Genomic DNA, 72,089 nt, shown 5'->3' with positions numbered 1-72,089 from the left:
ATTCTCCATGTTAACTCTCCGTCTAAAACACTCCTATACTATAAGGTTTGCGTAATATTGTAAAATACGGTAATACAATTCATATTCATACTACAATTGTACATTAAAATATGGTAATACAATTCTTAATAAAATATATTCTTTCTTACTTTCCTATTCGTAATATAATTTTAGATTAAAATTACTAATCGTAATAATACAGTACATATATATATATATATACATATATATGTATTCCCCTGCAACGTAATCTATCTATATTATTAATAAAAACAAATTCCTCCATTTTAATTTTCCGCACAAAACACTTATATACTATTCAGGTTTGCGTAATAGTGTAAAGTACATGATAATACAATTCCTATTCATACTACAATTGTACACTAAAATACGGCAATGCAATTCATAATACAATATATTCTTTCCTATTTCCTATTCGTAATACAATTCTATATTAAAATTACTAATCGTAATAATACAGTACATATATTTCTAACCTAATCTATATCTATACTATTAATAAAAACAAAATCCATCATTTTAACTTTTCGCCAAAAACACTCATATACTATTAATGTTTGCGTAATATTATAAAATATAGTAAGACAATTCATATTCGTACAACAATTGTTTATTAAAATATGGTAATACAATTCTTAATACAATATATTATTCCTTATTTTCATATTCGTAATATAATTATAGATTAAAATTACTAATCTAATAATAATAATACACTACATATACTTCCCTGAAAAAAAAAAAAAGTAGAAATTGAAGTGCACCTATGTCCACCTTTCAATGTGGACCATTACACAATTTACATACTAAATAATCATAATTACTTTTTAAAAATTCACAATTTGTATATTACAAACACACAATGTTAACATATATGTAATTGATTACCTTGTTTATATTCACAAGTTCCTTTCAAATACTACATGCAATTTCGATACTAAAAATACACAATTTATTCTTTTTAAAATTTAAGGCCGTTGTTATGTGTTTTGACTTATAAACACAATTTACATTCTGAAAGTTTACAATTCTTTCAATATTAAAAATACACCATTCAACGTGCATACAATATATAAGTTTGATTCGCAAAGCAAGGTGGAGCATAATTTGCGGCCCGATAACCCCTTTTCATAAGCTTTCGTGTGTCTATATGTTCCACTCAACCCTAGAACACAAGTCCAAAATCAATTTTAAAAAATATAAAACAGAAAAACATCCAACAGAGTCTCTGTTTCTCATTCTGAAAGAAGAATAGGAGAGTAATATCAGTAGGTTGATGATGGGATTAAAATTCCAAGAAAGGAAGAACACGAAATTCAACCAAATTCTGTGGAGCAAGCTTCTTCTCAACTTTTGAACACAAAACTCAAGAAGATTTCTCCAGCTTACACTCTTCCCAGTCTATCAACTTTCAATGCAATCCACCTTACATATTCACGCTCGATACCCATGGATTCCACAAAAAACCCACATCCCATCTCATAAGCTATCCTTCCTCTCTAACTCCACAACCTCTCTTAAACCCTTCACTACCACGAATTCTCTCAAGACCCCTGTGAACTTCGGGTGCTGCTTTGGAGAAGAAGAGGACTTCAATCTAGACTTCCCGTTCGCTCCTTCGCGTCTTCCAGTAATAATTCGCCAGCCCAGTGGCATCTCCCAGTACTGTTGGGACGGGAATGAGCTCAAATTGGTATCTCTTGACGGAAACTCACTCACTTTATCGGACTTCTGTCTTAATTTCGAGCAAGGTTTTCAAAGATTGGTTCGCGTGTATGGCTCTGCTGTAAGGAATTTCTTCCTTCCAAAGGAGGTTAGTGAGAATTACTTGGAATATGTGAAATGGAAGTTCGTACATAGAGTTTTCAGTTCTGCTCTTCAAGTTCTCGCTACGCAGGTATCTCCTTTTTACTCCAGCTGTTTCAATTCTTGATTAGTACCGCGAAGTTATAGAGTTTAAATTCTTGGATTTTTAGCTTAGATGATGCAGTTGAGTTGGGAATTTGAGTGCATACCTACTTGTTAGCAGTGATTTTTGTGGTTTCAAAATAGACTATTTAGTTTTGCTATGCCCTTATCAGGCTAAGTATAATAAGAAAAGGAACGGAAATATGGTTGTGTATTTCATAACAGGGAATGTGATATGATGGTTAGGATTTTCTGTTTTAATGTTAAGTGCTTTCATAAATCATAAATCCCAAGTGTCCTGCAGCTTTGATGAGAATTGGTTCTTATGACTATTCTTGATTTGTGAATTCTATCTAGGCAATGTTTCGAGCAATTGGGGTTGGCTATTCTCATTCACTTCCATCTGCAGCTGCACTCAATTGGGTCTTGAAAGATGGGCTTGGACGACTTTGCAGGTGCATCTACACTGCTACTCTGGCATCTGCTTTTGATACCAATCTCAAGGTATAGCATTTGCTTCCATCATGTTTTCTTTTTGCTTATTTAGAACTATCAATTGCCTGGATTTTTTTAATTTTTATTTTTATTTTGTGCTTCAACAATTATTTTACTGTGTTGTATAAACCATTTTGAGATTTTATGGTAATTACAGAACTTAAACCTTTATAGTAGGAGCCATGAAAGCAAAGCACAATTATAAGAATGTATCATGGCTATGTGATACTAAATTCTGTTTTTCTCCACTGCAGAGAGTTAGATTCTCAACATCTGTTCTGTTCAGTTTGAGCATTGGAATTGAATTGCTAACTCCTGTATGCCCTCAATACTTTTTGGTGCTTGCATCTATCGCCAACATTGCAAAACAAATATGCTTGGCATGCTACTTAGCTACTGGTGTAAGTCTTCATTCAAGCACACATATATAGGCATACACGCACATATGTATTTATCATGTTTATAATTTATATATGTGTGTGTGTGTGTCTACATATAATAAAAATATTTTTTCATATATCGACATCAAATAATTGTTAGGTGTTTTTTTTATACCAACATGTTTATTCTTTGGATTAGGAGAAAAATTAATCTGCATTACATACAGCCTTCTAAAGATTGTGTTAGTCTATATAATATGTTTTCCTTGTTTTAATTCACATTGTTGGGTTTTGGACCGGGGGTGATAGGGATTAGCACATAAGAATTAGCTTACGTAATCAGGTAAGTTTGACAAGTAAAAGCCAGTGTAACAAATGGCAGCTAAGGGCTCTGTTTCATTTATAATATGGTGCAAAGGCCTAAAATTGTTCACAAGTGTACATGTCTAGAATTTTACAGAGTTTCACTACTACTGAGAAAGATGTCATACATTCCCATTGTAAAATTTCACTATTTATACACTTTGAATAATTTGGAGCCTAGCCTTATCCAATGATAGAAGATGAGGTTGTCTGTCAGTAGTTCAGTACTATCTGTGGCACTGCTGGCTCCATTTCCCACAATCTCCTTATAGCTGGCCATTTCTCTGCATGGTACATGTCCTAGGTAGTGGTATTTTGTCTGACTATCTTTGGGCTAGGCTACTATTAGTTTAGGCGTACACAGATATTATAACCCCAACACACACAACGTGTTTTTGAAATTGTTTGATCGTGTCAACTCATTACTAAGGTCTTGAATTTTGCTGATGTGTAATTTATCACAATTTTACCAGACTGCTGTGCATAAAAGCTTCGCAGTGTCCGATAACCTTGGTGAAGTTTCAGCAAAAGCGCAGGTTTTTGTTTTTTTTCCCTCTATAGCCTATATTCATAGTAATTCTTTCTGATGTTTGCTTTATGTTTCAGATACAACTAGTGTGCTTTGATAATCTTGGCCTTATGCTTGCTGCTGTCTTGAATATCTTGTGCCGTAATAATCCAAGGTTTTTCCCTTCCAGACATCAATTTCTTTTAACACATCAAATTTGTATTTCATTAAAAAGTATTTCCTTTCATTTGGCACTGTTAACCTAATGCTATTCTGCCTTTCATGCCAAAATGTTGCTCCTGCAGGATGGCAATTTATGCAATTTATATCATTTTGTAATATCGCAATTTTAAGTTTCTTTTTAGGTTTATTTGTGTATTGTTGATCCCTAACCGCTATATACTGTGTAAGATTGCAAGCAGGTCTACCATTTCTTGTATATCCAATCTTCTCAGCACTTGATCTTTATGGTATTTATCAAGGATTAAAGCATGTACATCTACAAACATTGACTAAGGTTGGTATTCAATTTTTATGCTGGAACATTGTGACAATATTTCACAATATTTGAAGCATATGAGCTTGTGCTTAGATGAAATGATATGTACGATGCTATCTTTTTTATTTCGCTGGGCTTCACTTAGATCTGAGATGTTATGGCCATCTATCAGGTTACTATTTGGATTGGATCGAGCTAGCCCAATTAAAATTAGAGTCAGGCCAAACAGTAAAAAATTTATATTTTTTACCTTTTGTTTTCATTTTTAATTCGGAATTATTACATTTATCAATTTAAAATAATTAATTTATAAGAAATGACTTTTTAATAGATTTATATTTATTTTTTTGGAAAACGAACCAAATAAAAGGCAGTTTTCTGACTTCCAGCCAATCACCAGAAAATGAAAATGTTTTCCATAAAATGAGTCATTTTCCAAAAATCCTTTTCTAGGTTTCCAAAGGGACCCTTAGTTTGCAATCTTTGAATAAACCGGATTTCCCTATGTACTTTTCCAGGACAGACTTGAGATTATAGTAAGCTTGTGGATTGAGCAGGGACGTGTTCCTTCACCCGCAGAAGTGAGCAAAGAGGAAGGTATTGAATTATTTTGGGCCAAAGGTATGTGTCTGTTGCTTTATTTTGGATAATGCTGTAATGGGGGTTTATTGCTCTCATTTTCTGCTTGAGAAATAATAAACAGTTTCTTATTAAGCTTTATATCAGGCAGAAAACCCTTTCCTGTCAGAATTGGTTGCTTAAATGCCAAGAATCAATTGCCAAAGCTTTCAATGATGACAATTCAAAATTTAAAAAGTTGGGATTTCTATTTCTTATGCCTGGAGAGATTTGCTAACAAAGGGGGATGCATGGAACAGGTAATTGCCAAAATAATTTCGATATTCCCCCTTTATAAAAAACCAAAAAAGAGTTCCTATGAGAACTGTTGCTATTAACCAATCACTGGCATGGCTGCAAAACGGGAAAAAGGAAAAGAAAAAGAATCAATTTTTGTAATGGCTTTCTCATAGTTGATTTTTGTTGACCACAGTATGGTATACTTCTTAGCCTGCGGGAAGGAGCAGGCACTGCAGAAATCATTATGGCTATATTGCATGTAAGAAGCTTAGAAGCATTTTTTAGGCAATCTTTTTATTCTTCAAAATGCACCATGACTATAACACAAACACTTTTTCATTGTTTAAAACATAGGCGTTTTATGTCCGCAAGGGTCTTCTATGTTGCTGGGGCAGGTGGGAGAGTAATTTGGACGTTTTGAACCGTTCAGATGCATTTCTTGAGGAATGGTTAGATTTGATAGAAAATGGGAAGGAATCAGCGGAAGTAAATTTGAAGTTGCTGATTGAACAGATGTCATCATCGGGATGGAATTCTAAAAACATTCTGTTGAGCACACAAGAACAGGCTCGCTATAGTTTGCTTGTTGACTAAAGATTTTTAATGGTTATACTGATGAGGATGGGTAAAACACAGATAGAATATAGGGAGCTAGCCCGCATAGGCAGCTCAAATGGTCTCGGAGATGAAATTTGTCACAAGAGACCAATGATCGAGTCTCACCAGCGGTAGTATCAGAGTAACTTCTCAAAATGAGGGGAGCTCTTTGTGCAAAGTAAGCAAAAAAGTTTAACTTTTGTTGGTTAGTTGAGCCACCATGATTTACTCCTCCGCAACCTGTCAGGCCAGAGTGTAGGGGCGATTGGAGTGGATTCCGCCTTTATGTCACAAGAATATAGGGAGCTCACAAATGTGAAGAGGAATAGAATAATAGTGTAGAATCAGAAGGGAAAACATTCATTTATTTGAAATCATGAAATGGACTTTCAGCCTAGCAAAAGGTGCCCTGAATCTGCTGACAAGTTTTAATTTTATCCTGATTGATTTGTGCTTGTGAGTTCTAATTTTGTCCTGATTGATTTGTACAGTAGTAGTTACCTTCTCTGTTTCATTTTATCTGTCTTGTTTATTATTACTAGTCAAACTCTTTTTTTTTTTTGTTTATTTTTTAGAATTTTTTAAATTTTTCTTTTGTTTTTAATAGTACTTTTAGTGTAGTTTCTAAATATATAAGTTGTATATACTAATACTAAATTTATTATTATGAAAATTTTAATTTAAAATAATTATAGTCAAGTTTCATTAACTAAATTAAAAATATAAAATGGGACAGAGGAGTATTTTAGTATCTGATTGTTATTGTGTATTTGACTTCATCAATCATTCCCTAAACCAGTTAAAATTAAGTACAACATTGCAAAGGTTAATCCTCAATGACTCAATGTAGATGGGAGATATTCGGGAATAGTTGATAGAGGCAGTTACAGTAAAGAATATTAAATGGCATATGTGACTTAACCAAGGATTATATAAATGACTAAAATGTTTGGTCTTGCACAACTCATTTATGTTTAATTGGATCTTTTCAAGTTTAGTTTACACTTATCACACTCAAGATAGATTTAATGAATTAATGAGTCAAAAATTTTGTGATGGAGCGGCATAACTATGAATCTTCTAAATGAGATGTCACAAGTTCAAACTTCAATAGTACTAAAAAAAAAGATAGGTTTTCAAAAAAAAAAAAAAAAAAGAGAAGAAGATAGATTTGATAAATTAATTAATTTGAATCTGAGTTTCATATTACTACCTAGCAAATTGTACCATTATATATTTGAGATTCATTAAAACAATACTGAAGGTACATAAAAATGATATCAATTGATCAATTATCGCTTAAATATATTTTCCTTTATTTCTAGAATCAATATTCTCCGTATAAAAATTATCATTAAAAATATTTCGTTGAATTTTTTTAAAATGACATGCATATTAATATACTTTTCATTGTTTTCAATATTACATACATATTAATATACTTCTCATTGTTTTCAATATTACCGTTCCAATAATTTTATGATGAATACATTGTAGTAACTTTATGAACCTTCAATAATGAGCTTATAAACCTTCAATAATGACTATGAATTTTCAATATTAACTTTATGAATTTATAGTATTGAATTTTTGACATGTAATAATGACTTTATAAATCAGTAATAGTAAAATAAACATGCAATAATGACTTATCAACTTGCATCAATAACTCTCTTGTGATTGTGGCCTCTTGATTTTTCATCAGTCTGTGCCTGAGGTTGTTTTGTCCCTTGAGGAGGATGTTCTTGGATTTCCTCGAGGGAGGTTGGTTCTTAGCATGAGCTAATCTGCGTATCCCCTCCGCTTGGAAAAAAAAACTTGCATCAATAATTTAATAAGCATATAATAGTAACTTTTCAGTTGTTATGCTGTGGACCCGGGTCCATGTTCACAATTTCATAATTCCATGTTCATAGTTTCATAACTCCATGTTCACAATTTCATAACTCCATGTTCACAGTTTCATAACTTTTTGTTCACAATTTCATAATTTCATATTCACAATTTCATAATTCTACGTTCACAATTTCATAACTCTATGTTCGCAATTTTATAACTCTATGTTCACAATTCATAACTTTATGTTCAACAGTATCAAAACTCTATGTTCAACAGTATAACACAATTTTTGAATCTATATAACAAAATTGTGAATATAGAGTTCAAAAATTGTGAATATTGAGTAATGTAATTTTGTATATTGAGATCTAAAATTGTGAATATAGAGTTATAAAATTATGAGCATAGAGTTCTAAATTTGTGAACAGACTTGGGTCCATAGCATAATTTGCCCGTAACCTTTTAAACCTACAAGTTTTTATGCTTTCACATTGTGCGGGGCCTAGGTCTCATCGAACTCTTCGTACATGGCTTTGTATTTCAGTAAACTCCTCATTTAATTAAAAAAAAAAAAACAATAGTGGCTTTTTTTTTTTTTAATACTACTAACTCTATTAGAATGCAGTATCTATTCGTAACTACTTTCTCAACCTATTGAAGCACCTATTGAAGCACAAGAGTTAGTATTGCCTCCACTGAGACTCGAACTCATCACCTCCCAGTGAAGAGTTTGATGCCACTGGACCACAAGGTCCTTGGCCAATAGTGGCTTTTATGAGTTTGTAGATTCATTAAAAAATTTTAAAGATAACTTAGGAATTATTTGATACCGATCCTAGTACATTTTTATTAAGACTTGAATTCAAGTTATTATATAAACCTTGATTCGTGATATTAGTATCCATTAGTAAGGTAAATTATATCGTGGACCAAGATTTGCATGATAATCTCATATAATATATATATATATATATATATATATATATAATAAAAATAATAGTGTTGTATATAAAATGACACCAATAATAGTGAATCTATTTACTTATAATAATGAATTTACTTAATTACAATAGTGAATTTATCTATGTACAATAGTAAATTTATATACTTACAATAGTAACCTTTATTAACCAAATTTAAGTTTAGGATTAGGTATGCAGGTTGCTTTCAGTGCGAAAATGCGGTTAACAATGTCAATAACTCTCTTAAAATAAATTCTATACGAAATGTGCACTTGAAAGCTCAAAATCATGCACTTGAAGGCAAAAAATTTATACTCGAAGGCAAATAGATGTGCAATTGATGTAATTTTTGGTACCAAAAAGGGAGGTTATTCAACTTAAGTGTTATTAAACCAATTACATATACAAATCGTTTGTAAATCTCACAAATTTCATTAGAAATTTAGTTATATGTTATTGAAAAGAATGCACAAGATATAACAAATACTGCTCAGAATTGTGCACTTGAAGGCAAAGAATCTGCACTGAAAAAAAAAAGGGTTCACTTGAATATAATGCTAAGTATTTTTTTTAACACAATAGTAAGACACACATACACTTGTAGACATTAAATTGAGCACTTGAAGACATAAAAAGGATCACTAGAAGGCAAGAGAGAAACAAAAACGACACTAAAAGGGAAAATTCGAAGGAAATTAATTGTGCACTCTTAGAAAGGAAAATATGCACTTGAAGGCTACAAAACGTGCACTTGAAAGCTAAAAACATGCACTAGAAGGAAAACAAGTGTTCAATAGAATGTTAATTGTTAAGTATTATTATTATTTTTTTAACACAATAGTAAGACACACATGCATTTGTAGGCATGAAATTGAGCACTTGAAAGCATAAAGATGATCACTGGAAGGCAAGAGGAAAAAAAATACTAAAAGGGAAAATTAAAAGAAAATTAATTGTACATTCTTAGAAAGGAAAACATGTACTTGAAGGCCAAATGTTTGCACTCAAAGACACAAAGATGTGCACTCAAAGGAGAAACTAAGTCTAAAACAAAACTGATGCACTCGAAGAAGAGAAATATGCACTTGAAGAAGAAAAATATGCACTCGAATACAAAAGACAATCTGACCTACTTACTCAAAATTACCAATATGCATGCCATCGCGCGTTTTTTAAATTAATATCCAATCTAGGTTGTAGATTTGGACTGCATCTACAGTTATAATTTTTTGCGCAGTTTTTTTTTTTTTTTTTTTTTTTTACCTGTAGAAGCTTTTTTATTTGATCCAAAATTCCAAATTTATATATCTACTAAAGTAATAACTTTATGCCCTAGTAAATTTATTTTTAAATAATTAAAAAAATCAATATGAGTGTCATTTAAAATATCTCAATTGAAATTTTTAATGATATATTTTTTGAACATTAATTTTATTTGTACAATAGAAAAAAAGGAAAAATGTAAGGTAGAACTGATACATGATACATGATATAACTATTGCCATAGTGCCATTACTACGCTATAAATACGGCAATTGTTATACCATAGACTAGGGTTCACATTGCATTGTGGAACCTAGTCCAGAATGACATTTATATTATTTATTACTTGCATCTAATAAATTATGTACCTAATACAATTAACATATTATGTACGTTCAATTAATATATTATGTACCTGCAATTAATAAATTATGTACCTACTACAACTACATCAATTAAAATACTATGTACATGCATTTAACATATTATGTACATTCAATTTATTTATAGATACATAATTTGTTAACTGAAAGTACATAATATGTTAATTGAAGGTACATAATCTAAATGTCATTTTTTTTATCAAGGTCCACTATTAGGATCACTTACCACTACGCCAAAAGTTATAGCTAGTAGTGAAGACGCAACTTTATTTCCTTATACCGTCACATTTTCGAGAGGCTCCTCGTCCTCCGCCCAGCAATTCCTCCACTTCCCCAAGCACTTATCACCTTTAACTGCACAGCTTATTCTTGTTGGGACTGACTTGCCTCTGATATCACTTGTTAGATAAATCACTTACCATTATACCAAAAATTATAGCTCATATCGAAGACGCAACTTTATTTCCTTATCCACATTTTCAAGAGTTAGGGTGCTGGACTTAACCTTTCACAGGCCTCTACCCAACATCCACAATGCAATATAGACCGTGATCCATGGTATAATTTGCATACATATGGCTATACATGACACTTGATATCAAGCCTGTTTGGATAGTTGCCTCCTGGCGGGGGGGGGGGGATCGTTATACCGTGGACTAGGGTGCACAATGCATTGTACATCTCGTAAGGAGATGAGTTCTGTGTATTATAAGCAATCATTCTGTGTAGTATACTAAATGTTTACTTTTAGTGTACTGGAATTTGACTTTTAATATATTACCTAAAATAAACTTTCATGGAGCATTTAGTAGGATGAAATTGCAATTCTATTCATACAAAATTTCATAAAACTTACAATTCCATTATTTGGTTAGAGGAAATTGCAATTCGCTTCAACAATGAAATTGCAATTCTTAGGGTTCCCTCGGATCGGAACTAGAATTCCACAGTTACAACTTTGTCTTATTATTATTAGGAAAAATGATACTTTTCTCCTAAAATTGTATATGCTTTTAACATTTTTTTCTCCCTAAATTATTCATGTATCTACATTCGCCCCCTCAATTATTCTAAAAATGACGGTTTTTTCCCTGATATATTAAATGGACATTTTTACCCTTAAATAAATATTTTATTTATTTTTCTTCTCCAACAAGTTATTGTTTTATATGTAGTTGATAGGGAATATACCCCAGTATAAGACCCTACGTACTTTGTACATATGTTCGGTATCGGGTACGGGTCAAGTGCCTATTTAAAGGGCACTATCGTTCGTTAGAGAGGATTGGGGTCTCTCTTGGCTCTCTCTCTAGAAAAACACCCTAGAAGATATGCCCTCCCTTCTCTCTAGACTAGGGAAGAACAATGAATAAAATAACTTCTTTGGGCTAAATTCTTGCATCTACTTTACACTACTACATAGATTGCTATACACTTGGAATACATGAAGGAAATAATCCTTATCAGTAGTGATGACCACAGTTCAACTCGAACCAAATTGGACACTATAGCAACTGCATCGAAAGGTTTCGATTATGATTCAGAATCAAAACCCAATATTTAAATTTCGGTTTATTATAACCGCAAATTGAAAAAATTGGATAAACTGACAGTTCGAAATCAGAACAACTACTAGCATTGGTTCAAATTAGAATTATAATATTTTAAATTATGTATGTTCTTTTTCATATTTATTCTGATTCCATGATATAAGTATATATAATCGTGATTCGATTCTTATTTTGAATCGCTAGTTCACGGTTCAAAGAAAAAAGTGTTATAAATATATAATTCAAAGGGAAAAGCTGTCATTTTCTATTATTATTATTATTAAACAAAGATATTTTAATTTGTATTCACCTTTTTTCCTTTTAATTCCTAATAATTTTGTCTACCAAATAATAGAATTTGAATTTCTACTTTATTCTATACCATTCTTTTCGTACAAAATTACAATCCATTTATTTTCATACAAAAGCCAAGAGACGTTTGGATACGCGGATAATTGGATAACCACCGTTCGGGGAATAGGAACTAGGAGGCGTCAGATAATAACATGCGCCGTTCTATATAAGGGTTTCCTCACACACATGCGCAAATTAGGGTTCTCAGTACTCTTCACCGGATCTGTCTCAGCTTCATCGTTGATTCAATTGCAGAAACATCGTTAATCGCAGAACTCTTACATCTATAAATGAGAGCGCTCGTTCCCCTCTGCGATTCTGTAAGTAATTTCCACAAATTCCTTTTCATTGTTCTGGTAATGATCATTGCTTGGTTCTGAAAATGTAAGAATTCCTTTGAAATTTCACTTCTTTTGGTGATTACAGGAACCTTATCAGTTCATTTTGTATGTTAGATTTGATAACTGTGGTTGCATTGTACTAATTGGAAATTGGGGAAAAGAATAAAACAATTGCATTTTCTTTGTGATATACTGTGGCATACAACAATTGAAGCTTGGGTGCTGCTAGTTGTAGCTAATGAGAGTTCATAACTGTAAAGTTTATTATGCTTAAAATGTAGTTTCAGCTGAAAAAAGGATAGTTTCTTTTGATAGATTGTTAGCTGAAACAAGTGCACTGTTTAGTTGGTTTGCATGGGAAAATGGTGCTAGTATTGAGGGTGGCATTGGAAGCTTGGCTCTATTACTTTCTCAGAGTAGTTGCATCTTGAAAAACAAAGTGCATTGTTCACAGAGGAAAACAAATGTGGCTTATATCATATACTAAATGCAAGAAATGGGGGACGAAGGATAAGAAGAAAACAAGCGTAGCTTCTTGGTTCTTTACTCTGCTTTGTCTATGCCTTTTAAGAAGAGAATACAATGAAATGGGAGGAAGAACAGTTATTTCACTAATGTGAAAATCAAGAATTCAGGAATGTCTTTAAAATATGTGCCAATTAATACTTAAGGTGCTTAGTCACAAATGCTTATTCGTGCATTATTTCTCTCAGAAGCAAGTGTGAATATTTTATTTTTATTGCTTAATGGAAAATTACTTATTACTTATCGGGAGTGCATGTATATGGATGCATTTATTTATAAAACAAAACTTCATGTTACTTGAGTGTTAGTCTTGATATAACAATGGTACAGTATCAAAAGGTTTAGTGGGATGATTTAGAAAATTGCCACTATTTTTGTCAAAAGGTTTTAATGCTGATATATTTCAGGGACGTCTAGAATTTGACCCCACATCTAATAGTGTAGCATTCCCCTTTTGTTATATAGATATATAAAAATTATGCTTTGTTATTACCAATTCATTCCTATAACTTGCACTCTCTTACACACACACAAACTGCGCACTCATGCAGACACATTTATTTTGACATGCTTGTTCTTCCTTTTATAAATAATTCTTGCTTAGTTTCAATTGAGTATCATTGTTCTTTATATGTTCAAGTTGGACAATGCCATTATAGGTAAAGTAATGTTTTGGTTGAAAAGTGGTTTTTTGTCATCCTTGTGACTTTTCTGACAAGTAGTGACTCAGAAGGATTAACGTCTTTTCAGGTTTCTATTCAACAAGGTGTTGAAAGGGATACAATGTCTGGAGAGGCTGGGAATATGATGTTGGTTTATGGTGACCCTTCAGACCAGAGGTCTTTCTCTTTGGATGATACAAGCAGCACAGAGGAATCACCAGAGCAAACAAGACTGTCACTAGAGACAACAAATGAATCTATCCCATACATGGGACAGAGATTCCCAACTCATGATGCTGCTTATGAATTCTACAGTGAATTTGCAAAACGCTGTGGCTTTTCAATCAGACGACATAGAACAGAAGGCAAAGAGGGTGTTGGCAAAGGACTCACAAGGCGCTACTTCGTTTGCCACCGTGCTGGAAAAACTCCTGTCAAACCTGCAAATGAGAACAAACCTCAAAGAAATAGGAAATCCTCCCGGTGTGGATGTCAAGCATATATGCGTATAAGTAAGAACTCTGACCTTGGACTTCCAGAATGGCGAGTGACTGGTTTTGTAAACCACCACAATCATGAACTCCTAGAGCCAAACCAAGTACGTTTCCTTCCTGCATACCGCACGATTTCTGATGCAGACAAGAGTCGAATCCTAATGTTTGCCAAAACAGGAATCTCAGTTCAACAAATGATGAGGCTTTTAGAGCTTGAGAAATGTGTAGAGCCTGGATATCTGCCATTCACAGAGAAGGATGTTAGGAATTTGCTTCAATCATTTAGGAAGGTGGATCCTGAGGATGAAAGCATTGACCTACTAAGAATGTGTAGAAACATTAAGGAGAGAGATCCAAATTTCAAGTATGATTTTACGCTTGATTGTAACAATAGATTGGAAAATATAGCCTGGTCATATGCCTCATCTATCCAGTCCTATGAGATTTTTGGTGATGCTGTGGTTTTCGATACAACCAATTGTTTGACTGCTTTTGACATGCCTATGGGGATATGGGTTGGAGTTAACAATTATGGTATGCCATGCTTCTTTGGTTGTGTGCTTCTACGAGAGGAAAATGTGAGATCATTCTCATGGGCCTTAAAGGTAAAAGGGAATTCTTATACAAGTAATATAACATTATAAGTCATTATATTTTCAATGTTGATTAACCTCCTTTTGTTTCTAAATGTGGAAGGCATTCTTGGGGTTCATGAACGGCAAAGCCCCACAAACAGTGTTAACGGACCAGAATATGTGTCTCAAGGAGGCAATTGCACTGGAGATGCCAGCAACTAAGCATGCTCTATGCATATGGCTTATTGTGGCAAAATTTCCTTCATGGTTTAATGCTGTTTTAGGTGAACGATACAATGAGTGGAAAGCTGAATTTTATCGACTCTACAACTTGGAATCAATTGATGACTTTGAGTTGGGTTGGAGAGATATGGTGAATTTGTTTGGTCTGCATAATAATAGACATATTGCTACTCTATTTTCCTTGAGGTCACTGTGGGCACTGCCATACCTAAGAAGCCATTTCTTTGCGGGAATGGTTACAGCTGGCCACTCAAAGTCAATCAATGCTTTTATTCAACGGTTCTTAAGTGCACAAACCCGTCTTGCACATTTTGTGGAGCAGGTATGTTTTAATCTTGCTGCTATCAATTGGTAAACATTCCATGTAACTTTGATATGCTATGGTTCATGATTAGTGAGACCATATAAGGGATAGAGACATGATATCTACTGTGTCGTAGGCAAAATAGAATAGCTTGGAATATGTTGAAGGAAATGGGATAATTCATTGTTGTGGTTTACTGATTGTAATGATTTTAGATTGTAAAATTTAGGGAAAATTGCACATTTCATCCCTAAGTTATCGGGTAATTGTAGGATTCGTCCCTACTTGTTGGTTGTGCTCACTTTTCGTACCTAAGCTATCACTAACTTTGCAAATTTCATCCTTTTTCTAACAAAACATTAGGGACAAAATTTGCAACGTCAGATATAGCTTAGGGACGAGAAGTGAGCACGATCTGTTGGAAAAAGGACAAAATTTGCAATGTCAATTATAAATTAGGGACGAGAAGTGAGCACAACCAACAAGTAGAGACGAATCCTACAATTACCCTATAACTTAGGGATGAAAAGTGCAATTTTCCCTAAAATTTAACTCCGTGAAACTCTCTTGCCTTTGCCTTGATCTTATTTTTCCCTTAATTTTCTTAAGCAATTTATTGCTGAAATTTGCTATTGATAAGATTGATGCTTTGAAAGTGAAACCCCAAGTGTCCTTTCTCCCAACTCTTTTTAATAGTCATGTCAATCTTGATTTTAACACCTTGAAACTAAGTTATGTTTTCACTGACCTATTTTACATAATAAGGTGGCTGTTGCTGTGGACTTCAAGGATCAAACTGGTGAACAACAAACTATGCAGCAGAATCTTCAAAACATTTGCCTTAAAACTGGGGCTCCCATGGAATCTCACGCTGCTACAGTTCTCACACCTTTTGCATTTTCCAAGCTCCAGGAGCAGCTTGTTTTGGCTGCACATTATGCATCGTTCCAGTTGGACGATGGTTTTCTTGTCCGCCACCACACTAAAGCCGAGGGAGGCCGAAAGGTTTATTGGGTCCCGAGGGAAGGCATTATAGGTTGCAGCTGTCAGCTGTTTGAGTTCTCAGGGATACTTTGTCGGCATGCCCTTCGAGTGCTGTCAACAGGAAACTGCTTCCAAATTCCTGAAAGATACTTACCATTTCGTTGGCGAAGAATCAGCTTACCATCAAGCAAAGCTCCCCAGACAAATCAGAATGATCATACAGAAAGGGTTCAATCGCTGCAAAGTTTGGTTTCAAATCTTGTTACAGAATCAGCCAAGTCAAAAGAACGCCTCGATTTTGCATCCGAGCAAATTTCCATCCTTTTGACTCAGATTCGAGAACAGCCGGTTTATTCCCAGGAAGTTAGAGAACTGTCATCCATTCAAAGGAACCTTTGACTCAGATAAATGTGCAGAAACTCTTCCAAATTAGAATTCTTGTAGAAATTAGGGAAACAGAATACAGTATAATATGGAGGCATTGAATGCAGGCTAGTGTATATATGGTCCTTGAGGGCTTGGTTTGCATTTTTGTATGAAATGCAGTTTGCATCGCACAAAAATCACATTCATATTACTTTTTGTCCTTTCCAAACAACAAAATATATACGGCCACCATGTGTAAAGTTGTGTTTTCAACGCAGAAGAAAAATATTCTTATATTGATTAGTTCCATTCCCATTGTTTTATGCTATATTTTCATTCTTTTTTTTTTTTTTTTTTTTTAGTGTCGAGGAAAATTTACAATCGCTATTTGATGGTGATAGCTTGCAAATTACACATGATAGGTTAATTGCAACGGGCTCTACTGAAAAAGTTTTGACAAGAATCGAAATTGTAATTTTTAAGTAAAGTTTATTACTAAAATGGTCTCTTGACTATTGCAAAATTACCAATTTGGTCCTCGATAATTTCTCTTGCCCAATTAAGTTCCCCGACTTTGAAAATTTTAACCAATTTGGTCCTCCGTTTATTTTGGTGTTAAATAATCGTTAAAACGGGACCAAATTGATAATTTTGCTATAGTCAAGGGACCATTTCGGTAATTAATTTTTGACTGAAATGGTCCCTTGACTATAGTGAAATTACCAATTTGACCCTGATTTAATGGATATCAAATGGTAAAATAAACTTAGGAGTTAGGACCAAAATGGTTAAATTTTTTAAAGTCGAGGGATTTAATTGAGCAAGAAAAAATGTCGATGACCAAATTGGTAATTTCACAATAGTCGAGAGACCATTTCGATAATAAACTCTTTTAAGTACGAGAATCATGTTTCACTCAATTTCTTTTGAGGCTACATTCTCATTTTTTTTTTTGATCGGAGGCTACATTCTCATTATTTATTAGTATTTTGGCTAACTTTATAATGCTCAAAATAGAGAAACAAAGAAATGTGGATAACCAGGTTTCGGTCTCTTTTAATACATGAGCCTGGTTTTCTAAGCAAGTTTTCTTTCCGCAAAGGGAGCTTCTAAGTTGTAAAAGGAAATAGAAAAAGGGTCAAATACATCCTTAAATTTTACGTGAAAATGCAATTAAATCTATATTAATTTAAGTGTTTAATTGATTTTTTTTCAAAATTCAAGGACTTAATTGCACTTTCGTGTAAAGTTCCGGGGTCTATTTGACCATTTTTTCAAAAAAATATGAATGCTCATAACAATATAATTACTATTTCAATGTTTTTTTAAAAAAGTAATTACAAGTTACTAACATGTTTGGTTTATAGAGTAAGTTAAAAATAAAATAATATTCTTAAAAATAAATTTATTTTATTATTTGTTTTTACTTATTATTTTGGGAAAAGGATCAAATAGGCCCCTAAACTTTACCCCAAAAGTCAATTAGGCACCTATATTTTTGAAATGGTCAATTAAACCCTTTAACATGTTAAATTGAGTTAATTAAGTCCAATAATGGGTAAATGACCTGTAATTACAAGTCATTTCAATTCTGACAACAGATTCTTGGTGGGCGGCAGCATATTCCGGCAACCGGCGACGGTCAAGCTGTCGCCGGTCGCCATCTCCGGTGGAAGGGCGACCAAAAGGTCGCCTTCTCGCCGGAGAAAGCGACCAGAAAATGTCGCCTTCTCCCAGAGAAGGTGACGTTTCTGGTCGCCTTCTCCCAAAAAAGGCGACGTTTCTGGTCGCCTTCTCCCGAAAAAGGCGACGTTTCTGGTCGCCTTCTCTCGAAAAAGGCGACGTTTCTGGTCACTTTCTCCCTTCTTCGGCCACCACCACTAAGCACCTGCGTCGCTGAACCATTCTAGACCGGTAGGAGAGAAAGAAGCCAGAGAAGAAGAAAATCGTTGCCGACGCACCACCTCTGTTGCAATTCCAACAACCACCGCTGATCATCTCTCACATCAAATCACATTGCCAGCCATCACCCCACACTGAACTAATCACCACTGTGACCTTGCACCGGCAACGCCACCACTCTAGTCTCCTCCGATCAGCCGTCCACCGCTTCATTCTTCTCCTTCGTAGCGCCATTCGGACTTCCTCGCTGACAACGATGCCATACACCCACCGTCCGTCGTTCTCCTCCTTACTGCGTCTCCTGCTCTCATGAAGGATATCATCGACGTTGTTGACAATGAAGATGTTGAAGAAATGAAAGCTCATCGGCGGCCCCATAGTTCAATGATGATGAAAATTGAAAAAGAAGATAAGTTCACGGGTTTTGGATTCATTATTATTATTATTATTATTATTATTATTATTATTATTATTATTTTCATCATCATTATATAGTGGGTTGTCCATGTTAATAAAAAAATTAAAGAAGCAGCTGAAAGCTACAAGTAGTGGACAACTTGTCTGCTACAAATAATTAATTAGACAATACTAATATATGTGTGTGTGTGTGTATTAGATGAGTGTACTACACACTTTAATAATATATGAAATATTTTTCATGTATATCTGCTAGGTTCCCGTACAAGAGATGGGGATCTAAGAAGATGAAGACTTCAACAAAAATCAAAGGAGGCGACGAAAATTATCCAGAAGGCAGATCACGGTTCCCCGGAGTCGGACTTACACGGTTCCCCAGAGCCGGCCTTGCGCGGTTCCCCAGAGCCGGCCTTGCGCGGTTCCCCAGAGTCGGCCTTGCACGATTCCCCGGAGTCGGCTTTCCACAATTCCCCCGAATCAGCCTTGCACGGTTCCCTTGAGTCGGCTTTCCACAATTCCCCCGAATCAGCCTTGCATGGTTCCTCGAGGTCGGCTTTCCACGATTCCCCAGAGTCAGCCTTGCATGGCTCCCCGGAGTTGGACTTGCGCGGTTCCCCAGAGCCGCCTTGCACAGTTCCCCGCAGCCAGCCTTGCGCGGTTCCCCGAAGTCGGCCTTGCGCGGTTCCCTGGAGTCGGCCTTGCACGGTTCCCCGGAGTCGGCCTTGCACGGTTCCTACAGTCGGCCTTACACGATTTCCCGAAAGACGGCCTTGCACGGTTTCTTGGAGTTGGCCTTGCATGGTTCCCTGGAGACTGTTTCCCAGAGTTGGATTCACGTAGTAACCTGGATTTCAGATTTGCTTGCCCAACTCAGCTGCCAAAACTGTATTGATCTGAACGATCGATGGCGAATAACGAATAATAGAAGGCTCCACTAACGGAGGTGCCAAACGTAGCACCGAATCATTAGGCAGCTCCCGAAATAGCAGATGTCATCACACATGTGATAATGGCATGTGGACGGGCAGGTGTCCTACCCTGGCCAGCTGGACAAAATGCCCCACAATCCATCCGTTCCAGCCATGCAAGACATATACGCAACCTCGCAGATCAATGGCGACACTAAGCACTCGGAGGGCCATGCACTCAGTCAGGATTGATCTGTCCAACAGATCCTCTCTCGTCGTGATCCTACAGCTCCCGCTTGGTCAGTCAGGGATTGCCCGGGCGGTCGGGACGAATGACGCTCACCAAAATTATCCAGAAGGAAAGCTTGCACAAATTCCTTGGAGTTAGACTTGCACGGTTCTCAAATTTACAACCGGTCAAATACAATAATGCCATGGTGGTGGCACACTGAGGGGCTCTTAACGATCCGTTCTTCCAAGACGTGCGGTCAGACTTTGATAATCTTGACAAGGAATTGCCCCACTCTGACTATGAAAATTTTGGGTAGTTGAACAAGATGTGCGGTCAGACTTTAGCAACAAATTATCTCAGCGGGATCGAGAGAGTGGCAATATGTCTATTCCACTTAATATACCGATGGTCAACACATATACCGCTCCTTAGTAGTTCACAATGCTTAACTCCAACCTTCATTACTGATTGGAGAGGGAATTTTTTATCGTTCGGTCAAAGTGGGCGCGTAGGCGTCCTTGACTATGATCGGACGACATGGCTTCTCAATAATCTATCACGAAGTCGACGTCAACCAAATCACCCCTTGGAGCAAGGTAGCTGACATATATCTACCTCGCTTTTCAACGATGAATTCATCCCGCTCCTCAGCGATGAATTTATCCCACTTCCTAGCCATGCTACTTTTCAACGATGAATTCATCCCGCTCCCTAGCGATGAATTTATCCCGCTTCTTAGCGATGCTGCTTTTCAGCGATGAATTCATCCCGCTCCTCAGCGATGAATTTATCACGTTTCTTAGCGATACCGTTTTTCAATGATGAATTCATCTCGCTCCTCAGCGATGAATTTATCTTGCTTCCTAGCGATGCCGCTTTTCAACGATGAATTCATCTCGCTCCTCAGCGATGAATTTATCCCGCTTCCTAGCGGTGCCGCTTTTCAACAATGAATTCATCCCGCTCCTCAACGATGAATTTATCCCACTTCCTAGCGATGCCGCTTATCAGCGATGAATTCATCCCACTCCTCAGTGATGAATTTATCCCAATTCTTAGCGATGCCGCTTTTCAGCAATGAATTTATCCCGCTTCGTAGCGATACCGCTTTTCAGCGATGAGTTTATCCCGCTTCATAGCGATGCCGCTTTTCAGCGATGAATTTATCCCGCTTCGCAGCGATACTGCTTTTCAGCGATGGGAAAGAAGATAAAAGGTGGAGAAAGGGGGAGTTGGGATGAGTGTGATTTGGGAGTCAATCACAACCACCCCTTAGACTAAGGGACTTACTTAGAGGGAATTAGGTATTAAGTTAAGATAGACATGCTACTTTTCAACGATGAATTCATCCCGCTCCCCAGCGATGAATTTATCCCGCTTCCTAGCGATGTTGCTTTTCAGCGATGAATTCATCCCACTCCTCAGCGATGAATTTATCACGTTTCCTAGCGATACCGCTTTTCAACGATGAATTCATCCCGCTCCTCAGCGATGAATTTATCCCGCTTCCTAGCGATGCCGCTTTTCAACGATGAATTCATCCCGCTCCTCTGCGATGAATTTATCTCACTTCCTAGCAATGCCGCTTTTCAACGATGAATTCATCCCGCTCCTCAACGATGAATTTATCCCACTTCCTAGCGATGCCGCTTTTCAGCGATGAATTCATCCCACTCCTCAGTGATGAATTTATCCCAATTCTTAGCGATGCCACTTTTTAGCAATGAATTTATCCCGCTTCGTAGCGATACCGCTTTTTAGCGATGAGTTTATCCCGCTTCATAGCGATGCCGCTTTTCAACGATGAATTTATCCCGCTTCGCATGGATACTGCTTTTTCAATGATGGGAAAGAAGATAAAAGGTGGAGAAAGGGGGAGTTGGGATGAGTGTGATTTGGGAGTCAATCACAACCACCCCTTAGACTAAGGGACTTACTTAGAGGGAATTAGGTATTAAGTTAAGATAGACATGCTACTTTTCAACGATGAATTCATCCCGCTCCCCAGCGATGAATTTATCCCGCTTCCTAGCGATGTTGCTTTTCAGCGATGAATTCATCCCACTCCTCAGCGATGAATTTATCACGTTTCCTAGCGATACCGCTTTTCAACGATGAATTCATCCCGCTCCTCAGCGATGAATTTATCCCGCTTCCTAGCGATGCCGCTTTTCAACGATGAATTCATCCCGCTCCTCTGCGATGAATTTATCTCACTTCCTAGCAATGCCGCTTTTCAACGATGAATTCATCCCGCTCCTCAACGATGAATTTATCCCACTTCCTAGCGATGCCGCTTTTCAGCGATGAATTCATCCCACTCCTCAGTGATGAATTTATCCCAATTCTTAGCGATGCCACTTTTTAGCAATGAATTTATCCCGCTTCGTAGCGATACCGCTTTTTAGCGATGAGTTTATCCCGCTTCATAGCGATGCCGCTTTTCAACGATGAATTTATCCCGCTTCGCATGGATACTGCTTTTTCAATGATGGGAAAGAAGATAAAAGGTGGAGAAAGGGGGAGTTGGGATGAGTGTGATTTGGGAGTCAATCACAACCACCCCTTAGACTGAGGGGCTTGCTTAGGAGTCAATCACAACCACCCCTTAGACTGAGGGGCTTGCTTAGAAGGAATTAGGTATTAAGTTAAGATAAGCATATTAAGATAGACATGCATTGCACACATTCTGCATACATTCATATACACATATTTGCATACATACATTATTAGCATATTAGGATAGGCATACATTCATACATACATTCATACATGCATATTTGCATTATTGAGGTTTTGCAAGAGAGTACAAGATTCTCGCTTGATACCCGACAATGAAGTTCATTTGAAGGTTCAGCCAAAAGAAGCAATATGACTGCATAAATAATCCAAGAAGATCCTTCGCAAGCCTTGGAGGTTACACTCATGGTTATACTCTTTTTCCCTTAGCTAAGTTTTTTCCCATTGGGTTTTTCTTAGTCTAAGGTTTTTAACGAGGCAACCAACGTAAACCAACATCCGCATTCAATTTAGACTTGAGGGGCTCATCACGGATTATTAAAGGTGTTCGAATCAGACCGGATTTTTTTCTACTTTCTTGTGCCGTCACTTCGTGAGCCACAAGAAAGTGAGGGGCTAGTGTTGGATATAGTACTACGACACATAAAGACCTTAAATTAACCTTAAACTCCACCTGTAAATACCTTACTCATTTCCCATTCTCATGATCCCAAAATCACTCACAAAATCTCATTTCTTATAGTAGTTCTACTTCTTTATATCAAGAGAGAAATCCTCTATTGTCTCTTCGTTGTTATATAGGAGATGTAATATTTTCTTTATAGAAGAGTACTTTCATTCTTGTTCGTGGTTCTACCCTATCGGGTTTTACTTATAGAGGCTGTGTTTCCTTGTTGTTACTAATTTCTCTCTTACTCAATATTCATTTCTTATACCGTTTGTAGGAATTGATCCTGGTAGAGTGATTTACATGTCTAGGAAAAACACTGGTTAAGACCAGGTATTTAAGTAGTCCGTTGGTGACTCACCTCTCTTATGCAGAAGTATTTTCCTGGTGTACTCTTCATAAAGCTAGTATTGTTCCGCATTTGGTATTATTTGATTATTTCATATATTATTCGTTGAAATTACGGTAGTGTTGGCCAAGCCGTTGACTAGCCCATTAGTCACAAAACCAACAATTATCTTATGTAGATACATTTAAAACTCATTATTAAAATTATCAATGTAGGGCAATATAACATTTTAACACACTTGATGCATTGACAAGATGCCAAGACTACAACAACGCTGCAATCAATTTGTCAAATCTAGAAAATGAAAAAAATTTCACAATAGCCACCGTTGATTCATTCATTTATCCTGTATGTAAAATACTTATTGTGCATTCATTAAATATATTAGAACTAATATAAATTTACAATTCATTTCATTTTCTAGACTCAACCTACTTAGATTATTGCATGCAAAATAAACATCAACCTTCACAACAAATACTTGGTATATAGGATTTAGTCACTATTTAAAAAAATTATGCACAAATTAGAAAACAATTTAACTCGAAGATTAATATCAATTCAATAAAAAAAAAAAACACACACACACACACAAATCAAGTACTCCAGTCATTCCTACTAATTCTAAAAATATGAAATTGAAAGTGAACAGGTGCAAAATAGATGTGAAAATTATTGATGAAACTGGGCACGTTTTAACATCAATATTCGAACTACCTGCAGAGTTATTGTTGTTACGTACTATCAAGTAAACAAGTTATGAAAATAGAATAAGGGATACTACTGATGAACCTATACAAATATAATAAATATTAATATTTAATTCAATACTTTCACATGAGACATGTAGGGGAACAAACTACCACTGCAAAATATCAACAGATGTTTGTTCATAGTACAACTAAAATCCAATCATATACACAACAAGGAAAATTCATAACTTCCTACATCATAATCTCATTGCATGACGTTATCATCTTGCTACCAACAATAACTCAATAGCAAATAATACACTAGTACCAACAAAAAAAGAAAAGGACAAATAGTAAAGATGAAAACAATAGGCATGTTTGGTAAATGGTGAATCCATCAAAATTTTGACGGATATGCCATTTCGACATTTTGATCAAGATCAAAACGTCAAAAATGTTGTTTGGTTAAATGAAGGTTTGGAGCAGCGGTTTGCTACAAACCGCCAAATTTACAAACGCTGCATTTTGCAGCATTTGCAAATCGCGTTTTGAGAAAAGACTTTCTTTCCCCAAAACGCCCTTAATATTTTAAAAAAAAAAAAAGAAATTAATTTAAGGGATCAAGCTCCTAAATTAAGGAGCCTGATCTGCATAGCTGTTATGAAAATTGGAGCCTTGAGGCTCAAATGAGCCTCAAGGCTCCATTCCCCCCTTCTTCCACCAATGTGGGATTAGTGGGGGAAACAAAAGGCCTTTTCTATTGTATTTTATTTTTTTTTTAAATTTTTTTAAAACATTATTATTATTATTAAATATATGTATACCATTTTGGTCATTTTACATGTTAACCGCTAATCTAAACAGTTAATTTTACAAAACATCTTTTTACAAATCGCTAACATAATCCGCAAGTCAAACCCGTTAACACAATCCGCTATTTACTATCGCTAACACAATCCGCTAACGCTAACCACTATTTACCAAACAAGGCCAATGACAATGTTACTCAAAAGAGAATTAAGAATACTTAGAAAAATTCAAACCAAAAGTAGTATTTATTTAGACTAGTGTTTTTAGACCAAGTATTTAGACTATCGAGTTTACAAAGTTGTAAACATTTATTTTAGTGACAATTATAATGAATTTCCAAATATTATCTTAGATTGATATACTTTGAGTTACATATTTAAATAAACAAATTTGACATTCAATTACCTATGTATAAAATTTTTCTATATAATCTTACATTGATATACTTTTAAATATTTTTTTAAATATGAACATTTGACATTAATTCATTCACGCAATACACGTTTAAAACTAATATTTCTATAAATATTATTTCATTCTTAATCTATATATATATATATATATATATATATATATATATATATATATATATATATATATATATATANTATATATATATATATATATATATATATATATATATATATATATATATATATATATATATATAAACAGAAGTGCTAGCTTTCCCACTCATTTTAGTCCAAAAATTTTGAAATCGGTCAACATAATATTATATAGTAATTCCTTATCAGAAATTATAACCTTCCTTATCATTCCTTATTTATGGCTAAAATTGACAAAATATTCAAAATATGATTCTATTCCTTATTATACACGGAAATTAATGTAATATTTTAATCAATTCCATTCCTGTATGAATATATTAATCTTGCATATTTTTAATATATATATATATATATATATATATACATTAGTATATGATCTATTTGGTACTATAAGAACAATAACCCATTAAAAATATTACTATATTATTAAATTACTCTTATGATAATATTAAAAGAAAAAATTCTAACAATTAAATTACTATATGATGTATATTATAGTATTCCAAAAAAATATTACTATATTTTGTTAATGTACCTAATTAAATTCCTCTGATGATAATATTTACAAAAAAAAATTCCAACAATCAAATTACTATATGATGTATATTATAGTATTCCAAAAAAATATTACTATATTCGGTATATATATATATATATATATATATATATATATATATATATANTATTACTATATTATGTTAATGTACCTAATTAAATTCCTCTGATGATAATATTTACAAAAAAAAATTCCAACAATCAAATTACTATATGATGTATATTATAGTATTCCAAAAAAATATTACTATATTCGGTATATATATATATATATATATATATATATATATATATATATAAAAAGTTTACCAAATAAAATTATTATTGATTGATGTATACATGTAATGACTTTATTTGGTAAGCTTTATATAATCTATACTATATATAAAAGTAAAATTCTTCTATTTCATTTTTCCGCACAAACTTTTGAGGTCAATTAATTAAATATTTTATTGGTCAAATAATTAATAAAACTTATTTGGTAAGAAAATATAAAATGGAAATTAACTAATATCTATTAATTGGTAATATTGTTTTTATATTCACGTATCAACACTATTTAATAAAACTTATAAAATCCCTCCTTCAACTTTCCAGCACAACTAATATTATTAATTAATTGATAAAAAAATTAATAAAGTTTAATTGGTAACAAAATTTTATTTACCAAATTTTGAGAATAATTAAACCATTATAATTGTGAGAATAATGGAAATTTTTTTTGTGTAATTTTATAATAACAAATAATTTATTATTATTTAAACTAATAATAATAATTCAAATACTTATTTGTACTTATATATATATACTACTATTAATGAAAATAAAATCATCCTTTGTGAAATTTTCGGCGCAAACAATAGTAAAGATAAAACGGAAAAGAAAGCTGATTTTTCTAATTGATTGAAAATATAAAAAGATCCTAATGGAAAAGGAGACGAAAACTAGGCAAATTGGAAAAAGGAAAAGGATATTACTAATTGATTGAAAATTATTTAAAAACTTTTTAAAAAATTAATTACACTTTCCTTTTAAAAATTTTAAATTATTTAAACTTTAAAAAAGTTAATTAAACATGGGTTGTTAGATTTTTTATAATAATTAAAATTAATTTATTCGAATATAGAGGAGGAAGAAAAAATTAAATGCGATATGGTGAAAATGAATATACATAAGGTTAAAAGTATAATTGCACATATATTAGTGTACTTGCCTAATAATTATTATGTTAATTAAGCTAAACATCAGTCGTTAAATTTATTTTTATAATAATTATAAATAGATTATTTCTCATTTTTCTCATATTTATTTCAGTAATAATATAATTACATAAGTCATATTACATATCGATCTTTTTAAGATAATTGTAGACAAACAAGTCATATATTATTCAATTAATTGAGTAATACTTTTGCACTAATCTTATAATCAAATAAATGTACATATTAAATATTATAATTTTTTTTATAATTTCATCTTTATTTTTATTATCTAAATGTATTATAAAAAAATTTATCCGTACATCGCACGGGTAATTGGACAATTATTTACTCTAATTCAAGCAAGGAAAACATCAGAAAACATAATCGATTCAACTAATTTCATCAATTGCGCTATATAATATTCGATGATATAATTTATATAATTGTATATCGATCCAAATATTCTTAAAATATTATAACAAATCCATTCCGTGCAACGCACGGACCTCGTGCGTTAATACTAGTTTATTTTGTAAACTAAACGTATTGTAAATGTGCTTAAAGGTACAGATTCAATCTCAATCAAGTGAAGGAAGACATTATATTAATAATAATTTCATTTAATCATTTTATAGAAACTTGTAAGAATTTCCAAATTAAATTAGGCCATGCATTGCTGGGGTGTTCATAAAAACGACACGTATTGCATTAAGAATTTGAGCAGCTGCCCAGCTCATTTTTGTTGAAATGGTATGAAAACGACCAACATAATAGGTTGTGAATTGACATATAAAGAATCTTATCATAATCTTGGAATTTAGATTACGTTGTTTAAGATTTTTTTTGTTTTCCGATTCCTTGAACTTGTTCAGTCACGCTGAAAAAGATTGAAAAAAGTTGTGGAGCTCAAATTTCCAAAATGTTTACCGCATAACGTAAGATATTCCAAAATTTTATAGGCCAAAGTCTCTGTCAGATCCCTGTACTCTAGTATTTTGTTCAATTTAATCTCTGTATCTCAATTTTGATCAATTTAATCCATGTACTTTAAGATTAAAGAACAATTAAGGATAATATTTAACATCATTTATTTTTTCCGTTAAGTTTGCCCACGTGGCGTTGGAATTGCCATGTCAGATTTTTGTGATGTGGCATAAAACACAAAAATCTGATATGACAATCTCAACGCCACGTGGACAGACTTAACAGAAAAAATAAACGGTATTAAGTATTGTCCTTAATTGTTCTAAATCTTAAAATACATGAATTAAATTGATCAAAATTGAGGTTTAGAGATTAAATTGAACAAAACACTATAATACAGGGACATGACAGGTACTTTGAACAAATTTTATACGCAAAGAATATCCTTCTTATTTCTTTAATTATATCGTCATAATTTTTTATTTTTTAAAAAAATCCATTCTTTGATGTATTTTATGATGTTTGCTTCCTTAAATAACAAAACATTCTTATATTTATTTGGTTTTTATAATTGACTAACTATATTCTAAGTTAAAAAGGAAAGCAATTTAATAATTAAATATGAAAAGAATTGACGAAACAAATCGGACAATGTTAGATCAGAAAAATAAATATTTAAAACAAATTAAGAGTTAATTCCATACCTTTAAAAAAAAAGAGTTAATTCCATTTTTTATTATAGATTTATAGGTGTCAGTTCACTTTTAGTCCCTTTTTTTTCAAAACATCTCATTTGGTCATAGTATTATTGTGACATGACTATTTTTTATCCTTTGTCAACAAAATTGTTTAAATGGTGATAAATACAACGGCATTTTAGTCTATTCAATTCTAATATCCACAAATCTTTTTCTCTTTTTTTTTTTTGGATCTTAGATTTATGTGTCATTTCACTTTTAGTTCTTTTTTTTTCAAAACATCACATTGGTCCTACCATTATTGTGCCATGACCATTTTTTGTTCTTCGTCAACAAATATGTTTAAATGACATTAAAAATGACCTTATTAACATCTCAAAATCCTTCTTTTTTTCTTCTTGATAATAAAACTATTATTAATGCATAAGTCTATTGCAAAATCTAAAATATATTTCTTGATGGAGAACAAAAAATGGCCATCGACAATAATGTTAGGACCAACATGGATGTTCTGAAAATAAAAAAAGGACTAAATTAAAGTGGAACAACATATATAAATCTAGGACCAAAAAAGGAAAAAGACTTAACACTTGGAATTGGATAGACCAAAAAAGGAAAAAGACTTAACACTTGGAATTGAATAGACCAAAATGCCTTTATATTTATTATAATTTAAACGATTTTGTTAACAGATGACAAAAAATGGTCATGCCACAATAATATTAGAACCAAACGGGGATGTTTTGCAAAAAAAAAAAAAAGAAAAGAAAATGACTAAAAATAGACATACAACTATAAATTTAGGAGCAAACTGAGATTAACTCAAAAATTAATGAGGTAATGTATTATTATTATTATTATTATTATTATTATTATTATTATTATTATTTGAAAGGTTGTATCACTCTGCTATTATTATTTTCATTTTTAGGCTATGTTTGGCAAACCTAGCTGAAAATGTAAGCTGAAAAGTAGCTAAAAATTGAAAAGCTATAAGCTCGAAGCTGAAATCTGAAGAGTTGTTATGCTTAAAAGTGTTTGGTAAAATTAGCTTTTTGATAAGCTGATAAATGTAAAAAGACTAAAAAGGACATCTTCATATAATTTAAATAGTTTTAAATTTAAATAGGTTTGTTTATATATTAAAATATAAAATAGTGAAATCAATATATTTTAATAAAATATAAAGTAAGAACATATATTTGAAAACATATAAAGTAAAACAAAATGTTTATAATTCATAAGATTAGTTCATACAAAAATCAATGTTAAAACACAAATGTCAAATTGAAATTACAACCAAACATATTGAAGAGAAAAAGTCAAAAAGGTTTTAATTGGGAAGGGTAAATGATGTCATTTCTTTAAAATAATAAGGTTAAAGATGGAAAAAAAGTTAGGAAACTACTAGCTTATTTTGAAACGCTACCTTAGGTAGCGTTCAAAAATAAGCTCTTATTTTAAGCTACTAGCTTATTTTAAGAACATTACCAAATAGAGCTTATAACTTATTAGTAGCTTAAAATAAATTATAAGCTTCTAAATAAGTTCTGTCAAACAGAGCCTTAATGGTTTGGCATACACACACTTAAGAGCAAATTACCATTTTTGTCAACTGATTATAGGAGTCATGTTAATTGCAATTCACGACTTTTAAAACTGTTAATTTCGTACCTTAACTATTCAATTTTTATCAATTTCGGTCACTCCGACCAAATTACCGGTCAAATCTTATCGGAAACTAGTAAATGGTAAAATAATGAAGGTATTTTAGTCATTTCACATCTCTTTCCCTCTTCTCCGGCGAATTCACTACCAACTGGTCACCACGTCGATGTTGGAGTAGCAAGGCAACAGCGGCAACAGATCGGCGAGCAAAGCTGGACGAAGGAGCTACACCATAGTTTACCCCCCCCCTCCCCCCATCGTCTCCCCACTCCATTTTTCACGGGCGAGCAAAGCTGGAAGAAGGACGACAACCTCCAGCGAGCTGGAACCGACCTCATCTCCTTCCCATCGGCGAGCAGTAGATCAAGCAAGGAAACTGGGTGTTTGTTGACGGTGGCAAAATTCTGGTCGGAACCCGACAAGTTCATGCTGGAGAGATTCTTGAACAGGGAAGCGGTAGAGGCAGATAATCCACTAAAATGGTTTCAGTATGTGCCTTTCAGGTATGGGTGACGAATCTATGTGGGAATGGCGTATGCGTTGCAGATTTCGCATCTCACCATTGCTCGATTGATTCAAGGTTTCAATTTTAGCACACCTGGGAATGTCGAACTGGACATGGAAGAGGAATTGGGAGTAACTCTGCCCTGAGCAATGCCGTTATAGCTAGTGGTTACGCCTCGCTTGCCCCCAAACTTCTATGGGTTTGCGTCACTTGTCCGGAGAAGACCTTGGTTTTTCGGTGATGTAATGGAGAAAAGTGGTAGCTCGACGGAGAAGAAGAAAGAGGTATGAAATGACTAAAATATCCTTATTATTTTAAGGTTTAGGATTTTCCGGTGATATTTGACTGGCAATTTGGCTGGAGTGAATAAAATTGATAAAAATTTTATAGTTAAGGTATGAAATTAACAGTTTTAAAATTCGTGGATTGCAATTAACAAGACTCCTATAGTCAGTGGACCAAAATGACAATTTTCTCTACACTTAATCCTCGTTCCTATATAGTATTCTATAGGATATAGTGATTATATAGTATTATATAGTATATATAGTATTAGTATTCAAAGGTTATATATTTTTTTTTTGAAAATAGTATTCAAAGGTTACATAATCACTATATACTACGTAGTATATACTTTGATTATATATATAGCTAGTATTGTACTATTGTATATAATGAAAATAATACTATTGTATATAATATTATATAATTACTGTTTTGATCCTTCAATTGTTTTGCAATTATCAATTTAATCTTTAATTTTAAATTTGGTTAAATTGATCCTCCAATTGTTTTAAATTTCGTTAATTAAGTCCATTAGCTACTATTCCATCAGTCAGCCGTTAGTTACCAAAATATAGTGGCTAGAGGATTTAATTGACGAAATTTAAAACAATTGGAGGGTATTCGATCAAATTGAAAATTAAGGACTAATAAATTGATAAGGGAAAATTGCATTTTTCGTCCTTAAGTTATATGGTAATTGTAGAAGTTGTTCCTAAGTGTTGGTCGTAATCACTTTTCATCCTAAACTATCATTGACATTGCACTTTTCATCATTTTATTAACTTTTTGTACTTACTTTTCATCCCTAAGCTATACTAAAGTTGTAAATTTCGTTCATAACATTTTGTTAGTAAATGGACAAAAAGTACCACGCTAATAATAACTTAGGGACAAAAAATGAACATGATTAATGATTAGGGACGAATTCTACAATTATTACATAATTTATGGATTGGACGAAAAGTGCAATTTTATCAAATGATAATTACAAAACAATTGACTTACAAAAACAATGATTTTTCCTAATTTAATATTTAAAAATTTCTATTTTTTTCTTTAAATTACTCCGTAAAAGATATAGTCATTTTCAGCATATCACATCAATTTAGAGCTAGTACTAGAATAGTAGAACAGAAGTTGTGATTGAAATTCATCGTTGTACTACGTGGTACATGGATTGTCACAAGGGCAGTTGGATTATAACAGATCAGAATTCAGAATGGTGACCACCAAGCCCATGGGACACACAAACATAAAGTCACGTGGACCGCACAGCTGCACGTGAATTCCACACCTTACCTCCTTCAACTTAAGGATTAGCCAAAGTGCCAAACAGCCCTTGTCCCCTTTGCTCTGGTCTGGGCTTGATTTGATGTGAATTATTATTATTATGGGTAGCACGAATTGGGGTCCACCGAGATAGCACCAAATCACATACTCGCTCCTGAGAGGTCCCACGTGGACAGCCGGTGGCCCTCACTTGAGCCAAATCCTTTCCTTTAATTTATTTTTATTTAGATGAGATTAGAATTTAGAGGATAAAAGCAAAAGGCATAATTGCAGAGATGTGTCAATTGGTTCAGTTGGCTTTGGAATGATTATGGAAAAATTGAATTTTTTGTCCTCCCGTGATGTTGATTTAGTCTCTGAATTATATATGTGATTATCTTGAATTCCTAAATTATGTACAAAGTGTCGAGTTTAGCCCTTGAATGACCAAATTCGTCACTTTATTAGGTAACATATTAGTGGTAGAAATAGTTATCGAGGAACTAAATTCTCCACTTCGGTCATAATTTAGGAATTGAAAACGGTCACATATATAATTCAGAGACTAAGTCTATATGACTGGAAAACAAAGAAAATGTAATTTTTCAGCCATATTTTACTACCAGCCTAATACAACTGGTACTTACTGAGTGGAACCAGCACTGTTTGGAATGGTAATGGGGCCTAGATGAGTTCAACTCACCACTATGTCCAAAATCTAATTTTCTTTTTAGCTTTTTTTGGGTCTATTTTAGCTCCTAATATGATTCTAAAGTAGACCACGACTCCCAAATGGAACTATTATTACTCTCTCTATCTCATTTTATGTGTCTAGTTCGGTTAACGAGACTTGATTAAAGTTATTTTTAATTATATTTTTCATAATATTCAGTTTAGTATTAGTATACAAAATTTATATATTTAGAAACTATACTAAAGGTACTACTAAACACAAAAAAAAAAAAATCAAATTTAAGAATAAGTAAAAAATACTATAAAAATAAACAAAGAAAAAATAGTTGGTTTGACTCATGAATAGTGACTAGGACAGATAAAATGGAACAAATGGGATATATTTTAACTTGGAATGCATGCTTGAAAGTTGAAAGCTTTTTTTTTTTTTTTGAAAACAAAGTTGAAAGCTAAATACATAGTTATATATACACCTTTTACTCTATAAACTATGACGGATCATATTAAAGACAATGCATATAGTTTTAGTAAGTTTCACCCTGACGGATCATATTAAAGACAATGCATATAGTTTTAGTAAGTTTCACCCTCTCAACTCTCAAGTACCTAGTAGTAGTGATTTTGTAATAAATATTTGTCCAAATAATATCATATATATTAATATGATTTTCATCTACTTATAAATTAATTGACTTTACCTTTCAAAAAAAAAAATTAATTGACTTTATCACAAATTAATAAAAAAAAATTTCACATCACATGGTAATAGATATAGTATAAAAATTGTTTGTTTCGACAGCTCAATTTGTCACATGGATGAAGTTTGGGAAGAGAGAGATAAATTTAGTATAAAAATTTTGTAATAGAGTACATTGCCCTTTTTCTATTACTACAATTTTGAAATCTAAATACTTTATTTATGAACTAAATATCCGTCTCATTTCTATGTATTATTACTTACCAAAATTATCAATTTGATTATGAGTAGGAATTTCGTCGGTCGTTATACTGTGGACCATGATCACAAAACGACGTCGTTTCAATAAGTGGAGAAACGGCGACCATTAGTCGTAACGGAGCTCCGTAACTGATACTACAGTTCATCTCAAATGATACTGCCTCACATTTGTTTTTATATTATCGAATAAAACTGCAGTTATATCGAAAAGGAACTGCAGTTGTGTTCAAAGGGAACTGCAGTTGTGTTGAACTAATACTGAATAACAGTTTCACATTTTTGAGTGTATATTGTTAAATGAAATTATAATTATATCGAAATGATATTGTAAGGAAACTACAGTGTATTATAAAAGAAACTGTAGTTGTGTTGAAAGGAAACTGAATAACAATTTCACATATTTGAGTGTATAATGTCGAATGAAACTGCAGTTATATCGAAAAAGAACTGCAATTGTGTTGAACTGATACTGCAGTTATGTTGAAAGGGAACTGTAGTTGCGCGGAACGGAGGCCGTTTAAGCCGTTTGTTGTCATTAATCAAAACGACGTCGTTTTGATGCCGACCAGTAAAATTTGCGGAATTTCATGACATTAGATTTATCATGCACCTGGGTACCCTAGCTAGGCTTTAATTTGTATTTGTATTGGGCACTATATGATATAACATGTGAAATGATAATTCAAGCTTTAATTTCAATAATGAAAATGATGTTCCTTTGGACTTGATAAATAGGGTAGCTATGAATGAAACATTAAAATAACATAAATGTTAAGTCACATGCATGTTAACATCAATATATGATACATTTATCATTATAAGCCTTATTATTATTATTATTATTATTATTATTATTATGCGTATATTGCTATAAGAGTATGTATTATTCTTAGTTAGAATTAAGATTATGTCTGGGTAATCATTATAGATTTAAAAGATAAAGCGAGCACGATTAAATCCATCTAGAAATTAAAAGCCTATTCTAAGTTGGCAATTTGAAGTTATTAATTAACCTACAAGCTTGTTATGTATTAAGACCCAATACAGATGTTGACGTTATGGTTCAACCCAAATAAGGAATTCAATCTCCTATAGCAAATAAAGTTCAATTCATATACCATATATATTAACTTTCTTTATCCTCATTGAGGAGATTCAATTCTTATGGTGGATATAGTTACTCATTTCTATTTGGCAGAAGCAAGTATTTGATTTGAGGACAAAACTTCTCAAAGAGTAAGGGAATGTTGAGAATTAAGACATGTGCATTTTAAATAAAAAGGGGAGCTAAAAATATCATCCTTTCAACATACATTTAACTAAAGAGAAAAGTATAATTTTCTAACTTTCAACTAAATACTAAAAAATAGAAGTATTCTTTGAAAAAAAAATATTTTTAATTTTTCTTTTCAAATTTATAAACAGACATGCGGTGCATTATTTTTTTTTTGAGTATTATTGACTCTGTTAGAGTGTAGTATCTACAGTATAGTATCTGTTCATAACTACTTTCTCAACTAAATGAAGCACAAAAGTCAATATTGCCTCCATGAGACTCGAACTCATCCCCTCCCATATGGGTACAACCAGGTGTCACTAGACCACAAGGTCTTTGACGCAATGCATTTTTTTAATAATTGAAAATTAAATTTGATTAATTTTGAAGTTAAAGACCAAAAGAAATATAATAGTTATGTGAGTGAAACTAGAATTAATGTCAAAGCGGTGATTGTTAGGGTGTGTTTGGTTGGTGGGTTTAGGCACAAAGAATGGGTATGAAAGTGATTGTTTGTGTTTGGTTGATAGGTTTTGTGAATGCTACTATGGGTTTGGAATACCCCATTAATGACAAAACCCATACCCTTATTAAATAAGGGTTTCATCCCCCTTCCTCCTTTCTTCCTCAACTATTAATAATCATTCTCATTCCACCCAATTACCAAACATGTTAAATACTTTCACCAAAACCCATTACCATTACCAAGTATTTGATACCCATTCCGATTCCGATTCCCATGTTCGAACCAAACGCACCCTTAGATTACTTAGATATGGCCTATAGGGTTAACCATAAATTATTATTGCGTGGAGCGAGGTTCACACATTTTTGTGAATAATAGTCCAAAAAATACATAAAGTATATTATTTTAAATCATAAAATGCATTATTATAACACATAAAATACATTATCTAACTCATAAAATACATTATTCTGACTCATAAAATACGTTATCTTACCCCAGAAATTTAATTATTCTAATACATAAAGTACATTATACATTATTCTAACTCACAAAATACATTATTCTAACTCATAAAATACATTATCTTACCCAAAAATTTCATTATTTTAACACATATAAAGTACATTATTCTAACTCATAAAATACAATATTATCTTATATTACCTCAGAAATTTAATTATTCTAATATATAAAATACATTATACATTATTCTAATTCATAAAATAAATTATTCTAACACATAGCATACATTATTCTAACACATAACATACATTATTTTAACTCATAAAATATATTGGCTCTGTTTGGTAAATAATTAGCCTATCAATCAATTTTGGTTAAAAAATCAATTTAAGTGTTTGGTTAATAAGGTCATCTACACCAATGCATATTAAAGGAGATAATGCCTTTGTTTGGCAGAGCTTATTTAGAAACTTATAGCTTATTTTAAGCTACTAATAAGCTATATGTTCTGTTTGGTAATGTTCCTAAAATAAGCTAGTAGCTTAAAATAAAAGCTTATTTTTGAACGTTACTTAAGATAGCGTTTCAAAATAAGCTAGTAGCTTCCTAACTTCTTCTTTTTTTTTTTTCTTTTTTTTTTTCATCTTTAACCTTTTTATTTTAAAGAAATGACATCATTTACCCTTCCCAATTAAAACCTTTTTAGCTAAACCTTTTTGACTTCTCCTCTTCAATATGCTTGGTTGTAATTTAATTTGACATTTGTGTTTGAACATTGATTTTTGTATGAAACTATGAACTAATCTTATGAATTATAAATATTTTGTTTTACTTTATATGTTTTCAAATATATGTTCTTACTTTATATTTTATTAAAATATATTGATTTCACTATTTTATATTTTAATATATAAACAAACCTATTTAAATCTAAAACTATTTAAATTGTATGAAGATGTCCTTTATAGTCGTTTTACATTTATCAGCTTATCAAAAAGTTAATTTTACCAAATACTTTTAAGCATAACAGCTAGCTTAACAGCTCTTCATATTTCAGCTTCGAGCTTATAGCTTTTCAGTTTTCAGCTTTCAGCTACCTTTTTAGCTAGGTTTGCCAAACATAACCAATGTCAGTAAAGTAGCCATGCTGGAAGAGAGGGAGAGGAGAGAGAGGGAGTGGGTGTCTTATGCAAATGAAGGTTAATGCTACACTAAAAGACATTCACTTTTTTTTTTTTTTTAATTAAAACTTTGCTGCTGTGCGCTAAAACACGCACAACAGCCGCCCAGCGGGGGCGCGCCTGACCCTTCAGTTTTTAATTTTTTAATTTAATTTGTTTTATTTTTTTCTCTACTTATTTTCTCTTTCCTAATCACACTTAACAAAATTCTTAAAAAACCGCGAAAAAACTCCATTGATAAGGATGCTCTGAGCTTTTTGTAACTCCAAAATACTAAAAATAAAAAAGGTTACTCAAAACAACCTTTTCAATTAGCTTTTTGAGAAAAGAAATATTACCAAACAGCTATCAGCTAACAGCTAATTTACCAAACACTTTTATACAATCAGCTAATGTTGTCAACTAATCATACCTTCTAACCCAATCAACTAACCGTCATTTACCAAAAAAGGTCATTATCTTACCCCAAAATATTAATTATTTTAACACAAGCACAGAACAAAGAACTTTTTTTAACATTAAAATAACGCCGTTTCAGACCGTGGTCCATACAATAATTTGCAGTTAACGATATGCATTAAAGAGTAGGCCCACTCCCACCTGTCCCGTTGGTTTCGAACATGATCTATCATCCTCAAGTCCGAAAATCAAAGTTGGAATTTGACAAAATAAACCATGGTGAAGGACTTTTACTAATTCTACTTCTCGTGACTATGGTTAATGGCTTAATGCCTAAAGATAAATTCCCAGGAAAAAAAAAGTTAAAAATGATAATAGTGTTTTTGGTTCCTTCCCTTCTCATTATAGAAATAATACTCTCTCTTTCCCTCTACAAGAAGAATACATCTTTTTTTTTTTTTTTTCTATTCTTCTTGGAGCTCTAAAACTTGCACTCCTCTTTTTTAGGAAAGCTATAAAAACATGTGGAATGCCAGTTGTTGGTGAATTTCAATTAATAATTAGTATAATAATAAAATAAAATAAAAAATTATTACTGATACAGTGCAGTGGAAATCTTGAAAAGATTGCATCTGCTGGCTGGAGGTGGTATTGGAGCTTGAGTTGCTTTTTGATGATGTTTAAGAGGTGGGTTTGCGTTTTGTTTACTTATTATATTTGTTTTCTTTTTGATTAATGGTTTCTGTTAATTAGTTGATAAAAATATTGTAAATTGGTGATTAATTTAGAAAATCTTGTGTGGGTGCTATGGGGGTTTATCTTCTAAAATTCAAATTGAATAGTAGTGATGCAAATTGATTTATGTGTTTTTTAAGCACAAGAGAAGCTGAAATTGATAGGCTCTTATGAGTATTTTAAGAACATATATAGGTCTTGACTAGGTTTAATTAAATGTTTCATCATATCACTGTTGTGGATTTTATATAATTTTTACTGATTAGGAGGACACCAGTATATGGAGGTTGTAGTATTTTAATTTGGGTTATGGAGTTTGTGCTTGCTTGACATGGGGTTTTGGAACTGTGCAGGTATTATTGAAAAGAAAGAAAAGATAGAATTGAGGAAGACAGCAAATAATGGGTGATTGCTCAAACTTGTACCTACTGTGAACTGTGAAGGGAATTGAAGTTTTCTGCAGTGATTATTCACCTTTTTTCACCATGCCTCTCTCTGAGTTTTTGAAGTTGCATAAGCTTGAGTTTGGGGAGCCAAAAACAGCTTCATCTTCGCCCGATTTATCTTCTTTGTGAGTAAAAACTGATCTATTATCTATCCATCTTGTTGCTGGTAATGGGAATTGGATCAATAACTAGTTGTCTTGCACATTACCTAGTTTTTCGTTTTCGTTTTCGTTTTCGTTTTTGTTTTTGTTTTTGTTTTTAATGTTGCTATGTTTTGAGACTTGTGCTTGGGTTTTATGTGCAGTTTTGAAAATGAAGTGGTTGAGCTTGTATGGGAAAATGGCCAGATTGTTATGCAAGGTCAGTCAAGCAGAGCTAAGAGGAGTCCTACTTCTAACAATCTATCCTCCTCACAAATGCCCGTGATTCGAGACAAGCCTAAAGAAAATCCCTCCACCCCGAGGATCGGAGGAAAGGCGTTTTTAATGGATGAAATGCCGTTATCTGTACCCACCAATGAAGTGGATTTGAGCCAGGATGATGAGATTGTGCCTTGGTTAAATTACTCACTAAATAATAATAGTCTGCAGTATGAATATAGTTCTGGAGTAGTACCTGAAGCATCTGGTCTGACTGCAAACGAACTTCCTGCACAAAATAATTTCGCTTCGATGGATAAGACAGGTGGTTCTAATCCGATGGCAGTGAATAATTCTTCACAGAGAACTGCTTCAAAACTCGAGTCTTCTAGATTTGGGATGTTCCCTTCGTGGTCTTATAAAGCTCACCACCCATCAGTTCCATCCCTGGGATCAGGTGCTTCAGATATCGGAATTAGTAATGCCAGCAACAGCCTAGATTCTATTTTGCGAGATTCAGTTCCTGGCCAAGCTTCAGTGGATACGAAGATGCAAAAGCAAGAAACAAGCATTCCGGGAAGAGGCCCCCCCGGTTTATTAAATTTCTCTCATTTCTGGAGACCAGTTGCACATACCAGAGCTAATACTGGGAACATTGCAGGTTCACCTGCAATAGAATCGAAGGAAAATAAAGAGAAAGAGCTAAGTGCAAATTGCCGTAATCCTGTAAATCCTGCACCTGCTGAAACATGTAGCACCTCAAAAAGGGAAATTGGCCGTCACAATCAGCCTGATTTACAATGTTTTAAGATTGACCACAGACCAGCTACTGCTAAGACTCATGATGCGTCGTTTCCCCTTGAAGAGCCCAATACATCTTTGAGTGAGGATATGAAGAAGAATAACAATAACTGGTATGGTCAACCCATTGATCCAGTTGTGAACAAAGGAGTCTTAGGTGGTGACAAAGCTGTTGAACCTGGGGCCGTTTGTTCTTCTGTATGCTCCGGCAGTAGTCCAGAGAGAACTTCAAACGATCAGTCCAATAGTTTAAAAAGAAAATATTGTGATCATGAGTCTGGATGCCAAAGTGAAGTATGTTATGGTGTTGAATATCTCTTTCCCTTAATGTCATTACATAGTCTATTTTTACGATGTCACCACAATACAATTTTGTGTTCAGGATATTGAAGAAGAATCTCTCGATGCGAGAAAAGCAGCTCCTGTTCGAGGAGGTACTGGGTCAAAAAGAAGCCGAGCGGCAGAAGTGCACAACCTATCTGAAAGAGTAAGGAAAACCATCTGAGAAATGATAATTTCCAAATGCTATCATACCTCATGCTAGATTCTTGTTTATACAACTGCTTTTTTTTACTTATATTTTCACCCTAAACCATATAAATGGATACTTATTAACAAAAATTGCAAACAGCGGCGGAGGGACAGGATCAATGAAAAGATGCGCGCATTACAGGAACTCATACCTAACTGCAATAAGGTAATAAAACTGTCTCATTATCAATATTGGCTCACCGACCTTTTCAGTGTGTGCCTTCAGTCTACAAATATTTACTAAAAATAGTAGATTGCTCCAAGCTTTAAGGTAGGACACTATTGGGCATTATTGGGGGGATCTCACGCTGGAATTAACTCATTCATAAAAATAGAAACTATTTCCTTCACTATTGGTCATGCTGATAAAAGTAGCTTACCCAAATCAATCATATTGGAGTCGTCCTCTTTGAAGTAACATGTTTATTATTTGCATCTTGTTTCCAGACGGATAAAGCTTCAATGCTTGATGAAGCTATTGAGTATTTGAAGACACTTCAATTTCAAGTGCAGGTAAAGTGAAGTTTCTCTGTTGATTTGTGGACAAAGTGAACTGAATTAGCTCTGGTATCATGTTATAATATAAGATTGGGCTATAATGCACATAGGCCAAACCAAGATCGAATCTAATGAATTAGTTAGTCTAACACATGACTTTATAAATCCATATGTTCTTTCTTATATTTTTAATGTGGGCTCTTAACAATCAACATATAAATCTGCCTTCATCTGCTAATCTTTATTAGCTTCACAGTTTGTTGACCTTTGCATTCAGCCTGGCATTTCAAATTTCTTTTCATATTGTGTAAGAATACATATAAACATAGGTCCATTGACAGTGAATCCAACTTAATGCAGATTCTGTCAATGGGAGCAGGTTTTTGTGTACCTCCAATTATATATCCAGCGGGTATGCATGCCACTCACATGCCACATTTTCCTCTTATGGGTCTTGGGATGGGAATGGGAGTGGGAATGGGAATGGGTTTTGGTATGGGTATACAAGAAATGAACGGTAGATCCCCTGGATGTCCTTTATTTCCAATATCCCCTATGCAACGAGTACAACTGTCTTCCCCCCCTTTTTCCGGGCCTAGTACCTTTCCAGGAATAGCTGCATCTAATTTTCCAGTTTTTGGACATCCCGGTCTAGGTATTCCCATATCAATCCCAAAACCACCTACCATTTCTAAATCAGGGCAACCTGCCCGTAGTTCAGCTGTGGGTATGGGTGCCTCAAGGGCGGGAATTCAAGTAGAAGTCCCATCTGCTACACTGAAACCTGAGGATCTCGTAAAGACCAAGAGCTCACAACTGATGAACAATACCGATCCCAATCGATCAATAAATCAAACATCATCTCAGGTGTGTGCCTATTCATCACTTATTGACCTTTTATAGGCTACCAAGGTGTGATTTCATATCTGTTGCATTACTACTAGTCATCAATTTATTATTATAATCTTTTTACCTCATAATTTCTAAAATATGCCTCTATTACTTCTCATTGTAGAGGAAAGTGTAGCGGTTATTTCGGAGCTTGATACATATGGTATGTCCTCTTATAACTCAGCCTGCTTGGGTGCAAAATGGTGATCAACTACTTCATGATTGTGACAGCCCAGTCGTTAAGTTCACGAGCTCAACTGGCAGTGAAGCTGGTGAGTTTTTTCTTTTACAAATGGCTTCCTCTATCTTAGTGGGAAATGACACGAAAATGAAGTTAGCATTGTTGATTTGTGAGATTGTTTAGTTCCTGGCATAGGGGTGTTATAATTGGGTCAAGGTCACTCAACTGGGGCTATAATGCACATTGGTCAAACCAGTGAAACCACACTAAAAGACTGAATTCAATCAATTAGCTAGTATAATCTATGGCCTTATAAACCTATATATTCTCTATTTTTACAATGTGGGACTCTTAATAGGGGTGTTAGTCCCCAATTGTTATACCATGGACCAGGGTTCATATTGCATTGTGAACCCTGATACAAAAATCCTGTATCTTCAGTTAACACATTCTGTACCTACAGTTAACCGTTTCTGTACATGTAAACAAATAACTTGATAATTGCGGACATATATATGATAGCTACAGGTACAGAAACTGTAGGTACAGAACGTGTTAATTACAGATACAGAATCTGAAGGTTATAATTTGCCGTTAGTCCCTGGTCCCACATAATGTACAAGACCCTGGTCCATGGTATAATTTGCCGTTAGTCCCACGCTGAATCCCAAACAGTGGGGATAAACTAGAGGTGGACATGGATGCGGGACATCAAATTATCTAAATCTTTGAGATAAACATTTATAATGACAGATGAGTAATCCTTTCACTATGCCATTTTGAACCGAACAAGCTTAGTTTGTGTTTGAATGTTTCATCACCCCAGAGGGGCTGTCTTTTGTAATTTATGCATGCATGTCTATGCTTATCTAGGGATTTAATAAGAGCAGCTGAACTGAAAGAACCAATTTTTTTTTATGCAGCTTCTGATTAGCAGTGGCCACTATATGATGTGATTAGTGAAAGGGACTGATTTTGGCACTATTAGTCCCTGCTGTCTCCACTCAAAGGAGTTTCAACGCCGCTAGAATGAAGCTTTGTATCTACTTTTAGGTCAGGACTGCATATAATTTGGTATCTTAAAAGAGGATTGTATTTGTTTTTTTTTTTTTTAATTATTACGGAGTATTATTTATGTACATTGATCATATATAACTTAGGCAGTTGGGGTGGATCCTTTTTCCTTCCTCCTTCAGTCTGATCTCTTCCCAGTTTCCCTCCTAGTGTTTTCATGTCCATCAGATGTATAGCCGAATTTCAAATTGATGGATTAAATTGACCCGGTGACCCGTATCAAATAACTCAATTAATTAAAGGAATGAATGAATATGGTAAATGAGAAGTGATAAAAGACAAGAAATGTATACCATAGAGACAAAGATTGTACTAATGTTTGTGTAATCCTATTACAAGAGAATAAATGATGTCTTGATTAGACAATTACATTGGTATTTATACTAATTGATCTCTAACCACCCCGCGAAGGACGGGTTGGTTATAACTGCTTTGACCACGCCCGGCCTTGAGGCTGAGGCCCAGGTCGAGCGCGCGGCTTGGCCTGGGTGGGCTTGGTGCCAGCAGTTGAGGCCCAGGTCAAGCGCGGGGCTTCCCCCGAGGACTTAGACTCCTCTTGTTCCGCTCCACTTGGTCGGTTTGTTCTAAGCCCACCTTCAATACATCCATCACTAATGAATAAGGGCAGTGCAAAAGTTTATACATTTTCAGCAGAATATGGTGTCTATACTCTATAGTGTATGTTTATCTTTGCTTCGTTTGTGTGTGTTTTACCTGCCTGTCTTTCAGAGACTGGAGACTGGAAATTCTCACATTGATGAAGACAATCAGCAGAAAAATATTCTTTGTCATGTCTATTATAATTCATACAAGTAAATGTGGTGTTTGTGAAACATGAAAGATTTTAATTGGCTTTATATTCTATAGGCCTATCTATCTTTTCCTCTGCATTTAATGCTATTAATTCATATGCAAATATGATTTGATGTGGAATTGGATGGGTCTCATTCTTGAATATTCTTCACATATCTCTAAAATCTAAAATTTAATAACAACCAATAATCTTAGTTATTAATCGAAATAAGAATTATTTTGGTAATTTAAATTGTATTAAGTGTTTGTTCTTTGTGTTTTTGATGTTGGTGTTGTTTTTTAATTTTTTTTGTACTTTTTTTTTATTATTTATTTTACCCTTACATTTTTTCTTTTGACTTTTATTTTAACATTAGTCTTTAATTAGAATTGAAAATCTGTTAGTGGTATTAAGTCTTTGTTATTTGTGTTAATTGTGTTGTTTCTTCACACTTTTTTCCCCAATTTTATTAATTACATTTATCTTTTACCTTTATTTTAACATTAATTATTAACTAGAATTAAAAACATGTTTTTTTAATGGTATAAGTGGCAATGTAGCATTAAATGTTTATCTCTGATGTTTTTTGTGTTGTAATTTATAATTTCTTACATAGTTTACTCATTATTTTTTCTTTTGCATTACGTAAAATGCAAATACACGAATACATATGTGTATATGAGTTAAATATGCTTTTGACTCTTTGTGCTTTATGATGAGGAGTAGTTATGAACATATATTACATTGTAATAGAGTTAGTAGTACTAAAAAAAATAGTAGAGTAAATATTATCATGCTCTAGTCATAACAATTATGACTATGTTCTAAATTATTATATTATAAATAGGAAAGATTGTAATTTATGCCCCTCCTATGTTAATTATCAATGTTACTCCTGAATTATTAGTGGTGTAAATGTTGTCCCTCAATTTTTAAAATGGTACATACATTGCCTAGGAACATAGTGTAAATGTTGCCCCTCAATTTTCAAAACGGTACATACTTAACCCTCCGTTTTGCTAAGAAGTTTTTGGTGCAGAATACTCATTGGTAGTACCCAAGACTGTTGCAAAATTCATCAAATTGGCTGTTGTCGAATTCTCGTCCGTGATCACTGCGAATTCTGGCAATAGACTCGTTTTGCTCCTTTTGAATTTTGAGACTTAATGTTCGAAACGCTCCGAGAGTTTCAGATTTTCCCTGAGAAAGATTACCCACAAAAATTGAGAGAAATCGTCAACACATACAAGAATATATCGTTTACCTGCAATATTTTCAGTTTGTGTTGGTCCAATCAGATCCATGTGGATTAGTTCCAGGCAATGTTTTGTGTTGATAGATTGTTGAGTTCAATGTGATGTTCTAGTTTGCTTTCCAAGCTGACATACACTGCATATTCCACCAATTTCAACTTTTAACTTTGGAACACCTAGAACACCTTCCTTTTTGATAAGTTTGTCCAATGCCCTGAAGTTAAGATGTCCTAATCTTTGGTGCCATAGGTCAAGTTTATTTATGCTCGACCTACAACAATTAACATCACTAGTTAATATATTGCAATTGTCAGAGGAACTCTTACCTTCCATGACACATCTCTCTTGGTTATCCATCACACTACAACTGTCTTTTTTGAAGCAGATGTTCCAGTTCTGGTCACAAATGTCTCCGCCGACTCCGCCCAGCCTCAAATGTCTCCCAAACGGAAGTTCCGATATGCGGCGGTAAGCTTTTTCCACCGAAACGAAAACAAAATTTTATCTCAAATTTTATTGTTTATTCGCAGGATTTATACGTTTCGTTAGGGTTTTTGTTCCATGTCCCTTGAACTGTTATGAACATCAAAAGTAAAATTCGGCATAATGAAATTGTTTTGCTAATTTGGGGTAGAAACCCGCTGGTCAAAGGTCTCAACGAAAAACAATATAAATTGTCCTTTTTGCCCTTCTATTTAACGCCATGTTCACGCCAAAGCTAACGGAGACCAAATTGGCTTATGTTAACGGAGACCAAATTGACCAAATTGAATAGTTCACGCCAAAGCTAATGGAGACCAAATTGACCAAATTGAATAGTTTAGGGACCACTTTGGGTGCAATTAAAAATCAAGGCACTAAATTAAGAAAACGTCATAGTCGAAGGACCATTTTGAGAATTGACTCTGATGTATATGTTAAAGAAAACATACTCAACTTTTCATGCTTCAAATATATTCCTGCAACAGCAATATCGTGAAAAGGGATTCACAAAGTATTCAGAATTGATTTTATGTCTCCTATTGGTTGGATAAAATAATAAATTATTAATGAAAAATCATAAAATTAGTCTAAATAGTTCTATTCTATTTCTTGACACTAGTACAAAAACAGGCATTTGCGTCTGGAGTTTTGGACTTTCTGCGTCTGGAGTACGCCAGACGCATATGCCGGAGACGCAGCTGCCATGGACTAACTGCGTCCGGAGTTCCCCAGACGCAGATAGTCACCAGCTGCGTCCGGAACTACCGGTCTTTTATATTATTTTATAGAATGACTATCTGCGTCTGGAATTTCCCAGTTCCAGACGCAGATAGTCATATATATATTAAAAAAATATAATCTTTTTTGATAATAATAATAATACAATTTCTGTACAATATATTTCATCCTCGAACTCCAACACCATGCTTTCAGCTCATCTAGTCAACCTACATGGAATGACCCACTTGCATCCAATATCTTTTAACTGCTCCACACTGTAAACAGAAACTGCAGGGATTATAACCACAAGAATAATCCTACACCCAAGTATATTAAATGAAGCAAACATGTTCCAAAGTTAGAATGCCATAACTAGGTAGGACACGATGGCATCCACGATTCAACATTCAAGTATACACACCCATACTCCGATGATTAAACAGGAACCACATTGGAGATAAACACTATTAACAGCCCAACAGGATTTCTCCAAACAAATAATGTTATAGTTCCAAGTGAAATAGACACAATTTCCTTTCACTGTTTCCAAATTAAATTCACAAGATATAAACAACTCTTTAATGGCATATTAGTTTTACTGAGAATAAACAACTTTGAGGATATATTAAACAACTCCAACCTAAATGCCTGCTATAGCATCATTACCTGCTACAATTGAGCTGTGAAAATCATGAAACAAAGCATCCAGACTGCTAAATGAGTGATATATTTCTGGAGAAACATACATCAATATTGCTTCAATTCTATATTACTATTATTATAATAAAATATATCTAATCTCACTTCATGTAGCATATTTAAGTTAATATATCTAATGTCAAAAAGATTACAAGTAGAACTGATCCTAAGCATGAACGAAATAACATGCTTATCACTGAATTTCAATATTGTAAAAACAAATTCATAAGTGATATAAAAGGTAGTGAGAAGACATTACCTTAGTTGCTATGCCAAGTTCTTTAGGCTGGACATCAATGATAACCAAGATAGGGGTTGGAACATAGCTGCAACCAAGACAAGACATTGAAGTATACATGAGAAGGGTATGTAAAAAGGTAGTGATGCTGAATAAAAGGGGGAAGTAGAATGCATTTAATCTATATATTCTTCTAAAGAAAGTAAAGTAAAGCTGATAAGAAAAGGTTGCAAGAGAGCATCAAAATATAATATCAGAGGCATTTTAATCAAATAAAGAGATTAGTAATTACCTAAGAATTCAACTGCATCATCAGACTGTAAATTATGCTCATCTTGGAGGCAGAAATATGTAAAAGAATTTTTATAGCAGGAACAATCTACAATATAGAAAGAAAAAAAAATAGTTAGTCTCACCAATATGGCAATATCATTAGGAGCTTGTAGACAGCAAAAGAGAGGTCATATAGTGTGTATGAAGTCCTAGTACTAAGCATTTCTCTGTATAATTTTGAATCAATTAAAGAAGATAAGTCCTAGTACCAAGTTCAGAAGCATAATTAAGCTCTCATGCCTATCTGTTATTTATCGATTTACTTATTTGTGATCATTATAGGTTCTTTATTGAAGGACCAAGAGAATACCATCGTCAACTGCTAGGAATGCAAAGAAATCTAGCACTCTTATGCAAAAAAAGGAGATCTTTGATCCTCAGTAACCAATCATAGGAAATGAGAAAGTCACAGGAAAAAAACAACAAAGCAAGCAGTATGAGATGCAAAACTAGTTTTCTTTTCCATGATGATAAGGATACTTTTCAATTTTTAGGTCAATTCTTCCTGGTCTGAGAAGAGCCTGATCCAGAATATCTATACAGTTTGTGGCCATCAACACCTAAGAGGAATACAAGCTCATATTCAAGAGTTTGACCACAACAGAAAATGGAGGAAAATAGAGCATATATATCATACACATATACTGATTTTTTTTGAAAAATCCTAATCAAATCAAACCAGCTAATCATAAGTAACTGAGAAATAAGTAACCATAAGCACTACCAGCTAATGAGAACACCACATTCCAATAATAATTTATATTGGGACACTAACTCCATACATATACCGCCAACCAGCAACAACTTCCACCATAAGGCTGCCAACTGTATAGCCTAACTGCATATTGCCATTCAGAAATATAAACAGATTAGGTTTCCAAGGTTTGAGCAGGAGTAAAATAGATTCCACTAGCTCACACAACTTACTAGCATTCCAAAGACTATGAGGAACTCTTTAAGAGAAATAAGCAGCCCTCTTATCTGGCTCGGTGATGTCTCAGCAATGTACATAGGATAGCAGCATGCATTGCCTGTCACAGATGAAAAAAAAAATCATAAATCAGAAGTCAAGGGACTCCGCTCTCTCTAAAAATTATTCGAAAAGAAAAGAGGCAACCATTAAAGAATCTCCAAGACATTGTATAATATACAGAAAAATATATACAAGGCCACTTAGTAAAACATAGTGAAAAACAATCAAACAATTCAGAAGTCTAGTAAACACAGCGATAAAAACAAGAATTAACCGGCAAAAAGCATTTAATTAAAAACAACTCTATTAACTCAAAATCAAGTAAATCCTCAAAACCAGCAATCCAAGACTTAACGAGTCAAACACTCGAAATGAAAAATAAACATGCAAAAGAAAAATGCAATTTCTCAAGTCAAAACTGCACATAATAATTTTATCAATCCCAAATACAGGGCAAACCGCAATCTCCCCAAATCCCAAATACACGTCATTCATCAAAGTATAGTAAATTTACGACTGTTGTCGAAAACCAAACAAGCATTTCAAGATCACAACTAGCTGATGAAACCTTTTTCCATTTACTGTGCGACCGCAGCGAACGACGAGGAGGCTGCTGTGCGAGGCTGTTCTGATGGCAGCAGAGGGGAAAGTCGATGGAGTGCGGCGGCGAGTGTTTTGTTGGCTGGGGAGGCTAGCGGACATTTGAACATCGTCGGCGGCGGCGAGCGGCGTTGGCTAGCTGGAGTTCGGCGGCGAGGAGCAGCGGCGACTGGACGTGAGGCGAGGGCGTAAGGCGGAGGACGGCGGCTGGGCGTGAGGCGGAGGACGGCAGCCGTGTCTGTGTGGGCGTGAGAGATGGAGCGGCGATGGTGTTTGGAGGTTGAAGACGATGGAGCGGCTGCGATGGTGAGAGATCCCTCATATCCAGATCTAAATTAAAACGCCGATTTTAAAAAAAAAAAATAAATAAAAGGAATCTTCGGACGCAGCTGACGTAATCCAACGGACCAGCTGCGTCTGAAGTACCCACTTCGGACGCAGCTGGTCCTTGTTTTAAAAAAATAAAAATAAAAATAATTAAATAGTTGATATTTTGATTACAAAAATGCCACCGCTTTAGTTTACGCGTTCGGGATTGAAACTCCGGACGCAAATTGTCCTATATTTTTGGTCAGTTTTGTACTAGTGTGAAGTGAACGCAATATCCTCTAACTATAATCTCACGTGGTCGTGGATGTGGACGATAAAGTGGAATAAGTTATAATAGCCAAAATAAAACAAATAAGGAAATTAAAAAGAAAAAATATGCATGGTACTAATAAAAGGCTAAAAGGATGTGTTTGTTACCCATGTGGTATGAAAGGTCATTTGTCGTGTATTTGTTATACACCAAAACATTTTGTTAATCTCTATCAAGAATCGTTGAAAGGTAAAAGGGAGAATGTTGAAATAGATTTTACCACAAATGAAAGAATCACAAATGAAGGAACAAGAATTGAAACAAATTTTGTGACAAATGATTTGGTGATTTTCCCAATGTCTTCATTGATACAACACATGCATTTGAATGTGGCTGATTTTCTTAATTCTTCTTCTCCAGAAGGTTGAATTACCAACTCCAAGGGTCCCCACGTCCCGACTCAATAAAGTATCTGGAAGGATGTAAATAATGATAACTTAACTGAACACAGAGGTTAGACCTTTGCTCACTGCGCACAAGAAACCCCTCTCACTTTGAAAGGTTGCTCCCCGTTAGTGTGACTCGATCCCTGGTCTCTTCTCCCAAACTTCACCCCTGATTTTCTTATTCATCATGAACTGAAGATGACAATGATGTTGGCTTCCTTGGTCACAATGAAAATGAAAATGGTCTCCATGAATAAACATATATCCTCATTATCTCTTGGAATAAATATTACTTTAATTACTGTTAACTTTGAAGAATAAAAGTAATGTTATTTCATTATAAATTAGAATAAGTAATTTTCGTTGGAAATTTGCTAGCAAAAATGACATTTAAGTGACTATTTTGTGGTATATGTGATGTGAGGTTCACTTCCAATTTGGATCGGGACAAAGTGGATTTGGGTTCTTCGTAGTGAGATGAAGAAATTGATATATTGTACACTCAAAACGGATAATTATGAATGAGAAATTGATTCTCAAATAAAACTATTTGAGTTGAAAAATGAAGATAGTGGAAGAAGCTTTTGTCCCACGTTGGTTTGGAAGATAACTCTGTTTTCATAACCTAGTTAAAGGTGGGATACATCAAAGGTGATAGAATGAAATATATTTTACAAATATTCTTCTACACTCGATCATGATCTTCAAGTGGTGATGAAATCAATGTCGAACAAATTAGGTCAAGTGATACTTTAACTTATTTATTTACTAAGGCATTACCTATTGCAACCTTTGAGAAATTGGGTTATAAGATTGACTTGCGTCGTTTGAAGAACCTTAAAAAAGGATGTTGTTCTTTGTGAGAGAGATAATATTTGATGTACTATTTTTCTCGTCACCAATGTTTTTTTCTATTGGATTTTTCTTGGTACGTAAGGCTTTTAACGAGGCATCAATAAATAAATATTTAAGGAGAAGTGTTATAAATTATTATACGTTATAAATATCTATTTGTTATAATTTATAGTTCTCTTTGTTTTCTAAACTCCTAAGAGTGTCTCCTGGAATGTCATTGTAAGTTACTCTCCTTTGTTGTTGCCTATATAAAGACACATATTTCATGGGAATAAGATAACCTTTTCCCACTATTTTTACTTTCTTTAGTTGTTCTCTATATTATTTCGGCTCTGTTTGGCGGAGCTTATAGCTTATTTTAAGCTACTAATAAGCTATAAGCTCTATTTAGTAATGTTTTCAAAATAAGCTAATAGCTTAAAATAAGAGCTTATTTTGAAACGCTACTTGGGGTAGCTTTTCAAAAATAAGCTAGTAGCTTTTTAACTTTTTTCCATCTTTATTCTTATTATTTTAAATAAATGACATCTTTTACCCCTCTCAATTAAAACCCTTTTGACATTTTCTTTTCATTATGTTTGGTTGTAATTTTAGTTTGACATTTGTGTTTGCACATTAATTTTTGTATGAACTAATCTTATGAATTATAAATATTTTTTTTTACTTTATATATTTTCAAATATATGTTCTTACTTTATATTTTATTTAAATATATTGATTTCATTATTTTATATTTTAATATATAAACAAACCTATTTAAATTTAAAATTATTTAAATTGTATGAAGATGTCCTTTTTAGTCTTTTTACATTTATCAGCTTATCAAAAAGCTAATTTTACCAAACACTTTTAAGCATAACACCTAGCTTAAGGTTGTGTTTGGCAAAGCTTATTTTGGAGCTTATAGCTTATTTTAAGCTACTAATAAGAGCTTATTTTGAAACGCTACTTCAGATAGCTATTCAAAAATAAGCTAGTAGCTTCTTAACTTTTTTCCATATTTATCCTTATTATTTTATATAAATGACATCATTTATCCCTCCCAATTAAAACTCTTTTGGCCTTTTTTTTTCAATATGTTTCGTTGTAATTTTAATTTGATATTTATGTTTGAACAATAATTTTTGTATGAACTAATTTTATGAATTATAAACATCTTGTTTTACTATATATATTTTCAAATATATGTTCTTACTTTATATTTTATGAAATTATATTGATTTCATTATTTTATATTTTAATATGTAAACAACCCTATTTAAATTTAAAACTATTTAATTTTTATGAAGATGTCCTTTTTAGTCTTTTTACCTTTATCAACTTATCAAAAAGCTAATTTTACCAAACACTTTTAAGCATAACAACTAGTTTAACAGCTCTTCAGATTTCAGCTTCGAGCTTATAACTTTTCAGCTTTCAGCTTTCGTTTCAGTTAGGTTTGCCAAACATAGCCTAACAGCTCTTCAGATTTCAGCTTCGATCTTATAGCTTTTCAGATTTCAGCTTCGAGCTTATAGCTTTTCAGTTTTCAGCTACTTTTCAGCTTTCAGCTACCTTTTCAGCTAGGTTTGCCAAACATAGCCTTCATATTTTATAACAGACTACTTTTTGTTTCAATAATTTTTATTTTTATATTAGAAATAAATGTCTAATGCATTCATAAAGGAAGCAATAATAACTTTTAAAGCATGTACAAGTTTACTTATTCTATATATTTACACGAGGTTTATTCAGAGTTATATAAAGAGAATGTTATGAAATGTGATAGAGTAATACATGTCCATCATTTTCATATCATTATCTTGCTTGGACTACCAACAACTACTGAATTTATTGCACATGTAAGTGATGTATTATAGGTATTGCAGCATTAAGTGATCAACCATGTGTGTAGAGAGAGCCCATGAACATTTGAGTGCTGGTAAATGTGTCATGAGTCTCTTTTGGATATTACCTCATCTTCTCTTCAATTCCCTTTTGTGCTGTTTGGCCTCTTTTGCATTTGCCACCAACTTTCATTATTAAGATTGTTGATTCAATATTTAATTGGTGTAGTACCAGTGGATTTTTGTATTCTTGACATTAATTAATAGTAGAGCTAATATTGCCTACAGTCCTACACTTATGATTTTATACCAAGAATTAGGTCAAGATGAAGTTTGAAATGACAAAAATACTAGTATGAAAGTGTAAAATAGACGGGTTAGTCCGAAGTCCAATCTAGGTCGGCTTGACCTGTTTGGATCTGGTCGGGTCAGTTCATTTACTGGCCATTTTTAAACAAAAGGGCATATATTTAGAGTGTATTTGTTTGAAGACTTTTGCACCCTATTATGAGTTTTGATGTCCTTTATTATGTTCGTTTGCCTACCTTTGTTATCCTATTATTGGATTCAAATCCTTTAGTAATTATAAAACTCATTAGCCTTTTACTCCTTTACTTTTGAACAATAGAATAAAAAATAAGGAAGAAAAAATGAAAAATTAAAAAATCGATGTCCATTCTAATTACCACTCTTCCATATTTTCTTGTACTTTCTTTTTTTTTTTTGAATACAACCCTATTACATTGTACTATCTGTTCAAACATACTTTCTCAACCTATTGAAGCACAAAGAGTCAATATCGCCTCCACTGGGGCTCGAACTCATGACCTCCATATTTCCTTGTACTAAATTAGCATTTTTTTTTTTTGGGGGTGCAAACTAAATTAGCATTCTGATTCAATCTACAGATACCCATTTCCACTTGCTGTTGTATATATCTAAGAAGTATATGGTGTAAAAAGAATTTAAACAATGAATCTTAGCTTTTCCATGCAACAGATGAATATTCATTATCATTGGAACTACTATATATAACAATATTCACAAATCACAAATTCAATCAAACTTTATGTACATCATATCCTCAACAAATTAATCCAATATATGTTCTTGCATCAACACACAAACCAAATGAATCGAGACGAAAGAAAGCAAAGAAAATCAACCCACCCTTCTAGTTTGCAAATGTATCGATAAAAAAAAAACATTCCTGTACTATACCTAGGACAACAAGCACTGATCATTCAACAAACCAACAGCACAAATTTGGCAATAAATCAATAAATAAAATGAGAATAAAAGAGCACACTTGACAAGTATGTTACTACTTGCGATTTCTGATCATTATATGTAGCCATTGTTACCTGTTTCATTCTGCTTCTTAGTTTATTTGGCTTTTACTTCAACTGTCTTTGTTTCGGTTTTTGGAGTCGGGGATTTCCCAATGATTGCTTTCTTTGCCTTGACAAGCGTTTGCTTAACCTTTGATATGATGTTTGATTGCTTTGCCTTCACAAGAACAACATTGTCCTCTTTCTTGTCGTTGCCATCTTTCGATTCGTCCTGTTTTGCAGCTTCAGGAGCCACCTCTTCTTTCACTTCTGTCTGTGGCTTTAGGGCGTCTTCGAGTGTAGTGGCTGCAGGGGCTTCATCTACCTTCTTCTCCACTTCTGTTGCCTCGGTTGCTTCATTTTCAGCGTCTCGAGAAACTGTCTTGACTTGAGCTGCTTCCTCTGCAGGAGTTTCAGATGGTTCGATAGTTTTTGCTTCCTCGTTGACAACATTTTCAGTGAGTTGGTGTTGTTTTGTCTCGGTTTGTGTCTCGTGCTCTAAGCATTGAGCAACCTGAGGTACTAGTTGAGCTTCTTCGACGATGGCTTCAATTTTTTCAGCCAAAACCTCTGCCTTCTCGGGGATAGTAGCCTGCTCCCGGGGTTCTTCGGTTACTGCAGTTTCCTGTTTCACAACAGCGGGTTCTGGAACTTCTGAATCGTGTTCTTTAGCTGGCAGTTTTTCTTCCTGCCCTTTCGTTTCTTCGACTGTTTTTGGTTCAGGAACCGGAACCTCGACTGGTTTTGGTTGCTCCACGGGTTTTACTTCATTTATTGGTTCATCTAGTGGCTTTTCGACATCTTCTTCAGGTGCCACGGGTTTTGCCTCGTGGTCGATTGCTATTACAGGAGTGGTTTGATCAGGCTCCTTTGCAGGCTCTTCTGTAGAAGGTGGAATCTGGGGTTCAATCTTTTCTTCTGGTTCAACTGAAGGGACTTGAAGAGTAATTTGCTGTTCTTCTTTTTCTTCTGGTTTAGGCTTCTCTTCCTCTTTCTCTTCAACTGTTTTTTCAATTACAGGCAATTCTTCATCACAAATAGGCTTCTCTATCTCTTCCACAATGCCCTTTTCCATTACCTCTTCAATGACACTTAAATTCTCAACTTTAGGCTTCTCTTCACCATCACCTGTTTTCACCTCTTCACTTATGGCTAACTCCTCACCTTTCGGTTTGGCTTCCTCATCGTCGGGCTTTTTCGCCTCTTCTCCAACAGCAGGCAACTCCTCACCCTCAGCCTTCTCTTCAACTTTGATTGCCTCTGAAATTACAGGCAATTCATCACAACTAGGCTTCTCTTTTCCCACATCTTCAATGACACCCAAATCCTCAACTTTAGGCTTCTCTTCTTTATTATCATCATCACCTGTTTTCACCTCTTCAACAATGGGTAATTCCTCGCCCTTAGGCGCCTTCTCTTCCCCGTCCTCTTCAAGTGCAGCTAAATCCTCGCCTTGAGGCTTCCCTTCTTCACCATCCTCGGCTTTTTCCACTTTTTCAACCACGACGACACAAGGCAATTCCTCACCTTTAGGCTTCTCTTCCTCAATGCCACTCTTCTCCACTTTAATTACCTCACCTTTAGGCTTCTCTACCTCACCCTCGGGTTTCACCTCTTCGGCTGCAGCCACTTCCTCCCCCACCTTCTCATCTTCCACCACCACCGCCTCACTAGTCGGAGGAGCTTCACCATTTTTCTCAACTTTCAGCACCTCCTCCCCGCTTTCCTTAAGTTGAGGCGCAGCGTTGTCTTGTTCCATCATTTTAACTTCCTTCTCTGCCTGCCACAACAAACACATATGGGGATATGATCATTCAGAAATTAAACTAGGAAGAGTAAAACCGAAGCAACCTCTTTGCTATCAAAAGTAAAAGTAGTCATCATACAAAAGATGAACAGCAAGTTGGAACAAAAGGCAAAATATTACACACTCAATAACAAAAGTCCATCTAGCTAGGCTGCTTCTTGGAGAAGAAAGTATACAAAATTTCATCTTTGGGGGTTTCAACTTTCTATCATCAGCCAGCTAAAAGCTATTATTAGGTGGAAATTAAAGCATGAAACTCATCAAATAAGTAAAAGCCTTTACCTTCAATTCCCAGCTTGCTTCTTTATCAAGATTTTAACCAAACAGCCAAAACTTAATAACCTTATCTGGTTTAATTAACTCACAAATTTATAATAAGTAGCCAATGAATACCAAGAGTTGCTAGCTACACTACTTGTCACAAACCACTAATTAATATTCATAAGAAAAGATTCAATACAAATAGTAACATTTTTTTATGCTGCTATCTGTTAACTATATATCAAGCAAGCTTTTTTTTTTCCCTTTAGATATCCTAAGTTTAGTGTCCACCTCTAACCAAATATTCAAGAAACCAAAACAAAAACACATAACTGTTGAAGCAGAAGAAAGGGTCTTTCTCAAAATTCTCATCAGTAGTTCAGATGATACATATACATGTAAAGTATATATGTATGCAAATATAAATATAGCAAAAGGAAGGGGAAAACATTGTAAAGAAGGTTACCTGAGAGGGATGAACAGAAGCAACTGTAGATTCATCAGTGGCCATGGATGATAGGTATGATTGAATCAAAGAAAAAACATAAAAAAGGATAGGAGAATGATGATCCTCTTGCTACAGAGATTGACTGAACAGGTTTTGAAAGAAAAGAAAGGTGTATTTGTATAGTATGGTAGAAGAGTGAGTACTAGAAAGGGAAAATGATGATCTGGTAGTTCTGGTTGGCAACAACCCAAAAAGGCTCTCAAAGCAAAGTACAAGCTAGGAGAAGCATTAGTGTATAACGTACCCCACCCCAACCTTTGATAAAATTCTAGTATAGTATGCAGAATAATTGATTGATATCTAGTAGCGACAATGTACAGTATGTACATGAATTTCTTGATTTTTTTCTCTTTTCGTCAAACACCAATAATGCTAAATGCACTGTATTTACTAGATTTCAATTCATTTTAATTTGTTAAAAGTAGAATCTGGTCAATCTTAGCTCTTGCCCAAAAGGTGGAATCCCCAATCCCTACGGGTTGGATAGAGCATTAGAAGGATGTAAACCACAGTAACTCTGTGGCTCAGCAAACATGGCCAAATGTTCGTGTGCACAAGTGATCCATCCAAATGTCAGTGTGCACAAGTGATGCATCCACTTTGGACATAATTCTCATACTGTCGCTGCCGAATTTCAAACTTTGGTCTCTTGCCTCAAATATTGGCTACTGAACCAGCGAGCTAGTCAATTAACAAAGGTGTTTGGTTGCAAGTGGGTTTAAGGTGGAAATGAATTGTAATTCCATGAGTGAGAAATATTGTGAGAATAAATTAAGAATTTAAATTATATTGTTTGGTTTGCAAAAATAGAATTATACGGAATTTCAATTCTAATGTTCATTATAAGAATTGAAAAGGAATAAGTAATATAAAGACCAAAATGTTCATACTTATTATAATAGACAAATGAAAAGAGTGTAATTTTGTCTCAAAGATATTTTTTCTTCCCAAAATCTGCAAAATTGAAATGCCAAGGGAGGCACGAGATTCTAATTGAAATACCAGAAAAAAGGAATTTGCTTGCTTTGAAATTAGAATGGAGAAAATTGTAATTTCCTCCAACTAATCGGACTATAAGTATTCGCATGTCCTATTTGGTAACATAGTTAGAATATCAGTCAATTTTGTCTTATTTGACCACCATTAGTTGTTTGACTTGATTAAAAAATTAATATAAGTATTTGATTAATTAGCTTTTTGTAATAGCTTATTGTTTCAAAATGTTAAACTTCAAAAAGTTGCTTCGATCAAATTTTTGCTAAATGACTGTTATTTTTGACATCCATTAATTATATTTTTACAATTAGTTGATGTTATCAACTAGTCAAACTCACTAATCCAATGAGCTAACAACTATTTACCAAACACTCCTTTTATATTAGAGTGCACTGTCATAATATTTGCATTCAATCATAAGTATTACATTATCTTATAATTATCGTTATTATTTCAATAAGATAAGATTACTTGAGTTGGTAAGTACAGTTTACTTAATGGACTAGATTCAATTTTCGCAAGCGACAATAATATATCTTGACTTTACTTTTAATTTGAATTGGAATAGCTTCTATTCATCCAAAATTTAATATACGAAAAAGAGTGTTGTTATCTACCCTTCAAAATTTTCTCTTCTTAATTTTCATTGAAATAACACTTTTTTATTGAATGATTTAATCATTGGTAATATATTAGTAGAGTCAATCAATTTATGACACCCATTAATTATATAAACCATATCAGAACGATTTTAGAAGGGAAAAATTATGGAAGAAAACAAAGCATTTTCCTATTAAAAATTAATTTTATTATTAATTTTGAATCCTAAATGATACTCATATGCTCCCTCCATCCCAAATTACGTGCTTCGTTGGATTGGAATAACACATTATTTACAATTTAAGTTTTTAAATATTTAATACGGAGTATAATAATATAATATTAGTGAAATTTTTTTTATATATTTAAAAATTATACTAAAAGTTCTATTGAAAACATAAAAGACACATTTGAAAATTACAAGGATTCAATTTGTTAATATACATACATATATATACATGTATAGATTGCGGCTATGTCTTAACGTGCGGGCGGTACAACCGTATCATTAGTTACGCAAAAAAAACACCAATAGTGTTAGAAAATGCACAATAAAGAAATGAACTAATGCACCAAAAAACGTACCATTAAGTACGCATCACCACAAAACACACTATTAGGTTCGCATAAATGCACCACACAGTGTTCGAAAACGCACCATTAGGTGTAGTGAAGTATGGTGCATTCTTTAGGTGTGTGATGAGTTTTGTGGTGCATTGATGCATTCCTTAGTTGTGCGCTTTTTAACACTATTGGGACTTTTTTGCATAACTAATGGTGTGGCCGCATGTTAATTGACATAGCCGTTCTGGAACTTGGCACTATATATATATATATATATATATATATATATATATATATATATATATATATATATAAAAGAAATGATTAATACAATGAATAGTAAATAAAACATGGTACATAGTGTATATGTGAAATTAAGAATGCATCAACCATATGACTTTAAGATTACTATTATCACTATGTGAATTTATTTGATACTAGAGCACCCTTATTAGTAGTTTATTAACAGTTTTTAGGAGAAAAAGACACTATGGAGGAGGGAGAGGGAAAACAAACTTCCTGCAAATGAATTGGTTCTTGCAGAAATGTGGGCACCTGTGAATTGGTTGTCTATCGCCAGCTTCCGTGTGGCGAAACAGCATTGCGCCAAGCGGGCGCGCAACAGCCTTGACCTTTTTTTTTTTTTTTTGGATAAAATCAGTTTTGTTTTTGTTTTTTCCTCTTTTTTCTCCCATATTCTCTTTCATAATCACACTTACAAAAACTCTTCAAAATCACAAAAAGAACCTAACTATTATGGATGCTCTTATATTTGAATCATATTAGGTTACTTTGCGCTTTCGGTTACTAAAAGAAGCATGAATGATCAAATTACCTCCTGATTATTATAGAAGTGAGTCAATTTCAATTCTTTGATTTAAAAAAAAAAAAAACACTTATCAACATTGCGTGAAGATACACTTTGGGTGAAGTCCGCCTTGTGAACTTAGTCGGTATAGGAGATTATAGATAGCTCCCACAAAATTCGACTTGAAACATTGTGACTACCAAGTCAACTATCAAGCCAATTGTTTGAGGCTGCCCCTAATCTATCAATTATGTACAAATTTAACAATAATGTGAAACAATTAAGATAATATTTACGTATACATGATAATTAGAGAAAAAAATCAATTTATCGTTAACGGGCATTCAAGATTGAAAACGCATTTTATATATAATCTCAAAGTTGAAATACAGGTGGGTATATAAAAGTGTAAAAAGATGGGAGTAATAAAATTAATGTTATATATTATGGTATAAACATAATAGCGACCTAACAATAGAAATTGGCCTCGGCCTTTAGAGGGAGGAAGAAACAGGGTGGACTGATGTGCACATGATGGATGATCTGTCAGCAGTGGGTGTGGGAATCATTTAACTAACCACGAAAAAACAAAGGCAAGAAAATCAAAATATTATTTAGAAAGTGGCACTCAAAAAGAAATTTAATTCTGAATTATTATTAAATCCTTTACATAAAAATATTATGAGATATTGTTGTCACTTTTGTCACTTGCTTTATTATGGGGACCATTTAAATGGTTAATTGCCTAATTTTATTTTTTAATATTTTATTTTCTTCTGTTTTGGGTGGCATGGGGGGTGGGGGATAACAGTTGTCTAAGTTGTCGGTTTTTGAATTGGAATTAAAGAACCTTTTAAACCATCTTTGATCCAATTTTCTTCTTTTACATGGGCTATGTGGAGTTGGTCTTACCAGAGAATCTCGTTTAGATGGTCCTACAATTACACTATTATTATTACATTGATATTGATTTCTAAGACTATGATGTCCCCCCACCCCCTTAGTTTAAATTGATAATAATAAGAGTATACATTTATTATTTTATATATATTTAATTTTGAAAGTGATTCCCATGATTTTTATGAAAATAACATAATTTAAATATATTCCGTATGTTTTATTTTAATTAAAAGTTTAAATTGCTAATACGAGTACGCACATTTATTATTTTATATATCTCTAATTATGAAAGACATAATTGTGCTTCCCGTGATGTTTATAAAAATAAATACAAAAAATGGTCAAATAAACCCTAGACTTTATATGAAAATAAATAGGAAAAAGCGTCAATATTTTTTTGCTTATTTGTGGCATAAACACCTAAGTCACATATTTAGAGAAAGGTTAGTAAGGTTGGAGAAAAACAAAATCCTTCCTACTTTGAATTTTAGTGACTGGGATGTGTGTGGATTGTATTAAGGGGAAACAAACTAAGCACACAACCAAGAAGCCTGCCACAAGGAGTAGTGGGCTGTTTGAAATATTTCACGCTGATATATGTGGGTATTTCAATGTTCTTTCTTAATTCTTAGAGTAGCATAAGATATTTCATCATCTTTTTAGATGACTATTTACGATATGCTTATATATATCTCAATGCTCATCTAGAAGTGTTCATTAATGAGGTGGAAAGACAGTTTAGATAGAAAAGTTAAAATTGTGAGGTGAGATAGGAATAGCAAATACTACGGTAGGTCTGATGAAAAGGGACAATGTCCAGGTCCTTTTGCAAAGTTCTTCAAAATTTGGAACATTTATGCACAATATGTTGTATGCAATGCGTAGAACACCACAACAAAATGGTGTGGTAGAAATGCAAAATCGTACTATTACAGATATGGTTAGATACATGATAAGTAATTGTACATTAACTTCTTCAGTGTGGATGTATGCGTTATGGACCATAGCATATTAGCTAAATCAAGTTCCTAGTAATGTAGTTCATAAGTGATAAGACGCCATATGAACTATGGAATAAAAAGAAACCAATTTTAAGGCATCTTCATGTCTTAGGTTGCTAAGCGGAAGTAAGGTTGTACAATCCACATAAGAATAAACTTGACCCCAAGGAAAACTTGTGACTTTTTCATTGGCTATCTAGAAAAGTCTAATGGCTAGATGCTTATTATCCTAATCACAATATGAGAATAGTAAAAATTGAAAATGTTCAATTCATTAAAAATGGTCACATTAATGGAAGTGGGGAACCACAGAAAGTGGACATTTGAGAAATTCATGAAGAAATTCCTTTAAATGAAATTCTCCACAAGATGCAGTTTTTGTTGTTGCATTACCATCTTCATCTTATAACATACCATAACAACATGATAATGCCCAAAAGTGATATGAAGATTTTGCGACAAATAAACTTGAGCCAATCATGGTTTAACAAGAAATTAGTGAACCATAAGAGGAAATGACATTATGAAAGTCTACAAAGGATTGAAGACTTGCTATTGTTAATGATTGTGTGGTGTATTATGCTGAACAAGGACGTGTTTTGAGTAGTTATAAAGATATAATCTTTTCAAACAAGCTATTGAGAGTCACAGTTCTGGAAAATGGTTAAATGCCATGAAATATGACTATATGAGTTAAAGTCAATGAATGATAACAAAGTCTGGAACCTTGTTAATCGTTGTATCTACATGAAAGTCGATAGGAGTAAGTTCGCTATTTTAATATTATATAGGGCCATGTTACATGATGTCAAAGCCTTTTTTTCTAAGAATTTTGAAAATAAGGATATGGATGAGGCATCCTATGTGATTGGAGTAGAAATATTCCGAAATAGGTCACAATGACTGTTAAGATTGTCTTAGAAAGGATACAGTAATAAAATCTTAAAAATATTTAGAATGGAGAAATGCTCTCAAGGAGTGGTTCCAATGCAAAAAAAACAAAAAAAAAAACAAAAAAAAACAAAAGTTCTCAAGGAGTGGTTGCATTCAACTAAGGGTGTGTTTGGAAATCAGGAAAATGATTTCTAGAGAACGAATCATTTTCTAGAAAATATTTTCATTTTCAGTGTTTGGTTGCATTTTAGAAAACTGTTTTAGTGTGTTTTGTTTATTTTTCAGAAAATGAGATTATAAATTTTAATTGTATAATAGCAAATCAAAATAACCCTAATCTCAAATCTCAATTTTCATAATCTCAATCTTCTTAAATCTCAATTTCTCAATTTCAAACCTCAATCTCAATCACAAATCTCGCCCTCACTGTGTTTGCACTATCCCGCCGCTACCTCCACCGCCGGCTCGTCGACAACTTCAGCTTCACAACTGGGGCGATAGCAAACAGCAGCCAAAGCTCCACCGCTCCTCGATCACCTCCAGTGACACAACTCCTCACCTCCACCACCGCTTCTCCTCCAGCGACACAACAACCAGGAACTGCCGCCACCACTCGGATTTGCTGTTTCGACAGTCGGGAAGGAGTGACCGGCAAGGTCGGGCTGCACTTTTTGCTGATTGGCTACTGGATGATAGTGGCTGGTGGTTGTGCCTTGCAGATGATTTGCTGTTGGATGACGAGTTGCACAACCGAGAAGGAACGAATGCAATTGGCAAAAAATGACTTCCCCTAAAAAAGAGGGAAAGTCATTTTTCAGGAAAACATGTATATTTTTCATTGTCCAAACCTTTATATTTTTCATTGACTTTAATTTTCTACCTCTGCCAAACACAGGATACTTGGAAAATGATTGGAAGGTTTCTAAACACACTCTAAGGTGATATCTCTATTTAGATTCATTGTTAACATATTTTTATTGTATAGAATTTTAGAATTTGATAACATATTTTTATTGTATAGAATTTTAGAATTTGATAACAATTTTGATCTCAAATTAAAGTGTTTATACGCTGAGGCTTGTAGTTTCCCTCACAATTAAATGAATGTTTAGAATTAAGTTGACTTATGATGTATGGAAGGGAAGATGCTGTATAATAATGTGCAATCACTATGATCTATGTCAATTCTAATTCAAATTCAAATTCTCGATGGATTTGTAGATATTTCACGAATTAAAATTGCCCTGTAAGTGCATTAGAGATAAGTAGATAACATATAGGCCAAAAAGAAATTTGGCAAATTTTTATGTGTACCATAAAAAAAGTACAATTTTAATATACTAAAAATACATTATTTGTGTATTAAATGTACATTATATAAAATAATATACTTTCAATATTCAAATAATTTTTTTAATATAATATACATTTTTAATATACTAAAATATTTGTACACTGAATGTACATTATTTAATAGTATACAAAATAATATATTTTCAGTACTCGAATAATATACTTTATGTACAAAAATAATATATTTTTTATTTATAATTTACATAGTTGTGGACCATAATGTTTCAAGAATTTTAGAATATTATCATTCTACCATTATTGTAGCCCATGTATTATATGGACTGATCGAATTAAAGTCTAATTTTGATATATAGCTGATGGCCCATTGGCCTGATGGGAATGAAATAGGCCCAGGCCTGCGATTTTTATTCCCTTATCTATTATGGTTTTTCTTTTTTTTTCTTCTTCTTTTGCAAACTCTATTATGACTTTTAAATAAGGCTTTAATGCCTAATTATGAATTTCAGCAAGACTAAAATGAAATCAAGGTAGTGATTTTACGTTTCCATTTCTATGATTATTGGTTAAATCACTAGGGAAAATATTTCTGTTAACGAAGATATATTCTTAATATACTAAAAGTACATTATTTGTATATTGAATATACATTATTTGATAGTATACAAAATAATGTATTTTTAATATTCAAATAATGTACTTTTCATAAATATAATACAAAGTATATTTTTAATATATTAAAAATATATTATTTGTGTACTGGATGTACATTATTTGATAAATCCAAAATAATATACTTTATGTACACAAATAATATATTTTTTTACTTGTAGTCCAAATAACTGTGAACTTTGTGGATCATGGTTCAACAAGAATGGAAAAAATCATCAAGTAGACAAGCAAGCAAAGAAATCAATTGAAATGAAGGGAATTGGATCACGTTTTCTTTGCTTATATGCATTTGGGAAGTCTAAAATGGGAATGGAAATGATGTGTTGATTGGTCCTTTGGATGGCATTTTTACGAGTGTTAAGTGAGCTACGGTCATTAGCCTATTAAGCAATTCGAGTTTTACTTTTGTAGTAATTTTAATTATCTAAGGTATTTTATCGAACATCTTAGTTTATATTTTTTTTAGCTCCACATTTTGATAAGAGGCAAAAATTGTAAGTTTAGAGGCAAAGTCCCACATTTCTTTCTTTCCTTTTTTTTTTTTTAATGGAATTTTTTTCATTCACTGGTTTCATTGTTGTGATAGTTTCCTATATTTAATGATTAGGTTTGAATTTAACAATGAAACTCAAAATAATAACCAAAAGATCAGATAACTAAATACTCTTCGGGAGTACGTCATACGTGGATTAATATAGTATTTAAATTAAGAAAAATGATACTTATTATCTTTAAATTATAAAAAAAAAAAAATTACTTTTGTCCTTGAATTATTTTTCTCCCTAAGATTTGAAGATGTTGCATTAAGAAAAAATACACCACAAATGATTGAGAGATGAAAAAAACTAATTCCTTAATCAACTATGGGACAAAAGCGTTAATGGTATAATTGATGAACTGTTGGGCGTTGGCCAAGTTGACCGAGTTCAATCACTGCTCGATTCGAGACGTGACGCAGTGAACTTACGATTGAGTAATGCGGTTAAATAATTAATGTCCGCCTACTTATCATCAATTGGTTTTATGTAGAACATGACAACCAGATAACCAAAGAACTCTGTGAATACACATGCTTGATTTACGACAGTCACATGATGGGGGTCATAATGCAGCGTTGAGATCCATCAGGAACACAATGTATTATTTCCTCATAAATCAGAGTGGAAAGAGTCATTTATATAAATTTTAAATTTAAGGTACTTTGATAACATTCTTTAATCTAAAATAATAAGGTGGCATTAGTTTTCTTTAATAAGGAAATGATAGGGAATTATTCTTGGGAACATTGAATAAAAAACACAGACCGGGGGAGAAGACTGCAATATAATTAATCAAATTTTGTCTGTATTAAAGTTTGAGAAGTACAATATTCTGAATTCATAAGATGAGGACAGCTACATTATTGTCATTGTCGGTTGTGTTTGTATATGGAAATATATATATGCTTGCTTGTTTGATTATTCTTATCTAGTTTCACACACAATTATTGGTAAAGAAGAATATAATTTGTTTATCGATAAAATTAATTAATTAAGATTGAATCACATGAATAATAAAAAGTCACTATTCATCACGTCGTTGATATCCTTAACGTTTTTAAATTTATAATTTGAAAGTCTTAGTGGATATTAATGATTTGGGAGTTGGTACGTGGAAATGTGGAATACAGAGGATTTGCAACAAAAATGGCAGATACTCTTCATGTTCCAAATATTTCAATATGCATTCTTCTTTCTTAATTATTCTCATACAAATAATTAAGAGTTGATGAGTGGACAAGTGTATCCAAACGACGTTATTAGTTATTAAAGGATAAGAGTCAAATAGGTCACTAAATTATACACCAAAATGTAATTAGGTTATCGAATTAAAAAACAATGCAATTGGGTCCCTGAACTACACAAATTGCAATTTAATCCAAAATGACATGTTTTATCGGATGTACTAGTTACCAATCTTAAAAATAATATTTTAAAATAATTTTAAATATAATAATTAATTAAAATTTAAATTTAAAAAAAAAAAAAGAAAAAAATAAAAAATTAACGGCCGGCCGGAGACGAGGCTTTGTCTCCATGGCCAGGGAGACGAAGGGCCTTCGTCTCTGGCCAAGGAGACAAAGAGACATTTGTCTCCATGGCTAGGGAGACGAAGGTTCCTTCGTCTCTTGGCCATGGAGACGAAGCCAGCCGGAGACGAATCGTCTCTGGGCGAAAATGTGTGTGTGTGTGTGTTTTTTTTTTTAATTTTAAATTTAATTAATTATTTTATTTAAAATTATTTTAAAATTGGTAACTGGCACATCAGGTAAAACATGTTATTTTGGATTAAATTGCATGAATTTGTGTAGTTCAGGGACTCAATTGCATTGTTTTTTTAGTTCGATGACCTAATTGTATTTTGATGTGTAGCTCAGTGGCCTATTTGACCCTTATTCATTAGTTAAATTATTCATGTGATAAGGATTTGTTAGGATCAAGCGCTTACAACTCATGCCAAAAGCTATAGCATGTGGCGAAGACACAACTTATTTCATTACTGATAGACTGCAATCACATTGCCCATGACTTGGCTCTGATACCACTTGTTAGGATCAAGCACTTACCACTCATGCCAAAAGTTATAGTTCGTAGCAAAGACGCAACTTATTTCCTTACTTATAGACCACCATCACATTGTTCGAGATAGGTTGGGTGCTGGACTTGGCCCTTAGGGACTTTACCAGAATCCACCCAACAATTCCCCTGGCTATCGAGTACTAGACTTGAACCTTTACCAGTCACTGCCTGTCTGCCTAACAGGATTCGAGTTTATACAATAGAAGTCATGTGTGTATACAAATTTATATTTTTGGATTGTGCATATCAATAACGGATAGTCGAGCTTATTTTTCATAGCATTTTAAATAACTTACTTTGAAACACTACTTCTCATAGCATTTCAAATAAGACTCTGACATTTCATTATTTATGTTACTTCTATCCTTATTACTTTACAAAAATAACACCATATATACATCCCCATTAATACCTAACTCTTATTCATTCTAAGTTCTAACTACGATATTAGATCTCCATTTTTATTGTTGTTGTTGTTGTTATTATTATTATTATTACTTAAAAAGAATTCACTAGTATACAAATATTATTATATTAATTATAAACATATTATTTTACCTATAATAATATACCCTTCTGTACTATTTTGTGTATGATTCGGTTAACGAGATTTGATATATTGAAAGTTATTTATATTTTAATTTTTTATAATTTTAAGTTAGTGTTAGCATATACATTTTTATATTTAGAAACTACATTTAAAATATTTTTAAAATTATATTTAAAAATTATAAGAAAATTTAAAAAGAAAAAATGTTACCTAGACAAATGAATAACAAACAAAATAGGTAAAATGGATAGATAGACTACCTTTTATAAAAATATTTCAAAAACATTTTTGTAAATATAATTTATTGAATTCATAAATGAGAACATGATTGTCTTGTAAAAAGTGACAACTGTTCTCAACTACCCATCAAGGTTCATCAATGGTTGAAAGTTTTAGCAAAAAGAAGACATGTGGTCAATTTTATAACTATTACAACATGCAAACAAAAGGGTCAAATAGGCCATCAAATACCACGCAAAATTGTAATTGAACCTAAAATGATATGTTTATCTGGTCTTTGTTGACGTGATGTCTACCTTTTTAAAAATTTAATTTTTTAAATTTATTTTAATAATTTGAAATAAGGGTCAAATAGGCCATTGAATTGCAATTATGCTATTCTGCTTAAAAATTGCAATTGGATTCCTAAACAACACAAAGTCATGCAATTGAATCTAAAATGCATTTTTACTCGGTATTTGTTGACATAGAGGTTACTTTATTAAAAAAAAAATTCTTCTATATTTATTTTAATAATTTTAAATAAAATACAAACCAAAAAACTACCCCTTACCGCTTTCGTCTCCAGGCCAGAGACAAAGAAGTTTCATCGTCTCAAGTCTGGAGACGAATAGATCTCTTTGTCTCTAATTGGAGACGAAGAAATGGTCTTCATCTCCAATCTGAAGAGGAATAACTTTCTTCGTCTTCGACGGGATACGAAGCCATGTTCTTAATCTCTGGCAGAGGCGAAGGTGGGGAGGGGAAGTTGAGTCTTTGAGCATAGTTTGATAACCTATTTGTCTCTTATTCTTTTTTAAAGGTTTGTAATTAATTTGCTTCTTGCATATATGTCTTTGGGTTAAATATATGAAGATATGTAGGAAATAACTTGTTTATCTTTCAATTTAACGCCAATTTAACTTCTTTTCTAACGGAAGAGTACATGTGGTCATTTTTTGATACTCAAAGAAAGTTTGCTAATCATTTTATAGTCGAAATAAGTTCAGTGGTAATACCCAAATACTCAAAGGACCCTGTATTAACACATTAGAATATTAAAATCAACTTATATATTACATCATATATCTATTTTATTATGCGAACTTCAAAAATATATTACAACAACTATAATATTATGTCATCTAATTAATTTTAAATTAAATATATAGAATGATTTAATTAATCTAATATTTTTTTAGAGTTAATTTCATTTTTTAGTCCTATCACTATCGGGGTGTTGTCAATTGCAGTCAACGACTTTCAAAACTAACAATTTAGTACCCTAACTATTCAACTTTTTATCAATTTTAGTCAATCCGACCAAATTGCCGGCCAATTGTCACCAATCTTTTAATTCAGTTTAATCTGTTTAATGAGGGGGCAATATTGTCATTCCATGTTACAACGACAAGGGGGAAAGTCCTTTTCATTTTAACATGGGATGACAATATTGCCCCCTCATTAAATAAATTAAACTGAATTAATTTTACCTTGCTAAGTTGTCCATCAAGTTATATATGGTTTTCCAAAAAAAAAAAAAAGTTATATACAAATTGTTTAAAAGATATGACCTTTTTAAAAGATATGAAATGGTATACAAATATTTTCTAACTGAATTGACACCCCTAGTCATGATTCAGAAATTGATCCTTGGGATGAAATATATGACCTTTTTAAAGCTCTCAACACACACACTCTCTCTCTATCAATGGTTTCCTAATTCCTAGCCCCTTTCATTTTCTCCACGCTCCCACCCCACCACCCTTAGCCAATTATTATCACATCATCATCTTCAATTTCTTGCCTCCCCAAACAGAGAATCGTCCTCTTCTCTTGCGCTGACAAGCACACAACTGCTACAAACTTAACCAAACACATAGAACAAAACAAAAAGAAAAAGGAGAAAATTTCCAGATAGCTAGCATTGCGTATTCAGGGCACATGGGGAGGCATTCTTGCTGCTACAAACAGAAGCTGAGGAAAGGGCTTTGGTCCCCTGAGGAAGATGAGAAGCTTATTAATCATATTGAGAAATTTGGCCATGGCTGTTGGAGCTCTGTCCCAAAATTGGCAGGTAAAAACTTCAATTCAATAATCCCATAATCCTATGTTTTTTTTTTCTTTGTAAAGAATGATGTTTTATTGATTTATTTAGGACTTGAGAGGTGTGGGAAGAGCTGTCGGTTGAGGTGGATAAATTACCTGAGGCCAGATTTGAAAAGAGGGACATTTTCACAGGAAGAAGAGAATTTGATAATTGAACTCCATGCACTTCTAGGCAACAAGTTATTAAATTAATCACTCTTTTTTTTTTCTTTTTTTTTTTTGATATGTTACTATTCTTTCTGTCTCATTTTACCTATTGTCGGTTATCTGTTCTCAAACGGTAGTATGTTTCTCGGGGCAGGTGGTCTCAGATTGCAGCCCGATTACCGGGACGAACCGACAACGAAATCAAGAACCTATGGAATTCTTCCATCAAGAAAAAGCTGAGGCAGAAAGGAATTGATCCCAACACTCACAAACCACTCTCCCAGGTTGAGAATGCAGAAAAAGCCCAAGTTTTCAACAATAACAGTGGCTTTCTGAGTTCAAACAGAAACAACCTCGTAGAATTCGACAACCCTAAGTCTTCTCAGATGATTTCTGGGTTCAATCCCAATCCCAATTCCAATACAATTCTTGATCACCATTGCAGTAGCAGTATTAAACTTCAGGGCAGCCCTGTTTTCTTTAACAGCAGTGGCTTTCCATGGTTAGTCTCAGGCTCTGAAAAATCAGAAAAATTAACTGATCCAGAAGACATAAAATGGTCTGAATATCTGCTAGGAAACTCCATTCCAAGCCAACCCGAACCGCAATTCACCGTCACAGAAGAAGGTTCTTTCAGTACCACTGCATCAACTTGGCTTCAGAATCAGCACCCTTCTTTGCAGGCTGCAAACTTGTGTACTGCTAGTAAGCATTTTCAGAGACCTTCTGCTGCTTCTACCCAATTCTCCTAGCATAAATTTCATCCTAAATTTTGCCAAAATCTAAACGGCTGTGTGTGCTATTCTTGAGGCGGAGGCCAGTAACAGGTCAAATCCAGCAATTGGTGGGTAAGGAATTGTTAGGTGAAGGACGGTGAACCAAGTCCAGCACTTGCCTTTCGAAAATGTGATGGCAGTATAAGAAATTAAAGTTGCGTGCCTTCGTTGCAAACTACAATTTTTTGGCGTATTGGTAAACGTTTAATCGAACAAGTGGTATCAGACTATCAGAGTCAGGTTACGGTTCGAGTCTGAGTCCCAGCAAGCAGAGCAAAAATTGTATAGTTAAGACTGACAGGTGTCCAGCTATAGGCTTCCTATATTCTTAATCTGTATATATGCATGCCTTGCACAAAATTTCATTACCAGATATTCTTCTTCTTTTTGTTATAATATTGGAAGTTGAAACCTTTCTTTTTCTGTTCTTTCTCTGTAATTTATTGTTTTCTCAGTCTATTTGACTAAATTCTTAAGGTGGCAATTTGACAAGTTAATTTTTGAACACTTAAGAATCAAAGTTTTACAGCTTTTATATATGGCTTCCTATTCAACTACACAAGAAATTAAAGAATGGTTTGAAGAAAGTGACCTTCTACAACAGCGACAAATCTCACT

At 33.4% G+C, this 72,089-nt stretch overlaps 6 protein-coding genes across 12 annotated transcripts; 4 read left to right on the top strand and 2 right to left on the bottom strand.

Moving 5' to 3' along the window:
• Positions 1-1,199: 1,199 nt before the first annotated feature.
• Positions 1,200-6,146, top strand: LOC116001292 (protein root UVB sensitive 4). Its single transcript, XM_031241179.1, has 10 exons — positions 1,200-1,918; positions 2,287-2,433; positions 2,679-2,825; positions 3,641-3,703; positions 3,774-3,850; positions 4,087-4,192; positions 4,693-4,795; positions 4,901-5,052; positions 5,226-5,291; positions 5,387-6,146. The coding sequence occupies exons 1-10, from the start codon at positions 1,436-1,438 to the stop codon at positions 5,624-5,626; spliced, it is 1,584 nt and encodes a 527-aa protein (XP_031097039.1). The 5' UTR covers positions 1,200-1,435; the 3' UTR covers positions 5,627-6,146.
• Positions 6,147-12,148: 6,002 nt separating this feature from the next.
• Positions 12,149-16,783, top strand: LOC115997063 (protein FAR1-RELATED SEQUENCE 11). The gene is made up of 4 exons (XM_031236527.1): positions 12,149-12,300; positions 13,597-14,607; positions 14,699-15,142; positions 15,890-16,783. Exons 1-4 carry the CDS (start codon positions 12,271-12,273, stop codon positions 16,505-16,507), a joined length of 2,103 nt encoding a protein of 700 aa, XP_031092387.1. The 5' UTR covers positions 12,149-12,270; the 3' UTR covers positions 16,508-16,783.
• A 21,751-nt stretch (positions 16,784-38,534) lies between these two features.
• On the top strand, positions 38,535-43,749 carry LOC116028090 (transcription factor PIF3-like). Its single transcript, XM_031269890.1, has 9 exons — positions 38,535-38,771; positions 39,173-39,390; positions 39,570-40,719; positions 40,808-40,912; positions 41,057-41,122; positions 41,404-41,469; positions 41,815-42,321; positions 42,470-42,617; positions 43,450-43,749. Exons 2-8 carry the CDS (start codon positions 39,305-39,307, stop codon positions 42,479-42,481), a joined length of 1,992 nt encoding a protein of 663 aa, XP_031125750.1. The 5' UTR covers positions 38,535-38,771; positions 39,173-39,304; the 3' UTR covers positions 42,482-42,617; positions 43,450-43,749.
• A 3,231-nt stretch (positions 43,750-46,980) lies between these two features.
• Positions 46,981-50,011, bottom strand: LOC116033285. 6 transcript variants are annotated; one of them, XR_004100827.1, is made up of 7 exons: positions 49,661-50,011; positions 49,047-49,150; positions 48,844-48,957; positions 48,079-48,165; positions 47,808-47,874; positions 47,516-47,581; positions 46,981-47,124 (listed from the first exon to the last, which is right to left on the bottom strand). XR_004100827.1 is itself a non-coding variant. In XM_031276040.1 (6 exons), exons 1-5 carry the CDS (start codon positions 49,668-49,670, stop codon positions 47,816-47,818), a joined length of 327 nt encoding a protein of 108 aa, XP_031131900.1. In that variant the 5' UTR covers positions 49,671-50,011; the 3' UTR covers positions 46,981-47,124; positions 47,808-47,815. The 6 variants fall into 6 exon arrangements, 1 of the variants encoding a protein (XP_031131900.1); XR_004100829.1 differs by lacking the exon at positions 47,516-47,581 and having other exon boundaries at positions 49,043-49,150; XR_004100826.1 differs by lacking the exon at positions 47,516-47,581.
• Positions 50,012-54,383: 4,372 nt separating this feature from the next.
• LOC116028520 (neurofilament medium polypeptide) lies at positions 54,384-57,559 on the bottom strand. The gene is made up of 2 exons (XM_031270255.1): positions 57,265-57,559; positions 54,384-56,510 (listed from the first exon to the last, which is right to left on the bottom strand). The coding sequence occupies exons 1-2, from the start codon at positions 57,307-57,309 to the stop codon at positions 54,786-54,788; spliced, it is 1,770 nt and encodes a 589-aa protein (XP_031126115.1). The 5' UTR covers positions 57,310-57,559; the 3' UTR covers positions 54,384-54,785.
• Positions 57,560-70,148: 12,589 nt separating this feature from the next.
• Positions 70,149-71,894, top strand: LOC116028527 (transcription factor MYB61-like). Of its 2 annotated transcripts, XM_031270270.1 has the most exons (4): positions 70,149-70,516; positions 70,598-70,727; positions 70,850-71,400; positions 71,506-71,894. In XM_031270270.1, the coding sequence occupies exons 1-4, from the start codon at positions 70,384-70,386 to the stop codon at positions 71,517-71,519; spliced, it is 828 nt and encodes a 275-aa protein (XP_031126130.1). In that variant the 5' UTR covers positions 70,149-70,383; the 3' UTR covers positions 71,520-71,894. The 2 variants fall into 2 exon arrangements, with proteins under 2 accessions (XP_031126130.1, XP_031126124.1); XM_031270264.1 differs by having other exon boundaries at positions 70,150-70,516; positions 70,850-71,894.
• Positions 71,895-72,089: the final 195 nt, after the last annotated feature.

Source organism: Ipomoea triloba, chromosome 1, assembly GCF_003576645.1.
Source record: "Ipomoea triloba cultivar NCNSP0323 chromosome 1, ASM357664v1".
Taxonomy (NCBI): Eukaryota; Viridiplantae; Streptophyta; class Magnoliopsida; order Solanales; family Convolvulaceae; genus Ipomoea; species Ipomoea triloba.
The sequence above is the reverse complement of the archived record's forward strand: the minus strand, read 5'-3'. Positions and strand labels throughout refer to the sequence as shown.

What these genes read in the sequence shown, in the direction of transcription:
- LOC116001292 (XM_031241179.1), top strand. Translation starts at nt 1,436, where the DNA reads ATGCAATCCACCTTACATATTCACGCTCGATACCCATGGATTCCACAA. An exon ending in CATGCTACTTAGCTACTGGT is followed by an intron (nt 2,826 to 3,640) that starts GTAAGTCTTCAT and finishes CAATTTTACCAG; the next exon opens with ACTGCTGTGCATAAAAGCTT. An exon ending in TTGTGCCGTAATAATCCAAG is followed by an intron (nt 3,851 to 4,086) that starts GTTTTTCCCTTC and finishes ATACTGTGTAAG; the next exon opens with ATTGCAAGCAGGTCTACCAT.
- LOC115997063 (XM_031236527.1), top strand. Translation starts at nt 12,271, where the DNA reads ATGAGAGCGCTCGTTCCCCTCTGCGATTCT. An exon ending in CATTCTCATGGGCCTTAAAG is followed by an intron (nt 14,608 to 14,698) that starts GTAAAAGGGAAT and finishes TAAATGTGGAAG; the next exon opens with GCATTCTTGGGGTTCATGAA. An exon ending in TTGCACATTTTGTGGAGCAG is followed by an intron (nt 15,143 to 15,889) that starts GTATGTTTTAAT and finishes TTACATAATAAG; the next exon opens with GTGGCTGTTGCTGTGGACTT.
- LOC116028090 (XM_031269890.1), top strand. Translation starts at nt 39,305, where the DNA reads ATGCCTCTCTCTGAGTTTTTGAAGTTGCATAAGCTTGAGTTTGGGGAG. An exon ending in TCGCCCGATTTATCTTCTTT is followed by an intron (nt 39,391 to 39,569) that starts GTGAGTAAAAAC and finishes TTTTATGTGCAG; the next exon opens with TTTTGAAAATGAAGTGGTTG. An exon ending in TCATACCTAACTGCAATAAG is followed by an intron (nt 41,123 to 41,403) that starts GTAATAAAACTG and finishes TCTTGTTTCCAG; the next exon opens with ACGGATAAAGCTTCAATGCT.
- LOC116033285 (XM_031276040.1), bottom strand. An exon ending in AGTCTTTGGAATGCTAGTAA is followed by an intron (nt 48,958 to 49,042) that starts GTTGTGTGAGCT and finishes GGCAATATGCAG; the next exon opens with TTAGGCTATACAGTTGGCAG. An exon ending in TGATGCAGTTGAATTCTTAG is followed by an intron (nt 47,875 to 48,078) that starts GTAATTACTAAT and finishes TCTTGGTTGCAG; the next exon opens with CTATGTTCCAACCCCTATCT.
- LOC116028520 (XM_031270255.1), bottom strand. Translation starts at nt 57,309, where the DNA reads ATGGCCACTGATGAATCTACAGTTGCTTCTGTTCATCCCTCTCAG. An exon ending in CTTCTGTTCATCCCTCTCAG is followed by an intron (nt 56,511 to 57,264) that starts GTAACCTTCTTT and finishes TTGTTGTGGCAG; the next exon opens with GCAGAGAAGGAAGTTAAAAT.
- LOC116028527 (XM_031270264.1), top strand. Translation starts at nt 70,384, where the DNA reads ATGGGGAGGCATTCTTGCTGCTACAAACAGAAGCTGAGGAAAGGGCTT. An exon ending in CTCTGTCCCAAAATTGGCAG is followed by an intron (nt 70,517 to 70,597) that starts GTAAAAACTTCA and finishes TGATTTATTTAG; the next exon opens with GACTTGAGAGGTGTGGGAAG. An exon ending in CATGCACTTCTAGGCAACAA is followed by an intron (nt 70,728 to 70,849) that starts GTTATTAAATTA and finishes TTCTCGGGGCAG; the next exon opens with GTGGTCTCAGATTGCAGCCC.